The sequence below is a fragment of the Ictidomys tridecemlineatus genome, chromosome 8, assembly GCF_052094955.1.
Source record: "Ictidomys tridecemlineatus isolate mIctTri1 chromosome 8, mIctTri1.hap1, whole genome shotgun sequence".
Lineage (NCBI taxonomy): Eukaryota > Metazoa > Chordata > Mammalia > Rodentia > Sciuridae > Ictidomys > Ictidomys tridecemlineatus.
Genome location: NC_135484.1, coordinates 122,399,940 through 122,472,028, shown reverse-complemented (window position 1 = coordinate 122,472,028; position 72,089 = coordinate 122,399,940). Strand labels below are relative to the sequence as shown.

Sequence of the window (72,089 nt, the reverse complement as noted above, 5' to 3'; positions counted from 1 at the left end):
CTAACCCCATAGAGGATGTGGGTTGGAATTCTAGTTCTACTGAGATTTTTGCTGTTCATGGTTTTAGGCCTGCCAAAGCAACACTTTTCAACTTGAAATGTGACCCTGGGTTTGAGTTTGGAACCAGTCCTTACAATGAAGCCTACTGCAGTCCTCGTGGACATGTATTAGTACTAGTTTGATTTGGAAACCTGAGGGAACAAATGGAAACGTGGAATATTAAAAACTATAATTTTATTTCTAAACTAGTGGTTTCTAATTCTATATGTTCTATTTGGTGCCAAGATGGGGAGCGTATTTTAACAGCTGCATTTGGTCTCAGGTACATGTTAATGATTGGTACAAGATATGACATTACACTGACTCTATCTTGCACAAGTGTGATGTACCATCAAATGCAAACTCATGGCAGGTTTCGTGACAGCCAGTTTTGAATGGAAAATTTCCAGCAAAAACAGTAGAATAAATCTAACATAATTTTCCTGTGTACACATAGGAAAATACCTAAGTGAATCCCCACCATTGTGTCCACCCACAAGAATAGGATTCTAATTAGAATACTATATATTCCATGCTTATATAATTGTATCAAAATGGATTCTATTGTATAACTAAGAGGAACCAATTAAAAAATGAAAATATGAACCACAAAGATGTAGTCATGCAAAAAAAAAAAAAGGTACAGGATCCAACTGCATGACATCTACGAGTTTCTATTTGTTTTGGTACTGGGTATTGAACTCAAGGGCACTCTACCACTGAGCCACATCCCTAGCCCTATTTTGTATTTTATTTAGAGATAGTGTCTCACTGTCTCATTGAGTTGCTTAGTGCCTCAGGTTTTGAACTTGCAAACCTCCCAAGCTGCTGGGATTACAGGCATGCACCACTGTGTCTTGCTTTTTAATAAATTGCTGATACCCATGAGTAGTCTGCTATTTCTTGTTTGATTTTTGGTAATTACTCTCTGATCTCCCAATGCATCTCTGCTTTCAGAACTTGATCTTTCTTTGAACACATATTTTTCTCAAACTAGTCTTACATTTATATTTTTTTTCTTTTCTTATAATTTGTTAGTAAGCTCACATATAAAGAATAAAGCAGAGAATAAGTAACTGGCAAGCTGAGGCCAAGTCATATTGGTCCACAAGAGACCCCTATGGTCCACTGCATCTCTTTCCAACTTGATTTAATGACTTCACATTGGTAGCTTGACATATTCTCTGGTAGAAGTATTTATATCATGGAAGTTAACAAACATTACAAAACAGCATTTTCCCCTTTGAATAGCCAGTTGTTAAATGATGACCAATACACCACTGGTCAAAATGACAAATTAAAAACATACAGCCTGGTGTGGTGGTGCACACCTGTAATCCCTGCAGCTCAGGAGGCCAAAGCAGGAGGACCAGGAGTTCAAGTCAGTCTCAGCAATGGTGAAGCAGAAGCAACACAGTGAGATCCTGCCCCTAAATAAAATACAAAATAGGAGTGGGGATGTAGCTTAATGGTTGAGTGCTACATCCCTGGTACTCCAAAAAATAAAAAACATATTATACCAACAAAGGATTGGCATATGGTAGTCAATTTATGGGAATTCCCAGCCACCCTCCCTATTTAAGTTCCAAAATAAATCCCCACTATCAAGAAATGACTTCCTACATGACTATAATTTTACATGCCACATCAAATGGTAATGAGAACTAACAATAATTAGTTGTTTGTGTGAGGCTTGGAGCCATTTTTGAAACGGCATTGTCATTTAATCAGCTCTACAATTCGGATCTGGAGCTCCATTAGCTGCACAGGTCCTGAGTGACAGATCTAGAACCCTAGTCTAGGCTTATTGGGTTCTAGATTTCATGCCCATGATCTGAAGATGGTATAGGGACAGTTTTCTGAAGGCCTGTCTCAGCTTCTTAGCTGACAAAGTGAAAGACTGTCTTTCAGGTGGGTCTCTGTGCCTTTCACACAGGGATGTGGTTTACCTTTGTCTTGAAAGTCCAACAACACGTAACCTGACCATGCTGCTGCTGAGCCAGGGCCTGAGTCTGCACATAAAGAAGGTGTATTAATATAGTGTCAGGAGATTGTTTTCTAAGAGAATAAGAGTGAAATAACAAAAAGAGAGAAAGAGCACAGTAAGGATAATGGTAAGAAAAGACATAGTTTTGAAAAATAAAAATCTCACATTGGTGAAACAGGCTTGTATATTATAAGAGATGGTACTTAATTTTTTAATATTTTTCTTTCTTTTAGAGCGACTTTTCCTCCTCTCTGAGAAACAGAGGTACTTATTACCCCCATGATCACAACCTTGGCCTTAGTCTGGACCTGGATTTAGGCCACAGCCTGGGAAATGAACGGAACCCTGGAAGAAGACTTGGGATTGGACCTGCAGGAGCACATGGCGTTGGACACAGGATGGGCAATGGAGATGGTCATGGAATGAACCACAGTGGGAGTCCATGGAAGAAACCATGGAATGAATCATAGAAGGAATCACCCAGGAGGCCATGACAATACAAGATGGCTGTGGCCATAGATTGGATAATGGAAAATACTGAGGCAGGGGGAGAAAGCTTAAGGTAGGAGGGAGTCCTGGAGAAAAAATTCTAGATTGAATTCTAACTTTGCTATGTTCCCTTGAGTACATTACTTAACCTCTTTGCGCCTCTATTGTCCTAGTATGTGAAATGGAGATAGTGACACTTTCCCCACAGGGTTGTTGTTGAGGAGATACAATGGACTAGCATGTGTGAAATGCACACAGAGGGCCTGGCACAAAGTAAGTGCTTAATTAATATTAACTATCATCCAATTAAATTTTATCTACCACCCCATCTCCAAGAGACAAAAGCACACCATGAATATATTAAATTATATAAACTAGCTGGTGCTAATTTATTTCCTAAGTACAGGAGGTGTCAATTATGAGAACTTGGTAACACTTTATGAAATGTGTCTTATGATAGTACTTGCCTCTCTCACCCCACCTTATTTGTGGTTTTCTGTTTTTTTTTTTAATATTTTAGTTTTCAGTGGACAAACATCTTTATTTTATTTTTATGTGGTACTGAGGATCAAACCCAGCACCCCACAAATGCCAGGTGAGTGCACTACCGCTTGAGCCACATCCCCAGCCCAGTTTTCTGTTTTTAAGTGGCCCCATCACTGTGTTCAGTGTCTTGGTTGTAGAACTGTCTGCTTTGTGCTCCCTTGGTCCTGGCCAGAATAAATCCTTTGTCTTTACTTCAAAAAGACCTAGAGTTTTATTTGGGATTTTGGAATAGTGCCTTAACAATACTTTTAAGAAAACAAAAAGAAAAGTCAAAAACAAGAGAAGATACTGCAATAAGTCCATATGACAAAGAAACTGTATACCAAATATAAGATGACTACAGATAATAAGAAAAGAGAATGCAATTTTAAAAAGGGCACAAGATTTGACAGAAGGATATCAAAATGGTCAGTGAACAACTGAAAAGGGACTCAATATAATTGCTTATCAGAGGAATTGAAATTCAAACGCTAAGAACATATCTCTACACACACAGGACAATGACTAGAATTTCAATGACTGACAATAGCAAGTACTGACAAGGATGGTGAACAACTGCAACTCCCATGCATTGTTATTGGGAGTGAAAATTGATACGATCAATGTTTGGCAACACTAAAATTCAACACACACATACTCTATGACCCTGCAATTCCATTCTGAGTATATATATCCAAGAGAAATGAATACTTATACGCACCAAAATACATGTATGACAGAGGCTTTATTTATAAGAACATCATACTGGAAATTACCTGAAGTCTTCATATTACAATGCATAAGTGAGTTATGACACAGCCCTACAACGGCATGCTACCTAATAGTGAAAAAATAATAAATTATTGAATCATGCAACAACATTAACAGATATAACGTTGACTAAAAGAAGTCAAAGCAGCAAATCACATATTGTACAATTCCATTTACATGCAGTTTAAGAACATGTGAAGTTAATCTACTGTAATAAAGGACAGAATAGTGGCTGTCTTTGGGGAAAACACTGACTGAGAGAAAGCACAAGGGAGGATAAGAGTGTTCTGTACGTTATCTGGGCAATGATTACATGGATATATACATGTGTAAAACTTCACTGAAATGTGCACATGAGATTTGTGGATTTTATTATGTAGATGTACTATCTCTTTTGAAAAATGAAAATGGAATTCTCTGTGACTTTTCCCCCCTGTCATTATGATTTCCTTGGTCAGAATATGAGGTCAGGGATACATGATAATAAATGAAGCATTAAATACTTCCAATGAGAGTGGTGCCGTGGAAATTTTGTAGGCAGGGAAGACAAATATCTATTCTATTTTTAATTTGTTTTTAGATATTAATGGATTTTTATTTTATTCATATATTTGTATGTGGTTCTGAGAATCGAACCCAGTGCCTCACACATGCTAGGCAAGTACTCTACCATTAAGCCACAACCTCAGTCCGGGCAAATATCTATTTTTTTTTTTTTTTGAGAGAGAGAGAGAGAGAGAGAGAGAGAGAATTTTTTAATATTTATTTTTCAGTTTTCAGTGGACACAACATCTTTATTTTATTTTTATGTGGTGCTAAGGATCGAACCCAGCGCTCATGCATGCCAGGCGAGCGCGTTACTGCTTGAGCCGCATCCCCAGCCTGGCAAATATCTATTTTTTTTTTTAAAGAGAGAGTGAGAGAGGAGAGAGAGAGAGGAGAGAGAGAATTTTTAATATTTATTTTTTTTTTTAGTTCTCGGCGGACACAACATCTTTGTTGGTATGTGGTGCTGAGAATCGAACCCGGGCCGCACGCATGCCAGGCGAGCCCGCTACCGCTTGAGCCACATACCCAGCCCCCAAATATCTATTTTAATGAGGATAAATCACTACCACCTTCAGGTTGAAACAGATTCATGTTGTCAAGCTGACACCAGGTCTCTCTGGAGAATGGTGACATACAGCAGGGTCAGCTCTGATTTCTGCTGTTAGCAGGCTAAACACTTGGCAGTGGCATAATTGTTTCTGGACCACCTTATTGAGTCATATATGACCTCCATCCATGCCATGGAGCCTGCTATATCTACGAGCCCACTGACAAAGCACTGGAGTAGCTGGAGAAAGAGGTTGGTTGACATCCACAGAATGGGTCAACTTGTCAAACCAACCATTAAAACCCCCTCTGCTTCTCCCCATCTGTGCCCTTCCCACATTCCTCTCAAAACTTTCTTATCATCAATTCATTAATTATAATCTTTCCAATCCTAGATTATATAGCCAAACTGTTAGCCACTGCCCACTGATCAGGGTAAACTATAATTCTGATCTTTTTTTTTTTTGCCCAAGTAAAATCAGTAAGCAGATGCACTGTTCAATGCTGTGCTCACTGGGAGGATTTCCCTCCCTGCTGTCCTTCAAGGCCACCCTGAGAGGGCAGCAGCATGCTAGTGTATCCTGAAGAACCATCCACAAACCAGAAGAAACCCAATCTTTCCTTTCCTAGTCATCTGGACATAGGAAACTCTCCATGTGACTGTGCTTATGGAGGAAGAGGTTGAAAATGTAGCTGAGATAGATGTCATCAGAGGTTGGGTGGCCTAGATGGGCAGGTGGTGCACACCTGTAATCAGTGGCTCAGGAAGCTGAGGCAGGAGGATGGAGTGTTAAGCCAGCCTCAACAACTCAGCAAGGTCCTAGGCAACTCAGGGAGACCCTGTTTCTATGTGAAATATAAAAAGGCCTGGGGTTATGGCCTAGTGGTTAAGTGGCCCTGAGTCCAATCCCCAGTAACGAGAAAGAGAGGGAGGGAAGGAGGGAGGGAGAGAGAGAGAAATTCTGAGAGAGAGAGAGAGAAGGTTTGGTTAGCCTCCTCAGGTCTATTATTTGTGTCTTGAGGACATACTTGAACACAAATTTATATACGCCACTTCCATTCAATGATGTAGGTACTGTTAAATATGCCCAATTTTATACTTTGGTGTTGCAGAAAACATCAAGTTCATAAAGAGTAATTTATGTTTCTGAACTCTTAAATGCAGAGAATAGAGTATCAAGTCAGATGTTTATCAAAGGATAAGTTTCACTTGAACCTTCTGGAAGACAAAGGATATGGAAGAAGTTTGCCTTTGGTCTAAAGTTCTAAGGTTTGTGTTTCTATTAGGGCTACATAGATTCCATACAGCCTCCTGATTTGTTACATTTTAAACTACATTGTAGCTTTTCAAAAGTAAATTGCAAATGGGCTTATTTTTCTTGGGTTCCCACCGAAAAGTATGGAATACTCAAAGTTGGGGTCTTCTGATGTTAACATCAATCCTGCCAGTGTCTGAGAATGCCTGAAAGGATTGGGCATTTCTCTTTCCCATTGCATCGTCACCTTCATAAATGGCCAAGATCCCTTTTGAAAGGTAGGAGGAAGATCCATGGCACATACAATGTTGTAACATTGGATCTTTCTGCCTTCCCTCTATTTCTAGGGTTATGAATAAGTGCAGGCCTGGGAGTTAGGTGAGACAACTGAGACTTTCCACTGGGGTAACTCATATTAGCTGTCTGTTTAATCAGCCAGATATTTTCACTTATCCAAAATAAGTGAGATTATGTATGTCATTTTTAGTAACACCAATTAGGGTCAAAGATCCCTGATTACAGTTCTGGTCATACTGCCTATGACTCACTAGGCCCACCAACATCAGGAAGCCTGTTTCAAAGGTCAGATCTCCCACCACTGTATCTGGCAAAGAGCTGCTGCAGAACTTTATATAACATGTCTATATAACATGTTTATATAACTTTATAAAACATGTTTATAAACATGTTAGCGTTCTCTTTCCTACTGCCTTGAAGAAGAAAGTATCAGTTGAATCTTCTGGAAGACAAAATGAAGGAGTAAAAACCTATCCCAACATAAATCTCTCCCTAAATCTTGGAACTTTTCCTTCTAATTATACCAATGCAATACTGAGATCATAACTTCATTTAACGTAGGCCACCTGGGAGTCCATATTTCCATCAACCAAGAAAATTGTTAGGGTGACTCCCAGCTACTTGATCTAATATATTGAATCTATAATGTGTGATAAATTCACCCAAGTAATCACTTTTATTTTATTGCATAACAGCTTAGTACAATGGCAGCTTAGAACAACACCTGTTTACTGGCTTACCCTTGTAGGAGGCCATCCTCATACATGATTTTAGTTACCTCCCTGGCTGGGTGAGAGGCGCTTAGACATAGCTGTTAGAGCTTTCCCCACCCTTTCCCAGGTCTAAGGGCTTGTCCGTGCAGAGGCGTGTCTGACCACTGCCCCAAAGAGCCAATCGTTGCCCCTGACCTTGGGATGCTGTCCCCTTAACCTTCATTGGATGGGATTTTACCCCAAATTTTTTGTTCCTCAATAAAAGTCCACTCCCTGGTGTGTTCTCTCTCTCGCTAGTAAACCTATTAGTAAACCTCGCTACTGCATTAGGTAGCTGGAGGATGGAGCTAGGAGAAGCCGTCCTGGTTTAAAAGGTAATTAGAGTCTTGTCTCTTTAATTTAATACTCCCTAGCATTTTGCTCACAGTTTGAACCTTCTTTCATGTGGGTCGCAGGCTAGACACCATTTTGTGAGTCAGAAGTCTGGACAATGCATACTGGGTCTTTTGCTCAAGGTCTCATAATGCTGTGATAAGTTGTTCTCTGACTGCATCCTCATATGGAGATTTTCCAAGGTCATATAATTTAGCAAACTTCAGTTTTTGAGGTTGTAGAATTGAGGTCCCTGCTTCTTTGCTAAATATAAGCAATCACTTTATGACAGGCATATTCATAGGTGATAACTTGAGTCACTTGTGCCACCTTTTGGTATGGAAAGCAGTATCCCATTTTATACAGGTATGAAGTCACACTTGCCCTCAAACCTGAATTGGTCAGATGGCCATTCCCAGATTTCTATTTTTGAAGGTCACTTTTCTGAAATCTCATTACACAAATACTGTAAAAATCTGACTTCTCTTATGAAAACAAAACTACTTTGGGATGTTTCAAATATAAACAGATTTAGTCTAAGAAATAAGTGCTTATAAAAATACTTTAAAATATGAAGAGTTGAAAATCAGGGTGACAGCAAATAGCTTTCAGGTTTATTGAAACAGAGAACAAAAAGCTGCTATCACTAAGGCAGGGACATATAGGCAAATGCTGCCATCTCCACAGGTCTTCATATCCTTCTTCCCCCATCCTAGTGTCTAAGGATAAAGAAAATTCAGAGACACTGAAAACTCCTCACCTGAGTATCCTAGGCATGCATCCAGCCATTGCTATTGCAGAACGGAGTCTCATGAGTGTTCCTCTGGTGAGAATTTAGAATGTGCCTGGAACCTGATGACAAGAAAGTCAAGAAACTGTGGTTCCTGGTATGGAAGTCCCTGCTACACAGGGGAGAGCATTGAAGAATGTCAATAGGTACCAGTGCCAATAACTGCTACAGCCACACACCCCACTGCATGGGAAGGGCTGCAAAGGAACTGGTGGTGACAGAGTAAAACTAGAAAGAGAAAATAGATTTCTTGCTGAGACATCTAACAGTGACCTAAATAATGATGTGCTAAAATTAAATGACAGGGTAGAGGGAATGTGAAATTCCTGCAATTCCTAAAAGAACTTTTCCCTCTATACATTGAAAAAAGAAAAATTCTAAAATTAATTACACATTTACATGGTATCTCTGTAATTATTCTACTTATATGCAAGTGTTTGGATCCTTCATAATTTCTAATACTGGGGTACATTAATCTCTCATTCTGTAAACAATACAAAAGTCTAAGGCCTCAGCCCCTGCATTCTTGTTCCTTTGTGGTTGTCAGAACTTGACTCTCAGAATAGGCATCCAGTTAAGATCTCTTCCATGGCAGCTGTGCTCAGGGAACCTGCTCCTAACTTGTTGGTTCTAATGGTATGTCCCTTCTGGTAAATATGAAGCCTTGCTTTGTTTCAGATTTAATCTTGCTGAGCCTTTGTAGCTTCTGCAGAAACTCTAGAATGTCTGAGAAGAAGAGCTTAGATGTGTTTTAGTCAGCTTTATCAATGCAGTGACTAAAGGATCTGACCAGAACAAGTTTAGGGGAGGAAAAGTTTATTTGAAGGCTCACAGTTTCAGAGGTCTTAGTCCATAGAAGGCCAGCTCCATTCCTTGGGGCTTGAGGTGAGGCAGAACTTCATGGCTGAAGAGGTGACAGGTGGAGGCAGCTCACATGTGATCAGCAAGCAGAGAGAGAGAGAGGTCTCCACTTGCCAGATACAAATATATACCCAAAGCCACGCTCCCAAGGAACTACTTTGTCTAGCCACCCCCCACCTGCCTCCAGTTACCACTCAATCCCATGAGGGATTAAATCACTAATTAGGTTAAGGCTGTAACTGAATCATTTTTCCTCCAAACCTTGCTGTGGGAGACCAACCTTGCACGTGACTGAGTCATACTCCCCAGCTAGGTGCTGAGGCGCAGAAATGTGGGAGAGCTTTCCCCACCCTTCTTGGGTTCAAGGGATGGTGTGCATGGGTGTGTCTTGGTATAGCCTCATGGGTGGAGATATGCTCACCTCTTCCTTTGTTATATTACCCTTGCCCTGTTTGGGATAGAATGTTCCATGGAAATACCTTTTGTGTGTCCCCTTCTCTTACTGCGCCCTTGGACGTGGCCTACCTAGATGTCAGTCAACCTGCTGACATCAGACATTATGAAGCTAGACTCAGTCCCCTGAAACCTGATCCCTTGCTTCATTTGAATGGCTTCAAATAAAAGGGGTTAGCACATGTGGACCCTCTCCCTCTCTCTCTCTCTCTCTCTCTCTGCAGACTCCTATGGTCAGAGAAGACATCACAGCAACCCTAAAGAAAAAGGTCTTTATTTCTGTCTCTTGTGTGGTTATTTCACGCAGCCCAATGAGCCCAGTTTCCCTGGAGTGACCTCTGAGTGTTTTAGTAATGAACAAAACCCCTGTGGGGAAAGCCCTGCCAATTCCTATGACTGGGTGCCTCAGCACCCAGCTGGGGAGTGTGACTCAGTCACATGCAAGGTTTGTCTCCCATACCTTGCATTCTCTAATATGTGAGCTTTTGGGGGGCACCTCAAAACCAAACCATAACAGTATGTGCAACTTGGTTAAAGGGGCTTGCTGGAATCATTCTGGAAGCAATGTTTTCAACTGATATCTTTTTTTTGTTTTTGTTTTTAGTTTTTAGTTGTAGGTTGAAATAATACCTTCATTATTATTTTTTTTTAAAGAGAGAGAGAGAGAGAGAGAGAGAGAGAGAATCTTTTTAATATTTATTTTTTAGTTTTCAGTGGACACAACATCTTTATCTTATTTGTATGTAGTGCTGAGGATGGAACTCAGAATCCTGCGCATGCCAGGCGAGTGCACATTATAATAATAATAATATAATAATAATAATAATAATAATAATAATTTTTTTTAATGTGGTGCTGAGGATCAAACCCAGTGCCTCACACATGCTAGGCAAGTGCTCTACCTCTGAGCCACAACCCCAGCCCTCAACTGATATCTTTTTATAGTGATTAAGAATGTGGCCTAGGAGCCAGACTGCCTGGGTTTGAGTCCTGAATCTGCCACTTATCATCTTTAGGAGTCTCTGTGCTCCCATTTCCTCACTTACAAAATTAGGATGATTTTGACGCCTAAACACAGAGTAGCTCTGAACGTTAAATGACATTATTTGTGAAGGACTTTGAATAATGTTTGCACACAGAACACTCAATGAAAACTATTAGCAATCATTAGATTGTTTATTCCTGGATGCCTATAAAGGAGTTAAGAAAATAGGGAGGTTTTGTAGAAGCTGATTTTGTATAGCAATCATACTATTTTAAATTAGGTTTCAAGTTATTCAGTGCAGATCCAGGAAGCAGATGGAGATTGTGGGAGAGGAGAAGGCAAACACCTTGTAGCCTAAAGAACTATTGTTAGAAGCACCAGAAAAGTTTAGAAAGAACCTGGCAGAGAATTAACTCAGGGTGATCTCAAGCTCCTTAGAGAATCACTCCATCCAGCATGGTGCTCCAGCTAAGAAAAAAGGCACTGACCAAGCTGTAGATTAGAAACGGGAAAGTTAGTGGCTGGGAGGGACAGAGGACAGACTTGAAGGACTCCAACCTCCCATTGCGGGTGAAGAAAGTTCCCAAGAAGTCCCAACAAGTCAAGGAGGTGCTGAGAGAACCAGTGGGCCTGGTCTGAGTGAGGATAAAGAGGCAGCAAGTTTAGGATCCAGTGCTGGAGGCCACAATGGGTATCCTGATCATCGGCAACTCCCAAAGACCAGCCGACTCCTTTAGCTGAACCAACACAGGGTGCCCATGAGGGACAGTCAGGACAGGATGTTAAGGCATGAGAGACTGTCTCATCAGGGCATGAAAGTCAGTCCAGGAGAAACCATCAAGGGCCAGAGGCTGCCTGTGGGACCAGGGTTCCTTCTCTACCATCCACACAGAAAAATGAACTCCATTGTCAGTAGGAGGCCATCTTTGGAATGAGAGAGAGAAGGGAGAGAGCCCTTGTAACTTCAAACAGGTAGAGTATTTACCTAAAGAGGGGTGTTTTAACACAGGAATAAAATAACTTTAATTGTCAAGCTGAGGTCCTTCTCCCACATCTTTCTTTTGTCATATCCTTCTATGCCTAAGAATGGGGCTCCAAAGTAAAGTGACATAAAATATATTAAATAATGCTCCAAGTTTTCTCACACATGTAGATTGAAACATGTGAAATGCATGCAGGGTTTGAACCTTGGATTAGGACCTTTGCTTATTCTTCCAAGTATCTAGGGAGACAAGTACCCTCAGCTTTAGGATGGAAAAATTCACCCAGTACAATTTTAACCAAATTCTTTTGGGGAAGAGACCCAATATGTAGCATTTTCTGATTTCTGTGACAAAATATTCTTAGCATGGCCCTTTTCAAGCTACCAACTTGATGTGACTGAAAAGGGATTATTGAAGTAATCCACACTGGCAAACTAATATATAGTAACATATACTAAAAAGAAGAAAAGTGCTAAGTTTGGATTGTTTATTACTTTGTTTTTAATATAATTTAATGACAAGTTTATGTCATTTGATTTTAGTTTTTAGAGCTTTTTAAGTTTCACAACAACATTGTGTGAACAATGTTGGCAGTGTGTCAAAAAGAAATCAAGATGAAATTAGAGTATGTTGTGAGACAAATGAAAACAAAACCACAGCCTACTAAAACTTGTGGGGTGCAGTATTAAGAGGAAAGTTTATAGCATTCTGCTTTTAGATTTCACCCATAGTTCTCCTTTTCCAATGTATTTTCTTTTGTTCTTATTGGCTTTTTTTTTTTTTTTTTTTTGTACCAGGGAGGGAACCCAGGGGCACTTAACCCCTGAGCCACATAACCAGCCCTTTTCAAATTTTGTTTTATAACTTATTTTGAGACAGTCACTAAGTTGAACTCATGATCCTCCTGCCTCAGCGAGTCACTAGGATTACAAGCGTGTGCCACTGTGTTGGGCTTGTTCTGATTTTTTTAACTTTATATTTTCCTTTATACAGAGGTGCCTTAAACAATATGTGGAAGATAGCAGAGTGTAAATGATGAAAGTCATAGTCCAACCATAAAACTTTCTTTACTTATAATCTCTAAATTTCCTCCATTTGGAGGGCATCACACAGATTACAGGCACTATTTCGTCTAACCATGCTGTCATCTCTTAAGAGCAATAGGTGATAGCAATGTCATAAGTTAATATTAATTAAGCATTTATTTTGTGCCTGGCTCTGCGTGTGCATTTTATACATGCTATTTCATTGTATCTCCTCAACAACTATCCTGTGGGAAAAATGTCACCATCTCCATTTCACATGCAAGGACCTTGGAGGCACAAAGAGATTAAGTACTTTACTCAAGAGAACACAGCAACATTAGAACTCAATCTAATTTTTCTTTTCCTTTCTTTTTTTTTAAATAAATTCAGGAATCCAAGCTGTTAATGCAAGACTATACAATATATTTTAAATCTGTGGGTCATCTAGAGTTATTATTACTGGTCCCACAAACATCTAGAATATTTACTTTGGTCTTGCTTTGCAATTTTACTTGAAATGTATTGGTACAGGATAGTAAAGGAGAATACATAGACACATCAAGTTCATTTTTAAAAATGTTTGCGTCTTTTGTTGTTTCATTTCTCAGAGTGAGAAGTAAAGAATAACACAATAAGAGCATGAGGAAAGACACAGAGAAACACAGAGAAAGAAAGGAGATAACAAAAAAGCTTTTGAAAAAAAAACAAATTTTAAAGTGAAAAATTTATGGCTTTAATCAAATAGGAAGTTGTGAAATGGGGGAAAAGAACTAATCTCTAAAAACTTCAGCATTTTTGTTATTTAGAGGGATAGTGTTTTGCCCCTGAAAGACAGTGGGTCTTAGTATACCCAGGACACAGATCTGGGTCCATTGTCTTGGAGCATCAATGGTGAACAGGACCATGAAGGGGACCTTTGCCTTGGCTGTGAAGGAAGCTATAATACAGGTGCATCATCCTTGAAGAAAAGGAGGAGAGTAAGACACCACATCTCAGCATAAGTTTCCAGGAAGCTGGTCAAATCCAAGGAACAGAGAGCAGGCCTGTACCAGGGTGTATAGACAGTGCATCCTGAAGGACACCAACTTTTTCTCCTGTGGGCCAGAAACTAGGGCAAGTCCATGTGTTCTGCAGAAAGCTGCCTTCTTGTATGCATGCCAGGAGAGCTGCTCCTTGGGATTCTGGTCATATGAGGAACAAAGCAAGCTAATGCTGTGTTGTCACTGCTTCTGTAGCCTAACGTATACAATCCCTCTCTGTACAGTGACTGTGTGGAGCTGAAGACACCACAGAAAGGATTTGTGTCCTTGGCCAAGCTGGCCACCACTGGACAAAGTGTAGTGAAGGAGAGGAGTGTTCTTTTATTGTGTAGTCAAGGGGCAAAGGAGGTTTTACTTGGTGAAGTACCAAGAGGGACAGAGGTGATCCTGTCTGGCCTTTGCCACTGGACTTTCTGGTGAAATGTCCTACTTAGTCCTTTGGGTCTAGACTTTTCCCATAAGGTTTTACCAATACACATTACGTCTCAACCCCATCTTTGTGTGTCTTCATTGGTTTCACAGCAACCTATTCCACTGCCTTAGTCAAATGGGCATGGACAATACAGTGGGCCATGGATTAAGCCACTGTGATGAATGGAAAAATGGAATGAGTCTTCAATGTGCCCATTGAGAAGGCCATGATGAAAGAATGAATGGACATGGGTACCATTGAGGAAGCTATGGGAGAGGCCATTTCAGTGATGACCATAAGGAAGGCCTCAGAGATCAGAGAAGAAGCCACACCATAACCATGAGATAATGAAAGACATTCTCTACAGGGAATCATGGGGGAGGAGAATATCATGGAGAAGACAAAGAGCAATGAGGGGAGTGAGTCAAGATGGGACACCAAAATATTCCCAGGCAATACCCAGAGGTCATGGCTAAGGTCAAGGACCAAGAACCAAGAACCAAGGAAAGCCTCTCAAGAGTTTGATCACTAAAACTGGGTCAAGCAGAGTTTTGAAAGACCAAATCTTCACTGGGCCTGGAATTGATCTCAAATAAATACATTCCCAGGACTGTCTCCCTAGATCAGGATCAAGGAGGTGGTGAGCCCTTCATGGGGGCTGGGGTGGACCAGTGACTGCACTCAGGGCAGTGTCATTCCCTTCTCCCTGACCCTAGTCATTCAGGTGCCCTTCAGGGTTTAACTCTTTGAAAGTCTTCTTCCTTCCTCCACGTCTCCTGATGTGCGTGACTACCTTGGTACATTTTCTGCTCTTACAACAGAACACCACAGATGAGGTAATTGATGAGAACAGAAATTTATTTTTTATATTCTGGAGGCACTAGTACCAGGTTTCTGGTGATGGCCTTCTTACTGCTTCCTCCCAAGAAAGGAACAAACGATATGTCCTTACCTCCAGAAGAAAACCCCACTCCTACAAGCCCTTTTTATAATAGCACACATCCATTCATGATGGCAGAGCCCTCAGGACCTAAGTACCTCCCTTTACGCCCCATCTCCCAACACTGTTCCATTGGGGATTAAGTTTTCATTATATGAATTTTGGAGGATACTCTCAGACATCACAGTGACTAAGGAGAAACTTATTAAACATTAAGAAATAAAAGTTTATTAAGATATATATGGTATCTAGCTGGGCATAGCGGCACATCCCTGTAATCCCAGAGGCTCAGGAGGCTGAGGCAGAAGGATCACAAGTTCAAAACCAGCCCCAGCAACTTAATAAGACCTTGTCCCAAAATAAAATATAAAAAAAAGGGCTAGGGATGTGACTCAGTGGTTAAGTGCACCTAGGTTTAATCCCCAGTATATTTATATACTTATATTTATATATTTATATAAATATATAAATATAAATATATTTCTATATAAATATATATATATATACATAAATATATATTTATCCAGATAAAGTCCTTTTTTATTGTTATTGTTCATCATTCCAAATGATTGCTGTCTGCCAACCATTTTGCTGAAAGGTTTCTTTTGTGTCTTTTTGTGTGTTTGTTTATTTTGATACTGAGAATTGAACCCAGGGGCACTTAACCACTGAGCCACATTCACAGCCCTTTTTTTGTATTTTATTTAGAGACAGGGTCTCACTGAGTTGCTTAGAACTTCAGTAAGTTGCTGAGGCTGGCTTTCAACTCATGATCCTCCTGCCTCAGCCTCCTGAGCTGCTGGGATAACCGGATGTGTGTCACCATGCCTGGCTTGGAAGCTTTTATATACACCATCACTCAGTCTCCACAATAATCCTACAAACTGCAGACTATAATCCCCACTAAGTAAATAGCTAACATATGAGCAAACAGGAACAAGTTTTTTAACTCCTGGTGATTCTAGAGAGAAAAATACATGTTGTTTTACTTAGAAATGTTATTTGGATTTTTACTCTTAGAGTAAAAATCAACTGAAATTGGCCACAACCCTCACCCATTCCCCACATAAAACTTCCATCAGAGACACATGGCTGATTGACTCCCAAACTCTTTCCCAGGGTATTGCAGAATACCTGGACTCCTGCTACCTCTGCACCCATACCTTATTTTCTACCTTGGCCCATTTTCTTCCCACTTCTAGAACTTGTTTGTTCATTGTTCTTTCATATCTTAAAATGCCAGTTCCAAAAGAACACAAATTTCTGTGTCTCGTTCACTGGAGTACAACGACCAGTGCATAGTAAGCACTCAAAATGTTTGTGTGATGAATAACTTCAGGCCTCATATGCCCTGAGTATTCATTCACCAAACATCTGAATGATCTTAAATGTTTCCTTTGCCAAGAGACCTAGCTGTTCTGGAGAAGATGGAAACTGCTTGTTTTGATCTTACACATTATAGAATTCAAACTTTCATGAGTCTTTTTTTTTGTTTTCAGTACTGAGGATTGAATCTAAGGGTGCTCTATCACTGAGCTACAACATACCTAGCCATTTCTACTTTTTGAGACATGGTCTTGCTAAGTTGCATCAGGCCTCACTAAGTTACTGAGACTGGCCTCAAACTTACAACCCTTCTGCCTCAGTCTCCCGATTCACTGGGATTACAGGCATGTACCACCTTGCCCAGAACCATCTTTGTTCAGCCATGCTATTTCTGTTGGCCTCATTTAGAGTCAACCAAGAGATATGTGAAGTACTCAGTTCAGGTAGCAGATTGTCAGTGCCCCAAGGGCTGCCTCAAGATCAAGTACCCTCCTTGACGCTTCAGCGTGTCTGGCATCTCTAACACTGATGAGAGGAACCAACTGAAGCTTCTCCCATGGAAACAGTTCTATGAATTCTTTTAAAAATGAAAGAAAGTCTGGGGATGTAGCTCAGTGGCAGAGCCCATGCCACACTAGCATGTGTGAGACCCTGGGTTCAATCCTCAGTATCTCAAAAGAAAAATCAATTAATTAATTTAATTAAAAATAAAAATGAAAGAAGAGGACCTTTACCAAGGAGGGATGACAGAAAGGACATTCTTCTGGAGTCATCATTATGCTTGTTAGGTCCTGTCCTGGGTGTCTTGGGGAAGGTTTAATGTCTGCTCTGTTGTGCAAAAGCTCCTGCCATGGCTAACTTCATGCTGCTAGTGTGGACCATGAAATGAGGAGTTGGGAAGAGATGGCAACACAGCTTAATATACATCCCCACCAGACAGCTGCAATTGATGTGCATGCCCTCGTGGGTGTACAGAATGTGCTAAAACTAAAAAGAGTTGATAAGTCGGAGGTATTTTTACATTGCTTTTTAAAATATCATTTAGTTTTCTATAAGTAATCTCATGTAAAATTTTAGTGATGGCTATGTGATGAAAAATCATGAAAATGTAAAAGTAGGCTCTTTCAGATGTGTATGTACCAATACCACTTCACTACTGGTCCTGTCCCATCAATAGCCACAAACCCCGGTTCCCATGCCTGAGAGACCCCAGAGTCTATTTCTTGACCCCTGGGTCTCCAGTCCCCCCTCATGTAAGAAGTGCTTTTGGTGCCTACTGCATACTCAGCACTATCCAGAGGCACTGTTCCTAGTCCCCACTCACATGGAACCTCACTCTAGGTGTCCTGCTTCCTAAGTCCCATTCATTGAGACCTCCTTCTCACAACCTGCTTCCCCAGCTATCCCAAACACTTGGAATTCTTGTGCAGGAAACAAGGTGTTTTTACCTCCCTCTCTGCCTCAGAGGGTGGGTCCCCATCATTTGACAGCCTTGATCCCCTTGAACTGTCCAACTTCCTGCTCCTCCCAAGGACTCATCTACTGGGACTGAGCCTTTCTCCATCTTGATGTACTTCCTGTCCTGTGTCCCTTCTTCTCTGAACTCAGGTGTCCTATCACTGCTCACAGCTGCAAGAATAACAGGCTCCATGGCCAGCCCTTGCCCAGCCCAGATGATGCTATAAAGGCCTTCTTTGAAAGAGGAGAGAGAGGTGACACTCTGTGGAGGGAGCCTAAGGAAGCAAACATCCAGCCTTCCCATCCTGTGGCCCCAGGTCCCCCGACCTGGTGCTTCTCTTGAGGTTGAGGACCCATTCTGTTGGAGATCTGAAGGGCACCCCAGCCCTTAGCTCTCCACCTTGAGACTCTGCTCTCAAGACCCTCATTTGTCTTCTTTCCCTTCTAGGCCTTGATCACTTCTGGACTCAGCACCCTCCCTTCCAGCCCTACGTAGTTATACTGTCTCAAGATGAAGAGAAAAGCATTTTTCCTTCCCTGCTGGTTGTTTCACCTTCTTCTACTTTTAGTCAATGGTGAGTGATTTTGTTGAAAAGAAGGTAATGTTGGGGTATAAGTAGTGTTTGGGGGAAACGTTACCAACTTTTGGGATGCACATCTATCCTTTTAGCTCTCCTTTGAGAAGAAGTCAGAATTGTTATTTTTGCTTTGCTTTCTCCCGTTCAACACAGCATCTATCTTCTGTTCTGTTCCCAGTAACAATTCTGCCCAGAAATCTAACCAATTCTCTTTATAATAAATCAATCCCAAATATAAATGCATTAGAGTTGGAAGGGATCTTAAATTTAGTGCCTGACCACCCATAGTAGACAGGAACCCTGTTCCAGCATCTCTGGCCTCAGTTACACATTGTATAAGCCATGTTGTTCCTTCTTAATTCCTTCTAGAATCTGTACAATTAGGGCTTTAACTTATTTGTTTTATGCTTCTGAAGAACAGAACAAAAAATGTTCTCCTCAATGGGGCAGCTTTTCATCTCAACTTCTCACTTCGTTTTTCTCTTGACCCTTACCTTTCCCCTAAACCTAATCGGAAGCAATAAACACAAGGTTTTGGAATTCTAAATTTGCATTCCTTATGTTATCCCAGACAATACCAAAGAAGGAACACATGCAGAGGGTGAGAGACTAAACACCAATATTTTAGAAGACAGGGTCATAGGTGATGTGAGGGGGTATAGATATCTGGGAAGACAAGCTCTCTATTATTACTCAGGTGGAGAAATCAGAAGAGGGTATAAAATAGTGTACATGAGATAGAGAGGGAGTCCAGGTCTCATCCTAACTCTGACTGACCAATCAAGGATGCTGAACCCCTTCCTTGAATCCCAGATCTTATTACTTCAAGTTATACCTGGTTGGATTTTGCTAGACCATATGCTAAGATAATCTGGGATCCATTAAACTGCTGGCTCCCAAACTTTATTGTGTATGAGAATTATTGAATAATAAAAAAATGTGCATTACTATTTCCCGCAAAAATTGATTTTCCTCCCTAGAAGAAAACAATGCCATTTGGAGAGTAGCTTAATTGGCACATGTGGCCCCTTCAACTTTCTCTCTTATGTTCTGTATCTGGAGGGTATCATGGATAGGTAAAGAAGGAATAACACAGTCTCCTGACCCTAGGCCACTGCCTCCCCACACCTGGGATATGAAATCACATATGGATTAAGGGATGGCTCAGGGGTCAGATTGCCTTGATATAAATCCATGTATCACTACCTACTAAAGTCTTCCTGAAACCAGTTGCTTCCTTTCTATAAGCCTCAATTTCCCCATCTGTAAAGTGTGGATAAAAATAATTCCTATCTCCTGGAGGTATTGTGAAGATTTGAGGCACTAATTCACATGGGGATGGCATTAAATAAAAGGCAGCTATTACTACTATTGTTATGAGGAGTAATACTAGTAGTTGTAGGACCAAACTAAATTTCCAATGGAACTAACCAGCATTCTTTCTTAATCAGCTGTAGCCACAAATGGTGACACAACAGGAAACACCACAACCATCTCCTCTGGGTCATCCACAGCCACCTCCTCTGGGCCACCCATAGCCACCTCCTCTGGGTCACCCACAGCCACCTCCTCTGGAACAACCACAGCCACCTCCTCTGGGTCACCCATAGCCACCTCCTCTGGGTCACCCATAGCCACCTCCTCTGGGTCACCCACAGCCACCTCCTCTGGGTCACCCACAGCCACCTCCTCTGCACCAACCACAGCCATCTCCTCTGGGTCACCCACAGCCACCTCCTCTGGGTCACCCACAGCCACCTCCTCTGCACCAACCACAGCCACCTCCTCTGGATCAACTATACCTGGGATGAGTACATCATCCTCATCATCATCCAGCTCCAGTGGGACTAACACAGTGGTGACAACCTCCAATGTCACCACTGTGAGCACTGCCTCTCCAGGGACTGAGGGAAGCATGGTCAGAAACTTGAGTCCCTGGGAAGTTGCCCTAATCGCACTGGCTTCCGTTGCAATGGCTGTGATTCTCTCCATTGGAGTCGCCATCTCTCTTGTGAGTGTCTGAAGTGTGGGAACCCCCTTTTTCTAAGGAGGAAGTGCAAGAGAGTGAGGGAAGGAAGTGGGCAGAGAAAGCAGGGTCATTGTAGGGAAGATGGGGAATGAGAAATCAAGAGACAGTTGTATAAAAACTGCAGCTTAGAACTAGAAGATGGGGGTTAAGAAAAGCCAGGAGATACTGAGAGAACACTGAAGAGGGGAAGAAGGGGCCAAAAGAGGGACATGGATGGGGGCTGGGCAGGGTGTGGGGGATGGTGGGATTGGAGAGACAGGAAGAGAAGTCTCATGACTTTGAAGCACTTCCTTTTGTTTTCCAGAAAAGCTCACCATGCATAAGAAATCTCTTCAGCACAGACCTCTACTACCCCCATGGCCCCAACCTTGGTTCACGCCCTCAAGGCTGTCACAGGGCCCAAAACATGCCAAGTGCGACTGGAGCTGGTTGCAGAGACCAGTGTCCTCCTGAAACCATGGAGCTTACTGAGAGACACAGTGTCCCTGAATGTCCCTAATGACAGAAGCATCACCATCCTGAGGGGGAAGGAGGTAGCTGACCAGGAAGACCAAGGCCCAAGCTCTCCTCCTGGCTATTTCAGGCCCCAACAGCCTCCTTTCTCTGGTTTTCCCAGACTGCAAAAGGGAGGCTAGATCTGTGAACAGATTATTAAATAAATTCATCTGATATTTGTGGGAGCCAGACTCTGTGGGTGTTTATACATCACGACGGACAGGTTCCCATACCTGAGAGACCCCCTTTCCCTGTGTACTCCCAGTTCTCAGATGCCTTGAATGAACTCCAGAGACCTCACGTAGGTTGCCTTTTCTTCCCCACTCCTTCCCATTTCCCAGAGACCTCTGGGCTGATAGAGGAGCAAAACCAGGAAGGACAGGGGAAGGCAGGTGCTGGGCTTTATGAATGTAGAATTTGTGTCTCACAGTGGGATAGTCTCTGTGTGCTCTTAAATGTGCAGAGGGGGAAAGTGACCCTGTGCTCTGCAAGGCAGAGAAGGGATTGTCATGGGGCTACTACAGCAGGACCATATTTCTTCTCAGCACTCTGCAGAGGCTTTCAGGGGACTGTGTGGACCCTTTCCTCCCTGAGCAGATGTCCTGGGTCAGGAGAACTACTCCCAATTTCAGCAAGGGCAGGGCCAACTGGCCCTGATAGGCTCCAGGTTTTCTGAAGGCCCTGCCAACCAGGCCTCAGGCAGAGAAACAGTGTTTATCCTGCCATGTGCCAGCACTATGCTTTTGCTGAAGGCTCAGCCGGGTTGGCTTCTTGGGCAATTGGCTGGTCATACACATGCCTCTGCCCCCTTCTGGCTGCAAATCAACCATTTGCTTGTTTTATCAATTTAATCCTGCCAGTGTCTTCCATCTGGGAGGTTCTCAGGCTAGGTCTTTACCAGAATAAAGCTATTTCTTCAGGTACATTTGACCACAGTGTTAACAAGACAGTTTTTAAGAGCTGCATAGTGAGAGTATCACTGGGGTGAAATTCCATTGGTAAGAAATTCAAGAATAGGCAAAATTAACCCATGCCTATAAGATCAGACCTGGTCTCCTAAAAGGATAAGAATTTCTAGGAAGAGGGGACTTCCTATATGTTAGAAGTGTTTTGTGGTTGGCTAGATAGTTACACAGGAAAGAAATCAGTCAAAATTCTAAATGAATTCACTTAAATAGTGATCTGTACATTTCACTATATATTTTATATCAATAAAAATTAAAATCATGAAACAGGTTGTTATTGTTTTTGTTTTTTTTATAGTACCAGGGATTGAACCCAGGGGTGCTCTGCCACTGAGCTATACCGCCAGCACTTTTACATTTTTATTTTGAGACAGGGTCTCACTGAGTTGCCCAGGCTGGCCTCAAACTTGAGATCCTCCTGCTTTAGCCTCCCAATTAGCTAGAAATACAGGCATGCTCCTCCAACTCTTGCTATACAATAGGCTTTTATTTATTTATTTTATATATATATATGTGTGTGTGTGTGTGTGTGTTATAGTTTTTTTATATGACAGTGGAATGCATTACAATTCATATTACACATATACAGCACATTTTTTCACATCTCTGGTTGCATATAAATATATTCACACCAATTTGTGCCTTCAAACATGTACTTTGGATAATGATATTCATCACATTCCACCATCATTTCTAACACCTTGCCTCCTCCTTTACCCTATCACCCCTGTGCACTGTCTAGAGTTTATCTGTTCCTCCCATGCTCCCTCTCCCTACCCTACTTTGAATCACACTCCTTATATCAGAGAAAACATTCGGCATTTGTTTTTTGGGGATTGGCTTATTTCACTTAGCACTATCTTCTCCAATGCCTTCCATTCACCTGCAAATGCCATGATTTTATTCTCTTTTATTGCTGAGTCACATTCCATTGTATATACATGCTAAATTTTTTTTTATCCATTCATCTGCTGAAGGGCATCTAGGTTGGTTCCACAGTTTAGCTATTGTGAATTGTGCTGCTATAAACATTGATGTGGCTGTGTCCCCGTAGTATGCTGTTTTTAAGTCCTTTGGGTATAGATTGAGGAGAGGGATAGCTGGGTTAAATGGTGATTCCCTTCCCAGTTTTCCAAGGAATCTCCTTACTGCTTAGGTGTTTAAATATATATTAGTTGTAGCCGGGCACAATGGTGAATGCCTGTAATCCCAGCAGTGTGAAAAGAAAGAAGGAGGAGGATAGGAGGGGACAGAGAATTGGGGGAAATAAAAAGAGAGGAAATAAAAACATTTTTGATGGTCCACTTATGTCAGAAATCATATTTTTTTGTGTGTTAATCACTGCCTACTCTTAAATCCTGCAAAAGATTGTTTTTCAAACCAGAACTGTATAAGTTTTATGTGCATGAATGTTCTGCACCAGACAGGTGGTTTGTAGCAGTTCTAAAAAAGTGACTCTCAGGCTGGAGTTAATAGGAAAGGGCTGCTCTCTTTAGCCATCTTGACCAAGTGCATGCTGGAATTTTAACAAGTGGTTACTTGTGAGATTAGTTAATTCATGCAGGTCATTAAAGCCTGGTTAATTCCTGTGGATCATTTATGCCATTGTATGCGGACCTCTGCCCAAAGGTCACAGCTGTGATCCACTTGTGGGTAAAGTGGACAGTGATGCATTATGCAGTTGGGTGTTCACATTTAATCCTACCAAAATGACACCTTGAAACTAGACATTTTGAAGGAGGGCTAATAAGAGGAAAATGGGAATGAAAGCTGCTACAGTACTTGATTCATACATGAGTCACACTTAATACTTGTCATAGGGGCTGGAGGTGTGGCTCAGTGATACAGCACCTTGCTTAGGATGTGCAAGGTCCAGGGTGCAAGTCCTAGCACCCAAATAAAACCAAACAAAAACACAAACAAAAACCTTTTTAGCAGAGAAGGAGCCTTCAGTGGATTTCTGATCTGCCGCAGTCTGGCTGGGCACAAATCACGAGCCACTGAAGCAGGAACAAACTTTATTTTTTAACTGCAGGAAAAAACCTCACACACGCTCCTGGGGAATCCTCCCGAAAAGCCACGGCTCCTTCAGGAACCCCCCAGCCGGAAATAGCTCCCCGGGAAATCCCTCCTCCTGCACTTGCCAACCAATGGGAACCAGGGGAATCCCGTGAGAACTCAAAATAGCGCAAGAAGTCCAAAATAGCACGAGAAGGCAAAAGTAGCAGCAGAGGCAGATAATGCCTCGCCTGTCAATCAATACTGTTGGCAAAATGCCCAGGAGCCATACAGACTCGGCTGTGGCTCTCAGCACTGATCATGTGGAGCATGAAGAGAAATCACCGATCCTTGAAGGATGAAGGTTGAAGGATGCCTTCCTCCCCAAACCAGAATTCCCACCATTGGCACAGAGAAGACTTGAGCATCTGCAACTTCTTTATCTTGTAGAGACTGAAAACAGGAGATAGCTCAAAAATTCCAAGGAATAGGAAGTAAGAAGAACACCTGTGTTCTCAAACTTTCGAAAATTTTGTTTTAGACTTTTTATCCAGAGAGTTTTTTGAAAGATGAGAATTATCACTAGTTCCAACCCTTCCACTAATCCCATCAATCCACAATAATCTTTCCCTAAATGACTTCAACGTTTGTGGATATCATAAATCTCCAGTGGTAAGTGTCACAGTCTCATAAAAATACTGAGGCAGGCAGGAGTCATAGAGCTGAAGACATGGGCTGGACAAATCTCCATAAATCACCATTAGGCAAAGAGAGGAACAATTTTAAAACTAAACTACTTTCTTTCTTCCCAGAATGAATTTTTGCTACATCAATTAAAACCATCTACCAAGGTTATGCATGGTTCCCATGCCACAGACTAAGAATCACAATCAGGAGGACCCATACCTGGCTGGGTGTAGTGGCATACACCTGTAATTCCAGCTGCTTGGATGGCTGAAGCAGGAGGATGGTGAGTTCAAAGACAGCCTCAGCAAAAAGCAAGGCACTCAGCAACTCAGTGAGACCCTGTTTCTAAATATAATACAAAAGAGGGATGGGGATGTGACTCAGTGGTCAAGTGCCCCTGAATTTCATCCCAGTACCCCCCTCCCAAAGAAAGAGGAACCACATCTGTAATCCCAGTGCCTATGGAGGCTGAGGCAGGAGGATGATATGTTCAAAGCCAACCTCTGTAACTTAGTAAGGTCCTCAGCAACTTAGAGAGACCCTGTATCAAAATAAAAAATAAGAAGCTCTATAGATATGGCTTAATGATTAAGCACCCCCTATTCAAATCCCAGAAGCAAAACAAAAACAAAAACAGACTTCTCTTAGCTTCTGCAGTACAAAGAAGCATGCTATATATCCTCAGGTTCCAGGATTGGTAGTCTCAGCCCTGTGACCACCAGATGAGGAAGAAATCTGGCCTTGGGAATAAGCATGTCAGCGACACTTGGAAGGACACTTGACCTTTCTGAGAATCTCCTAGTTCTGTCTGGCCATCAATTGTTAATTCCTTGGGAAATTTTCCTATATCTATCTACCAAGTTTGATCATGAAAACCATGTAAGTTGAAACATACAACTCAGATATAAGAGACATTTAGTCTGATAATATACATAAAGTAACTGTCCCTGTCTGAGTCACATTTCTATATTAATTCATTTAACAGAACTGTTAAGTGCCTAGTAGAAGCCAAATACTCTATGCTTTTTAGTCTGTCTCTCTCAGTCTCTCCTTATTCTGAAGATGCACCTCTTTGGTCTCAAAGCCCAAGCCCTCCCAACACTCAGACCAAAGAATCACATATACAGGATATAGCCAGCAGGTCACTGAACAAGTATGCATTGAGCATGTACTGTGGACAGACTGCCATAGCAAGTAGCTGAGTCTCATCTCAGTCACAATGTGAAATGAGGAACACAAAATCTACGACTGGCCTCTGACTGTGAGAACACCTTTGCCACTGTGAGGCACCAAGAAGAAATTTCCTTCACTGAGGAGTCCTATAAATGATACTTAAGATGGTAAGAGTTTAGACAAGGTCAGGACCTTGAATATAACAGCTCCATGGGAAGTATAGGACAAAAAGCAAATAAGCAAAGACATTTTTAGTATAAGTTTACTAATGTCTTCCAAGTAATAATTAAGGTAAATTCTTGACTTTCCTTCTGAACTCACTTTAATACTTTCCCACTCATTTGTATCTATAACATTAGAAAAAATGAAGCCATATGAAGCAGTTAAATCACACTCAAACTCAGATCCAATCATCTTAATAGTCATCTTTAGGGTAAGGAAATAAATGAGGGACTTTGAATAACTATAATCATTAATGTGAAGTACTAGCATAATTATAAATATCTTGTTACTTTTATCTCGATACTTTTACATTCAAAACATAAATCTTTATTTCTGCTCTTTTACCACTTTTTACTTTTAGACATTTCCTTCCTCATTCCAATCCCTGTAAAATACCCAAAGCAAAGGAATTAGGAAAGTCTTAGTGAGATGTAATAGAATACAGTTCAATAAAAGTTTAAGTGCTTGAGTGGGCTTGAGGCCTTTACATGCTTCTCAGTTTTCATGTTGCTTATTCCAACAATTTTCTGTTCACAAATTTGATTCTCAGTTTTGAAGTTAAAAATGAAACTAATTAGCTTAAATTTTCTATATTTTGGGAAATACGAATTCCATTTATTTTATTGTAAGATTACCACTGTGAGCCACACTGTGAAGAATGTGATAGATGTCACAAGCTTAAGAGTGGTGGCAGTAAGCAGCTGGGTTCAATGCCATGCAGAGGGCATATTATAATGCAGTGTAATTCCTCATCTTCATGTGGTGTTATAAAGTTTAGATGCAGAATTATCCTTTGAATAAACAAAGACGTTTGATGTGGCCAGGTGTGGTGGTGTACATCTATTGTCCAGCTACTCAGAAAGCTGAGGCACAAAGATCACTTGAGTCCACAAGTTGATGAGAGTGGATCATTGTTTGCTTACTCTGCCACTGTTAACAGTATTACCTGTGAGAGGCTATCGCACTATGTGACCAGCACTTTTCTTCCCTGATTGAATGAGGCTCTGTCAGTCACTTCCTGTGATTTGGCCATATCAAAGTGGCCCTAGACGGCTGCCCCGATCCCAGAAGACGTAAAATGTCGCAAAATGTGTCTTCATACCTATGAGTGCCTTCCTGCAGCCCCAAGGATTGAGCTATGCTCACCTGTTCCTTTGTGATATTACCCCTTTGCCCTGTTTGGGATAGAATGTTCCATGGAAACACCCTTTGTGTGTTCCCTACTCTTACTGTGCCCTCGGGTGTGGCCTTCCTAGATGTCAGTCAACCTGCTGACAGCAGACATCATGAAGCTAGACTCAGTCCCTTGAAACCTGACCCCTTGCCTCATTTGAATGGCTTCTCCTCAATAAAAGGGTCAGCACATGCTTGTTCTCTCTCTCTTTCTGTGGACCCTTAAGGTCAGAGGAGCTGTCACAGGACTCCCAAAGAAAAAGGTATCTGAAATGAATTACAGCAGATGGGGTAGAGAGAGAAGATGGGAGGGGAGGGGAGGGGGGATAGTAGAGGATAGGAAAGATAGCAGAATACAACAGTCACTAGTATGGCAATATGTAAAAACGTGGATGTGTAACCGATGTGATTCTGCAATCTGTATATGGGGTAAAAATGGGAGTTCATAACCCACTTGAATTAAATGTATGAACTATGATATGTCAAGAGCTTTGTAATGTTTTGAACAACCAATAAAAAAAAAGAAAAAAAAAAGGTATCTGTCGCCATGGGGCAGAATTGTGACGTATGCAGTTGAGGGGAGAAATAAAGAATGTTCACGTGCTTCTGCCCCTTTCACTCTACTTACTCAATACAATTTCACTCTATAGGTTCTTTTTTTTTTAGTTGTAATTGGACACAATACATTTATTCCATTCATTTATTTTATTTTTTATGTGGTGCTGAGGATCGAACCTAGGGCCCCACGCATGATAGGCAAGCGCTCTACCACTGAGCCACAATCCCAGCCCTCTATAGGTCCTTAATTAAGAAAATGACAATCTTTAATGCTAGGCACTGCAATAGACATAATCAATTCACAGCAAACAATTCTATATTAATTAATTCTAAGCACTGCAAAACACACTTAATCATGATAGGCTAATGACAGACATTTCCTCTGCATGATGAGTTCAAAAGTCTTAAGCCTCAGGCTTTATGTCCAGCAGATGCACACTCACTTAGACTGAAGTGACCAGATCTGGAACCAAGGCAGGCTTTTCCTGTCATGGAGTGGATGACTGTTGAGGAGAGGGTTGTAGGGAGAAGTTGAGGCTCTCACCAAGGTTAAGATGAGGTGGTAGAATTTGAGAGCGGAGAGGATCACCCAGAAGCTAAGGAAATGATGACAGTGATGGAATGTCCTCATGAGGCTCTCCAGCTGGAGTGCATCCTTGTTTCAGCTGGCTGAATCCCTGTTCATCAACTCTATCATTTATACTAAATTTTGGGGGTTTTGACACCCCTTTCAATCCTTATCAGCTACCACTGGATTTCTCAGTGACATCATTTACCCTGGGGTCAGAAACATCTGGTCTGGTGGTCTCCACCCTGATCTTCTTGCAGTTCCCTCTTATCGGGCAAGGACAGCATGCCAGGGGATTCACTTTGTTTATCAGGGTGAGGGGAAGTGACTTGTTTGAGGCCATACTGGAGGGATCTGTGGGTGTGCCTAGTGAGACTGCAGGTTTCAAACTGGAGTTTTTTAAATGGAGTTGCTTAGGCTCAGGCCCAAGGCTATCCTAACAGTATCTCTGTCTCTTGTGTGGTTATTTTGCATGGCCCAGTTCCTCTGGAGTGACCCTGAGTGTTTTTGTCACCAGGAAACGACAATTACCACACTGTTAACCAAAGCGACTGTGGAATTATGGTATGGAGCTCTTTTCCCCCCAAGGACAATATGGCACCTTCTACTCTGCTATTGGCAGTCTGGATCAGGACAGTATGTAGGCAATGGACCTCCTTGTTTTACAGATAGCACAGGGTTTCAAGAGGAATCTAGGCCCAGATTGAGTCAGGAGGATATAGACAACCTAAACAGACCAATAGCAATAGAGGAAATAGAAGAAACCATCAAAAGATTACCAACTAAGAAAAGCCCAGGACCGGATGGGTATACAGCAGAGTTTTACAAAACCTTTAAAGAGGAACTAATACCAATACTTTTCAAGCTATTTCAGGAAATAGAAAAAGAGGGAGAACTTCCAAATTCATTCTACGAGGCCAACATCACCCTGATTCCGAAACCAGACAAAGACACTTCAAAGAAAGAAAACTACAGACCAATATCTCTAATGAACCTTGACGCAAAAATCCTCAATAAAATTCTGGCGAATCGGATTCAAATACATATCAAAAAAATTATACACCATGATCAAGTAGGATTCATCCCTGGGATGCAAGGCTGGTTCAATATACGGAAATCAATAAATGTTATTCACCACATCAATAGACTTAAAAATAAGAACCATATGATCATCTCGATAGATGCAGAAAAAGCATTCGACAAAGTTCAGCATCCCTTTATGTTCAAAACTCTAGAAAAATTAGGGATAACCGGAACATACCTCAACATTGTAAAAGCAATCTATGATAAGCCACAGGCCAGCATCATTCTGAATGGAGAAAAATTGAAGGCATTTCCTCTAAGATCTGGTACAAGACAGGGATGCCCTCTCTCACCACTTCTGTTCAACATAGTCCTTGAAACACTGGCCAGAGCAATTAGACAGACGAAAGAAATTAAAGGCATAAAAATAGGAAAAGAAGAACTTAAATTATCACTATTTGCAGATGATATGATCCTATACCTAGCAGACCCAAAAGGGTCTACAAAGAAGCTATTAGAGCTAATAAATGAATTCAGCAAAGTGGCAGGATATAAGATCAACACGCATAAATCAAAGGCATTCCTGTATATCAGCGACAAATCCTCTGAAACGGAAATGAGGACAACCACTCCATTCACAATATCCCCCCAAAAAATAAAATACTTGGGAATCAACCTAACAAAAGAGGTGAAAGATTTATATAATGAAAATTACAGAACCCTAAAGAAAGACATAGAAGAAGACCTTAGAAGATGGAGAAATATACCCCGCTCATGGATAGGCAGAACTAACATCATCAAAATGGCGATATTACCAAAAGTTCTCTATAAGTTCAATGCAATACCAATCAAAATCCCAACAGCATTTCTTGTAGAAATAGATAAAAGAATCATGAAATTCATATGGAATAATAAAAGACCCAGAATAGCAAAAACAATGCTAAGCAGGAAGTGTGAATCAGGTGGTATAGCGATACCAGACTTCAAACTATACTACAGAGCAATAGTAACAAAAACAGCATGGTACTGGTACCAAAACAGGCTGGTGGACCAATGGTACAGAATAGAGGACACAGTAACCAATCCACAAAACTACAACTACCTTATATTTGATAAAGGGGCTAAAAGCATGCAATGGAGGAAGGATAGCATCTTCAACAAATGGTGCTGGGAAAACTGGAAATCCATTTGCATCAAAATGAATCTGAATCCCTATCTCTCGCCATGCACAAAAGTTAACTCAAAATGGATCAAGGAGCTTGATATTAAATCAGAGACACGGCATCTGATAGAAGAAAAAGTTGGCTACGATCTACATACTGTGGGATCGGGCCCCAAATTCCTCAATAGGACACCCATAGCGCAAGAGTTAACAACTAGAATCAACAAATGGGACTTACTCAAACTAAAAAGTTTTTTCTCAGCAAAAGAAACAATAAGAGAGATAAATAGGGAGCCTACATCCTGGGAACAAATCTTTAATCCACACACTTCAGATAGAGCCCTAATAACCAGAATATACAAAGAACTCAAAAAATTAGACAATAAGATAACAAATAACCCAATCAATAAATGGGCCAAGGACCTGAACAGACAATTATCAGAGGAGGACATACAATCAATCAATAAGTACATGAAGAAATGCTCACCATCGCTAGCAGTCAGAGAAATGCAAATCAAAACTACCCTAAGATACCATCTCACTCCAGTAAGATTGGCAGCCATTAGGAAGTCAAACAACAATAAGTGCTGGAGAGGATGCGGGGGTGGGGGGGGAGGGCACTCTTGTTCATTGCTGGTGGGACTGCAAATTGGTGCAGCCAATTTGGAAAGCAGTATGGAGATTTCTTGGAAAGCTGGGAATGGAACCACCATTTGACCCAGCTATTCCCCTTCTCGGTCTATTCCCTAAAGACTTAAAAAGAGCATGCTACAGGGACACTGCTGCATCGATGTTCATAGCAGCACAATTCACGATAGCAAGATTGTGGAACCAACCTAGATGCCCTTCAATAGATGAATGGATAAAAAAAATGTGGCATTTATACACAATGGAGTATTACTCTGCATTAAGAAACAACAAAATCATAGAATTTGGAGGGAAATGGATGGCATTAGAGCAGATTATGCTAAGTGAAGCTAGTCAATCGTTAAAAAACAAATACCAAATGACCCCTTTGATATAAGGGGAGTAAACAAGGACAGGGTAGGGACGAAGAGCTTGAGAAGAGGATTTACATTAAACAGGGATGAGAGGTGGGAGGGAAAGGGAGTGAGAAGGGAAATCGCATGGAAATGGAAGGCGATCCTCAGGGTTATACAAAATGATATATAAGAGGAAAGGAGGAGTAAGACAAGATAATACGAATGGAAGAAATGATTTATAGTAGAAGGGGTAGAGAGAGAAAAGGGGAGGGGAGGGGAGGGGAGGAGGGATAGTAGAGAATAGGACTGACAGCAGAATACATCAGACACTAGAAAAGCAATATGTCAATCAATGGAAGGGTAACTGATGTGATACAGCAATCTGTATACGGGGTAAAGTTGGGAGTTCATAACCCGCTTGAATCAAACTGTGAAATATGATGTATTAAGAACTATGTAATGTTTTGAACGACCAACAATAAAAAAAAAAAAAGAAGAATCTAGGAAAAATCGCAAACTCTATACCTTTAGGAAGGATGGGACCTTGTTTCCCTGGGTCAAATAAGGAAAAGTAAATAGTCTCAATGTCACTAAAAATGAACTACTGTACTCTTTCAGCCTTCCAAAGGTAGTTTGCTTTTAATTCTCACCCCAAACTGCTGTCCTGGAAGCACAGCAGCCTTATACTACCTTCTAAAGATGGTGTAGCTACAATTACAAAACTAAACTTCATAGTGTGAAAACTGGGTTACAATTGAAATAATTTATTTGAGGAAAAAACAGTGAAGTTTACGTCTTCAAAATCAAAAATTTAAATACAAATGCAAATAAATTACATTATTAAAAAATTAATAATTTTGTTTCATCCCTTGGACCCCAACCACATAAGATACCTATGTTCCAGGAAGTAAAGCTACACCTTTGTTTTTTAGATTACACCAACACTCCAACTTTGCTGGATTCCACTCAGCTCTAAATCTGTGTTCCTTTGAAAGTTTAAAGTTTTTTAAAAAGTTTCCTTAAAGCTGATCATTTTACCATGCTACAGAATAAAAAAGCTACTTTTGTGTTGGTAATAGCTAGTATAGATGTTGACAAGAGAAGGCGCTTCCTACATGGAGAACCAATCCAATGCTACACAGCAACCAAGGAAGAAAGTGAGGTAGTACAATGACTAAAAACTAACCCCATAGAGGATGTAGGTTGGAATTCTAGTTCTACTGAGATTTTTGCTGTTCTGGTTTTAGGCCTGCCAAAGCAACACTTTTCAACTTGAAATGTGCCCCTGGGTTTGAGTTTGGAATCCATCCTTACAATGAAGCCTACTGCAGCCCTCGTGGACATGTATTAGTACTAGTTGTATTTGGAAACCTGAGGGAACAAATGGAAACGTGGAATATTAAAAACTATAATTTTATTTCTAAACTAGTGGTTTCTGATTCTATATGTTCTGTTTGGTGCCCAGATGGGAAGCATATTGTAACAGCTGCATTTGGTCCCAGGTACATGTTAATGATTAGTACAAGATACGGCATTACACTGGCTCTATCTTGCACAAGTGTGATGTACCATCAAATGCAAAATCATGACAGGCTTCTTGGCAGCCAGTAGTGAATGGAATATTTCTGGCAAAAACAGTAGAATAAATCTAACATAATTTTCCTATGTACACATAGGAAAATATCATTGTGTCCACCCACAAGAATGGGGTTCTAATTAGAATAAGATATATTCCATGCTTATAAAATTGTATCAAAAAGGATTCTGCTGTCATGTATAAATAAGAGAAACAAATTAAAAAATGAAAATAGAAACCACAAAGATATAGTCATCCAAAAAAAAAAAGTGCAGGATCCAACTGCTTGACATCTATCAAGTTTCTGTTTGTATTGGTACTGGGGATTGAACTCAGGGGCACTTGACCACTGAGCCACATCTCCAGCCCTAGTTTGTATTTTATTTAGAGATAGTGTCTCACTGAGTTGCTTAGTGCCTCACCTTTGCTGAGGCTGGCTTTGAATTTGCAATCCCCCCAAGCTGCTGGAATTAGAGGCATGTACCACTGTGCCCCACTCTTTTAATAAGTTTCTGGTACCCATGAATACTCTGATATTCCAGTTTGATTTGTGGTAGTTACTCTCTGATCTCCTACTACATCTTTGCTTTTAGAACTTGATCTTTCTTTGAATACATATTTTTCTCAAACTGGTCTTAATTTATAATTTTTTTCTGTTTTCTCAGTTTGTTAGTAACCTCATGTATAAAAATTTAGCAGAGCATAAATAACTGTCAAGCTGAAGCCAAGTTATATAGGTTTACAAGAGATCCCTATGGTCTACTGCATCTCTTTCCATCTTTGAATTTAATGATTGCATATTGGTAGCTTGAAATATTCTCTGGTAGAAGTATTATATCATGGAAATTAACAAATACTACAAAACAGAATTTTCCCCCTTTGAATAGCCAGTTGTTAAATGATGACCAAGACACCACTGGTCAAAATGATAAATTAAAAACATATACAGCTGGGTGTGATGGTGCATTCCTATAATCTGGCAGCTCAGGAGGCCAAAGCAGGAGGACCACAAGTTCAAGCCAGCCTCAGCAATGGTGAGGTGCTAAGCAACTTAGTGAGATCCTGCCTCTAAATAAAATACAAAAATAGGAGTTGGGATGTGGCTTCATGGCTAAGTGCCCCTGAGTTAAATCCCTGGTACACTATAAAACAAAAAACATAGTATACCAACAAAGGGTTGGCTTTTGGTAGTCAATTTATGGGAATTCCCAGCCACCCTCCCTATTTAAGTTCCAAAATAAATCCCCACCATCAAGAAATGACTTCCTACACAACTTTATAATTTTACATGCCAGGTCAAATGGTAATAAAACTAACATTAATTAGTTGTTTGTGTGAGGCTTGAGCCATGTTTGAAATGCATTGTCATTTAAACCACTCTACAATTCAGATCTGGAGCTTCATTAGCTCCCTCAACACAGGTGCTGAGTGACAGATCTGGGGCCCTAGTCCAGGTTGATTTGGTTCTGAATTTCATGCCTGAGATCTCAAGATGGTATAGGGACAGTTTTCTGAAGGCCTGTCTCAACTTTTTAGCTGACAAAGTGGAAGACTGTCTTTCAGGTGGGTCTCTGTGCCTTTCACACAGGGATGTGGTTTACCTTTGTCTTGAAAGTCCAACAATGAGTAACCTGACCATAAAGCCGAGCCAGGGCCTGAGTGTTCACATAAAGAGGGTATATTAATATAGTGTGAGGGAGATTGATTTTTCAGAGAGAATAAGAGTGAAATAACAAAAAGAGACAGAGAGGGGGGATCCAAGATGGTGCAATAGAGGAGGTACCGTTTTTGGCTGCTCTGTGGAATTAAACCAAGAAATTAGTCAGGCAACATCTCCACAAGGCCTCACCTAGATGGAATACAACATCTCAGAGCATGCAACAGGACCCCTACATGGCGGATTTTCACAGAAACCATCAGAGCTGCGACCACCTGTGCAGAAATCAGAGCCTCTGTGTTTGTAATGCCAGATTTGTGGGACCCCAATAGACCTCCAGGAGCCAAATCCGATGCAATCACACAAGAGTCTATCACAAGGTCAAGCCTGGACTCACAACCATTTCTGATGCAGCCGTCCCAAGGAGTGAGTCCCAGTCTTTTGTTCAGAGAGATTTTATAGGTTTTGGGGGGATACTCTATGCATCACAATATCACTCAGCAAATCATTCCATACAGTGGGAAAATCAAACAACAACTCCTAACATTGATTAGCACATTCACTGGCAGGAACAAGTTGGGTAGGGGTGATTGGCTAGTACAATAGGGGATTCCTTTGAACTGATTGGTTTTAGGCAGGAGGGGTGTATGTGCTAAACTACATGGTTTCCCAACATGTTATCAACCACCATAAACTACTGGGGGGTCATCTGGCATCCCAGGTATTTTCCCTGTCTCGCTGATTGGTGGTTGCTAGGGGGTTGCTATGGGTCCTCACCTAGCCTAACTGAGTCAGGGACACCTGGCACCACTGAAGATCTCTCCTGTTATTTGCAGACAAACAACTCAGCAGCGTGGGTATGTGCCTAGAAAAGCTCTGTAGGTTTTTCCAAGAACAAGGGTCAAACCCTCTTCCTTAGGACAGGCCTTGAAGTAGAAGCTGCTGTTATTTATTTATTTTCAAAAATGGAGTCACATCAGTTTCTCATGTTCCAGGAAGACTCCAGACTCCGGACCCAAAGCCCACAGTTCTAGTACACAGGGTGCTCAAGCAGTATAACAGACACACCTAATCAGCTGCGCTCTGCTCCCACACAGGCCACAGAGCTGCAATCTAGCCACAGCACAAAGCCATCCCAGCTCCCCACACCTCACCAGACACCCCGGCACTGGAAACAGACCAACTCCATCTTAGAAAACCCCTTTCACCATTTTTTTAGTGGGCGTTGTTGTTAAAGATGGTGCCCAGAGCGTTTCTCTTCCAGGAGCTCAGATCCATGATGCGCTGAATGGAGCATGAACCATCACCTCCAATCCCTGTGAATGGCGCGAACTTTGAATGGTGCACCTCCAATCCCTTCACGAAATCTCAGCCAATGAAGAAGTAACAGCCCACTCGCCCTGCTCCTCCTCATCCTGTTCACACCCTCTCTCTCTCTCTCTCTCCCTCTCTTCTCTCTCTCTCTCTCCTCTCTCTCTCTGTCCTCTTGCTCTCCCTCCCCTCCCTCCCCCCCCCTCTCTCTCTCCTCCCTTCTCTTCTGTGACTGGCCACTACAGTCCTGCTAATAAAATCTCAGACAGGTAAATGGTTATTTTGGCTTGTTGAGTTTACCGAGCTTTTCCACCATTCCTACATTGGTGCCGAAACCTGGGAGGGGATTCCTGTCGCTCAAGGCAGAACCCCATTCCCAAACTCCGAGCCCAACTGTTCCTGTCATAGTCCACTCCTCTGATTGCCTGCCTGACATCCACTACCAGCCTGCAGATTGGTGAGTTCCCCCATCCCATGAGTGCCTGAACTCTAACTCACCAGAACAGGGGAATTGGCCATTGAGTGTCCAGCAATCCCTCCGGGTGTTTTTTGGGGGTACACACTCCACCCAGTCCCATCAGAGTCGCAGTGGACCCCTGCTGCTCTGCTAGGACACCCCTGGGAATCGAACACCTGGGACATAGGATTAATTCTCCCTTTATAACTCCTCCATCTCCCCTCACTTTTGGCTCCCGTGGACGGGTTAGTGCAATTGCTATGGGCCGTCTCACCCGAGTTCTGACTCTGTTCCTCCCATCTCCTTCTGACTCTTTCGTTCCAGTCGAAAAACTCTCCTGACATCAGGTTGCCCATGGCCCCGGCCCTATTTAGTTCTCACAGATCGCACTCCCCTGGTGATGACCTGGCAGTGCTCTCTGTATTTTCCTGCTGTGGTTGGTCATTTTGGGGACGCCCACTTGACCCTCTGTCCACTCTGGAGCTTCTAGGAAGCTCTTTCCAGCAGGGGTTTTTTTCTCTCTCTCCCTCTTCTTACTCTTTCTCTAACTCCCATCTTGCCCTTCCAGTATGGGAAATTCCTTGTCCCTCCCAGTGGATTCTCCCTTGCAGTTCCTCTTAGGTAATTTGAAAACCCTGAGCCTGGCCCCTGATATTAAACCAAAAGTGCTCATAAAATTCTGTACCCAGGACAGGCCTACATACCCCTTAGACAACCAAAACATTTGGCCCACATGTGGGTCTCTGGATCCCAATTTACTCCGGGATCTTTTTAATTACTGTGAGCAATCAAAGAAGTGGAACAAGATTCCCTATGTGGAGACTTTTTCCTTGCTACGATCTCACCCAAATCTCTGCATCCAATGCAAGCCTCAACAGCTACTCTTTGCTCTCAAACCTCCCTCCTCCTCTTCTCCACTCTCTGCCTCCACACCTTCTTCTCCTCCTTCCTCTTCTCTGCTCTCCGCCTCCACTTTCGACCCAGCTGATGAACCACCTCCATACCATTTTCCCCCTCCCTCAGCCTCGCTTTCCCCACTTTCACCCCCCTCCCATTTCCCCATCTTCTACATCTGTAGCTTCTTCTGCAGACTCCTCCTCCTCTTCCTTCCAACACTTCTGCACAAGCTCCTCCCAATTTCATTTCTTCCACCTTGGTCCCTCCACCTCAGTTTAGTCCACCCACCACCCATTCATGCGCTAATACAGCACCTAACCCACAAGTCACCACATCTCATCACCTGACTCAAACTTCACACGTTGTGGCCCTCCTTCGAGAGGTTGCCTGGCTGGATGGGATTTTAAGGGTTTATGTTTCTTTTTATTTCTTTCTTTCTTTTTTTTTATTTATTTATTTATTTATTTATTTATTTATTTATATTAGTTACACATGACAGTACAATGATCTTAACATATCATACATTTTAATCAAATGGGGTATAATTTCTCATTTTTCTGATTGTACAGGTTCCAGAATCACATTGGTCATACAGTCACGTATTATATACAGCAATAATAATGTCTATTTTATATATGTTCCTTTTTCTTTTTTTTTTTTAAAGAGAGAGTGAGAGAGGAGAGAGAGAGAGAGAGAATTTTTAATATTTATTTGGTTTTTTTTAGTTCTCGGCGGACACAACATCTTTGTTGGTATGTGGTGCTGAGGATCGAACCCAAGCCGCACACATGCCAGGCGAGTGCGCTACCGCTTGAGCCACATCCCCAGCCCCTATATGTTCCTTTTTCTATGCTTGACCTTTCTCAAGTAGAAAAAAATTGGGATCTTACACTGCAAACTCTATCTTTTTATATTAAAGAGTTTCAATACTTAACTCAAGCCTCTAGCCTCACCTTTCATGATTTCTATATGATTCTGACTAATACTCTCCTCTCTGAGGAAAGGAAAAGGGTCTGGGACCAGGCTAGGTCCTATGCAGACCAGGTTCATCAGACTAATGCCCACCATCCCCTAGGGGCCCAGGAAGTTCTAGACCAAGACCCCCATTGGGATTATAATGATTCCCAAGATCTGGGACACAGGGACCACCTTATTGCCTGTCTGATAGCTGGCCTAAAGGTGGTAGCACAAAAGGCTATTAACTTTGATAAACTCCAGGAAGTCATCCAGGAGAAGAATGAAAACCCCTCAGCCTTCCTAGACCAACTAACAAAGGCTCTCCTTCAGAACACTAATTTGGACCCTGAATCCCCAGATGTGAGGCAACTTCTTATGACCTATTTTTTCCTCACAAAGCTACCCTAACATCCAGGCAAAGCTAAAAAAATTAGAGAGGGGACCCTTGACTCCTCAGACTGAGATATTGGCCACAGCCTCAAAGTCTACCACAACAGAGATGAAAGAGCAAAACACCAAAAATTCCAGATGTTGGCCCAGGTGTTACAGGGTTCCTTCCAACCTATGGAAAGGGGGAGGCAACAACCCCCACAACAAGGACCCCCTGGGCCCTACTTTAAGTGTGGTTATAAAGGGCATGGGGCTAAGGCTTGCCCTAACCCCAGGGCACCACCCAGACCATGCCCCAGGTGCCAATGTCCTGGCCACTGGGGATCAGACTGCCCCAATTCCCAGAGGGGAGCTGAGGTCAGTCACCCCACCAGTGACTTGCTGGGCCTAGCAGCTGAGGATTGACGGAGCCCTGAGTCTTCTGCCCCAATCTATTCTATCACCAAGTTATCTGAGTGGATGGGTGTCCTATAAACTTTTTGGTAGACATTGGGGCCACATTCTCGGTTCTGAGAGTTTTGGGGAACTACCTATCCTACCAAATCTCCTATTGTTGGGGTAGGAGGTCAAACCATCATCCCGTGCAGAACTCCTCCCCTCACTTGCTCCTTATCTGAGTTCTCCTTTTCACAACATTTTTGGTTATGCCTCAGTGTCCAGTCCCCTTGCTGGGAAGGGATATATTATTCATCTTGAAGGCCTCCATAATCTTACCCTTATTGTCCTCCCCTACTTATATCTTCATCATGGCTTTACTCCCCGATGAAGAAGAAACTTTACCTCTTTATGTCCACCAGAACACACATTTTCCCCTCCCCTGAAAAATTGTGTGGGACACTGAAACCTTGTCCTCTGCAAATTGCTCTCATGTGGAAGTGCATCTTAAAGACCCTAACCACTTCCCAAACTAGACCCAATACCCACTGCCAAAGGCCAGTCTTAAGAGCCTAAAGCCAATCATTAAGAACTTACTAAGAAAGGGATTCCTTCATCCAACACCTTCTCCATTCAATAACCCAATTTTAGCAGTAAAAAAGCCTAACAGAACATACCATTTGGTGCAGGACTTAAGGTTAATAAATTCTTCAACCAGACCAATACATCCCCTGGTTCCAAACACTTATACTATCCTTTCCTCCATTCCTGCAAACTCTGCCTGTTTTTCAGTTATTAATCTTAAATATGCCTTCTTCTCAATTCCACAATCCGTCTCTTTCCAAGACATATTTGCCTTCACCTGCACTGATCCAGAAACTAGACATTCCTGACAGTTAACCTGGACTATCCTGCCCCAGGGGTTTTGAGACAGCCCATGTATTTTTGGACAAGTCCTCACTGGAGATCTTGAGGATTTTTTTCCCTCTATGCCCAGAATCAACCCTCCTACAATATGTTGATGACCTCCTCCTCTGTAATCCCTCATTAGAAACCTCAAAGTCTGACACAGTCACCCTCCTGAATTTTCTTGCTCACCGAGGATACAGGGTTTCTCCGAAAAAGGTACAGCTCTCTCTCTCTCTTAGGTTGTTTACTTAGGGTTCCTTATTTCCCAAGGGAAGAAAGCTATCACAACCGATAGAAAAGGCCTTATTGAAAGCCTTCCAGCACCAAAAAATAAGGAGGAGATTCTCTTGTTCCTGGGTCTGGTAGGCTATTTTAGGGCATGGGTACCAAATTACTTGTTACTTGCCAGACCATTATATGATCTAGCAAAGGGAAACAAACATGAGCCCTTGTTACTTTCAGCTGCACCACATTTCAGAACCCTCCAGAAGGCCCTCTTACAAGCACCAGCTCTACATCTGGCAGATGTTAATAGGCCTTTTACTCTCTATGTCCATGAAAAACAAAGGGCAAGGCTTGAAGGAGCTGGGACAAATGTTTGGGCCCACCTTTGCTCCAGTGACATACCTCTCAAAATAGTTAGATCCAACTGTCCACGGATGGACTCCTTGTCTCCACGCCCTAGCGGCCTCCTATGTTTTATTAAAAGAATCGCAAAAGCTTACCTTTGGAGCTCAAATCACTGTCATCTCTCCTCATCATCTCAAGACTTGCTAATGTACAAAGGACTGCAAACCTTCCCTCCCTGTCGAGTTCTCTCTCTTGGTCTCTTTCCTCTATGACTCCTCCATGTCCTTCCAAACTTGCACCCCTCTCAACCTGGCAACTCTGTTACCCCTCAGGCTCAAGGTCAAACACAATCCCCAATACATAAATGCAGGGAAATTCTAGAAAACTTCCTCCCATGCCCAACTAATATCACTGAGGGAACTCTAGACCAACCTGATTACACCTGGTTCACTGATGGCAGTTCCTTTATGCATGAGGGGATCAGAAAAGCTGGATGTGCCATAGTGTTCCTATCATGGGTAATAGAAGCCAATCCCCTGCCTGCAAATACCACAACCAACAGGCTGAGCTGGTATCTGCAATTCGAGCCTGCAAATTGGCAGCGGGGAAAAAATCTTATGCTTTATACTGATTCCAAATATGTTTTCCACATTCTCTTATCTCATGCAGCAATTTGGAAGGAGACAGGTCTCCTGAACTCAAAGGGCACCTCTATAACGAACTCTACATTCATCACACAGCTACTACAAGCCTCCCAGCTTCCTAAAAAACTTGGAGTTGTCCATTGCAGATCACACCAAAATGACTCCTCCCCTGTCACACAGGGAAATTCAAAAGCAGATCAGGCAGCCAGGTCAGCCGCTCTTTCAGACCCCACTGGATCTCTCATAGCCACGTGCTCTCCAACATTACCCAATAACAGAGACCCACCAAAACATGCCCTCTTTACTTACCTCTGCTCCATTTTCCACATCAGTCTACAGACTCTCAAAGTCTTTCTCCACTCTTTCTTTACTCTGACCCCCCAGGATAAAGAAGTGATATAGCAAATCACAGCCTCATGCCAGATAGGCAAAAGAGTGAATCCCAATACATCTTTAAAACCCAGAACCTTCCTCTCTCATCAGACTAGGGGCCATATTCCTGGGGCAGATTGGCAAATTGACTTTACCAACATGCCCAGAGTAAAAAACTTCAAATACATACTAGTTTTAATAGACACATTCTCAGGTTGGGTAGAGGCTTTCCCCACCTCCAATAAGTGGGCTACCACGGTGGCTAACATCCTCCTAACTGAAGTAATCCCTCGGTTTGGGATGCCCGCTTCAATCCAATCTGACAACAGGCCTGAGTTTGTCTCTGAAGTAACCCAGAATGTGGCAAAGACATTGTCCATCCCATGGCACTTTCATTGTCCCTATCGCCCCCAAGCCTCAGGTAAGATTGAGCGAGCTAACCGCTCAATGAAAGACATCATAATGAAGCTATCTTTAGAGACTCATTTAAAGTGGGTTAAACTCCTCCCTCTTATCCTACTATGCCTGAGGGCTTTACCAAAAAAGCCATCCCATGCCTCCCCCTTTGAGATAATATATGGTTGTCCTCTTCTCCCCTGGGAATCTCATCAGAGCCTTGGCCCCTCCCCAACCAATATGCTTTTCCACTCCTCTTCCTTATATGCTCTGAGCTATGGAAGCAACAAGATTTGTTGCTTCTGGAACAGAGAACTCAGCTGCCTCCTTTCCTTTCTGCTCAAACCAGGAGAATGGGTCTACTTTTCTTCCCCAGGGGAAAGATTCCCCCCTAACCCAAAAATGGGAAGGGCCATTACAGGTAGTCCTGTGTACACCCAATGCTGCAAAACTCCATCAGGAAGGAAAGAAACTAACCCCCTGGATTCATATTTCTAGGTTAAAACTGGTGGCACATCTTCCAGAGGAAAATCCCACCACAGCTCCCAACCTTGAAGGACCCCCACAATCACCCAGATTTACCTGTGAGATATCCCCAGATAACCCTCTCAAGGTCCATTTTTCACAGTCACGCACCACCCTCCCTTCCTTTCCAGAGGAGAAGAACACACATAAGAATGGACCTCCCAATAGGATTTAGAAACCCACAGCAACACAGTACACCCAAACTCTTTTTAGAAACAGCTACAGGAACAACTAAAAAAGCTGTAATTGGCACAACAATCCTATTGGGACCTCTTCATAAACCCTGTCAACCACTGGATTCTCCCGATACTGGGACCTCTAGTAGGGGTCTTTTTATTCTGTGCCTTCCTTCCTTGCATTTTAAAATTCCTTTAAGGACAAACTAACAAAATCTCTAACTAAACTTTCAATCAGTTCCTCCTCAGGGATTACCAGTTACTTGCCAATGAGCTGGATGACATGCACATCCAGTCATCCCAAGAAACCTCCACCGAGTGCTGAAAGATGAAGATACCAAATGACAGCTCTACCGAAGGGTCATCTCTACTCCACCATTCCAAAGAAATAAACCCTTGGTTTTCAGCTTTATATGTTCTAATCTGCCTTCTCCTGGGCATAGGCTTTTTCTACCAGCCCTACAGACTGGATGACATGCCAGAAATTAATGCTGTTTCTTTTCATAGCCGCAGGACACATTCATGAATTTCTCCCCAGAGGAAATCCATGCCTTCGGTGCATGGATATGGGGCCTCCTGGCCCTTCTTCTCCAACCAACTGACCTCCCTCCCTTCCTATAAATAATGCCCCTACTCAGCAGGAAGTAGCCAGATTGAGTAAAGCGCCCCCAAACCAAAACAAAAAAGGAAGGAATGTTGGTAAAGATGGTGCCCAGAGCGCTTCTCTTCCGGGAGCTCAGGTCCATGATGCACTGAATGGCACACGAACTATCACCTCCAATCCCTGTGAATGGTGCAAACTTTGAATGGCGCTAACTTTGAATGGCACACCTCCAATCCCTGAAGTGGCGAGAAATCCCGGCCAGTGAAGAAGTAATAGCCCTTGCTCCTCCTCATCCTATGTTGAGCCCATAAATATCAACAACAGCACCCTGTTCATGCTCTTTCTTTTACTCTCCCTCTCTCTTCCCCACCTCTCCTCTCTCTCTCTCTCTCTCTCTCTCTCTCTCTCTCCCCTCCTCTCTCTCTCTCTCTTCCCCTTCTCCTCTCTCTCTCCCCCTCTCTTTTCTTCTCTCTCTCTCTCTCTCTCTCTCTCTCTCTCTCTCTCCCCTTCTCTTCTGCAACTGGCCGCTAAGGTCCTTCTAATAAAATCTCAGACAGGTAAACGGTTGTTTTGACTTGTTGAGTTTACGGAGCTTTTCCCACCATTCCTACAGGTGTGGCTATCAGTGCAACCTCCCTTTGAACAGGTACCTGGTTCCCAACTTTCTCCCCCTCCCGCCCTCCCCAGAGGCAATTACTCGGCACAGTGACTACCCGGTTTTTGCAAAAACCGCTCTCTCCTGAATGGGAATGGAAGCTCTAACTATCAGCGTGGACATCCAGTTAAACAGGCACCTGGTTTCCAACTTTCTCGCCCTCCCTCCCTCCCTCCCCAGAGGAGATTACTCTGCACAGTGACTACCTAGCTCAAAAACCACTCTCAGTGCAGTGCAACCAGGGCACCATCCATCTGGCATGAGCTCAAGAGACACCACAGTTGAGACCTGATAAGCAAAGGAGGGGAGGAATCTAGTGACTTAAAAGCAAAAAACCTGAAGCAAATCAGAAAAACAAGGATTGGAAAGCTTCAAGCTGGAGAGGGAGACAATGGGGGTGGGGGGGCTCAAGTCCTCTCACCTGGGTTAAGACAACTCCACCTACTGGAAGAGAAGAGAAGCAGGAAGGAAATGGAATTCTAAGAGTTTTGTTTGTTGTTGTTGTTGTTTTCTTTTAATTTTTAAATTTTATCATTCTCTTTTCTTTTCCCTTTATTCTCTCTCCTTTTTCTCCTTCTTTCTTTCCCTTTTTTCTTCTTTCATCTTCTTGCACCCTCCAAACTTTACTATTTTAACAGCCTATAATTTTCTAAATACATATGTGTGTCTGTTTTTATGCACTCTACTATCCTCCTGTGTACTTTTGTACTCTAAATTAGGGATAACAGGAACATATTTCAACATCATAAAGACTATCTACCCTAAGCCCCAGGCCAACATCATTCTAAATGAAGAAAAATTGAAGGCATTCCCTCTAAAATCTAGAACAAGACAGGGATGCCCTCTTTCACCACTTGTATTCAACATAGTTCTTGAAACACTGGCCAAAGCAATTAGACAGATGAAAGAAATTAAAGGGATATGTATAGGAAAAAAAGAACTTAAATTTACTCTATTTGCTGATGATCTGATTCTATACCTAGAAGACCCAAAAAACTCCCTCAAAAAACTTCTGGAACTAGTAAATGAATTCAGCAAAGTAACTGATAAACACTCATAAATCAAAGGCATTTCTGTATATCAGTGACAAATCCTCTGAGAAGGAAATGAAGAAAACTACCACATACACAATATCCTTAAAAAAAAAATAAGATACTTGGGAGTCAACAAAAGAGGTGAAAGATCTATACAATGAAAACTATAGAACCCAAAAGAAAGAAATCAAAGAAGACCTTAGAAGATGGAAGGATCTACCTTGCTCCTGAATAGGCAAAATTAATATTATCAAAATGACCATACTACCAAAAGCAATATACAGAGTTAATGCAATTCTGATCAAAATTCCAATGGCATTCCTCATAGAAATAGAAAAAGCAATCATGAAATTCATCTGGAAAAATAAGAGACCCAGAATAGTTAAAGCAATCCTTATCAGGAAGAGTGAAGCAGGTGGAATCCCTATACCAGACCTTAAACTATACTACAGAGTAATAGTAACAAAAACAGCATGATATTGGCACCAAAACAAGTCAGTAGACCAATAGTACAGAACATAGGACACAGAAACTAACCCACAAAATTACAATTATCTTATATTAGACAAAGGTGCCAAAAACATGCACTGGAGAAAAGATAGCAGTTTTAACAGATGGTGCTGGGGAAACTGGAAATCCATATGCAACAAAATGAAATTAAACCCCTATATTTCACCATGCACAACACTTAACTCAAAATTGACCAACAACCTAGGAATTAAACCAGAGATTCTTCATCTAATAAAAGAAAAAGGAGGCCCTAATCTTCATCATATGAAGACTCCTATAGTGCAAGAATTAAAACCAAGAATCAATAAACGGGATGGAATCAAATTAAAAAGTTTCAATTAAAAAGAAACAATCTGTGAGGTGAACAGAGAGCCTACATCCTGAAAGCATATATTTACCCCTCACAATCAGATAGAGTACTAATCTCTAGGGTATGTAAACAACTCAAAAAGCTAAACACCAAAAAACAAATAACTCAATCAACAAATGGGCCAAGGACATGAACAAACACTTCTCAGAGGATGATATACAGTCAACCAAAAAATATATGAAAAAATGCTCATTATTTCTAGCAATCAGAGAAATGCAAATCAAAACCACTCTCAGTGGGACTGGGATTGTGACTCAGCGGTAGAGTGCTAGCCTAGCATATTCGAGGCCCTGGGTTCGATTCTCAGCACCACATAAAATAAATAAATAAAATAAAGATATTGTGTCCAACTACAACTAAAAAATAATTAAAAAAAAAACACTCCCAGATATCATCTCACTCCAGTCAGAATGGCAGCTATATGAAGGCAAACAACAATAAGTGTAGGCGAGTGCCGCAGTCCTGCTGGGCAAAATAACTGGGAGGTGACAAGCAACTTGAAAGTTGAAGTGGGAACTGCTTTATTGAAGGGAAAACTCAGCAGGAACTGAGTGGGAACTCAAGGTAGCGGGCACCCAAGGTAGCAGGAGCCACCTTATTGCAAAATAGTAGAGGTATATATACCTAACTGATTAAACACAGCTTGACTAGCATCATCCAGTTACAGCAATCAGCCAATAAGGAATCTCCACCAATTTAATGGCTCCGTGGCGTTGCTTCACAAATCATTCCTCCTGGCAAACTGCCAGGTGCCATCTTGACTTGATCTGCAGTCCCCAACATTGAGGAAGCCATGGTAGAAGCCATTTCAGTGATGATCATAAGGAAGGCCTCAGAGATCACTGAAGAAGCCAAGCCATAGCCATGAGATAATGGAAGACATTCTCTACAGGGAGTCATGGGGGAGGAGAATATCATGGAGAAGAAGACAAAGAGCAATGAGGGGAGTGAGTCAAGATGGGACACCAAAATATTCCCAGGGAATGACCACAGGTCATGGCTAAGGTCAAGGACAGAACCAAGGAAAGCCTCTCAAGAGTTTGACCACTAAAACTGGGTCAAGCAGAGAGTTTTGAAAGACCAAATCCTCACTGGACCTGGAATTGATCTCAAATAAATACATTCCCAGGGCTGTCTCCCTAGATCAGGATCAAGGAGGTGGTGAGCCCTTCATGGGGGCTGGGGTGGACCAGTGACTGCACTCAGGGCAGTGTCATTCCCTTCTCCCTGACCCTAGTCATTCAGGTGCCCTTCAGAGTTTAACTCTTTGAAAGTCTTCTTCCTTCCTCCACGTCTCCTGCTGTGCGTGACTATCTTAGTACATTTTCTGCTCTTACAACAGAACACCACAGATGAGGTAATTGATGAGAACAGAAATTTATTTTTTACATTCTGGATGCACTAGCACCAGGTTTCTGGTGATGGCCTTCTTACTGCTTCCTCCCAATAAAAGAAGAAACAATATGTCCTTACCTTCCAGAAGAAAACCCCACTCCTACAAGCCCTTTTTGTAATAGCACGCATCCATTCATGATGGCAGAGCCCTCAGGACCTAAATACCTCTCTTTAGGCCCATCTCCCAACAGTGTTCCATTGGGGATTAAGTTTCTAGTATATGAATTCTGGAGGATACTCTCAGACATCGCAGTGACTAAGGAGAAACTTATTAAACACTAAGAAATAAAAGTTAACTGGAATATATATATATATAATCCAGATAAAATTCTTTTCTTTTTTAAAACTCTGAATCTGTATTGCTGTATATTTCATTCCAAATGATTTTCATCTGCCAACCACTGTGCTAGAAGGTTTGTTTTTTGTCTTTTTGTTTGTTTGATTGTTTTGATACTAGGGATTAAATCCAGGGGCACTTAACCACTGAGCCACATCCACAGCCCTTTTTTAAATTTTATTTAGAGAAAAATTCTCACCAAGTTACTTAGGATCTCACTAAATTGCTGAGGCTGGCTTTGAATTTGCAATCATCCTGCCTCAGCCTCCTGAGCCACTGGGATTACTCGTGTGACACCACATCTGGCTTAGACTCTTTTATATACACCATCTCTCAGTCTCCATAACAATCCTACAAAGTGCAGACTATAATCCCCGCTAAGTAAATAGTTAACACGTGAGCAAGCAGGAATAGGTAATTTAACTCCTGGTGATTCTAGAGAGAAAAATACTTGTCATTTTACTTAGAAATGTTATTTGAATTTGGGCTGGAGTTGTGGATCAGCAGTAGAGCGACTGCCTTGCATGCATGAGGCCCTGGGTTCGATTCTCAGTACCACATAAAAATAAGTAAGTGAAATAAGGGTATTGTGTCCAACTATAACTAAATTTTTAAAAAAATATTATTTGGATTTTTACTCTTAGAGCAGGGGCTGAGGTCCCTGAATCAACTGATTATTGGCCACAACCCTCATCCATTCCCCACATAGAACTTCCCGTCAGAGACACATGGCTGATTGACTCCCCAGCTCTTTCCCAGGGCATTGCAGAATATGGACTCCTGCCAGCTCTCCACCCAATACCTTATTTTCTACCTTGGTCCATTTTCTTCCCACTTCTAGAACTTGTTCATTCATGGTTCTTTCATATCTTCAGATGGAAACAGCATGTTTTGATTTTACATATTATAGAATTTAAACTCCCATGAGTCTTTTTTTTTCAGTACTGAGGATTGAACCTAAGGGTGCTCTATCACTGAGCTGCAACATACCTAGCCCATTCTACTTTTTGAGACATGGTCTTGCTAAGTTGTTTCAGGCCTCACTAAGTTACTGAGACTGGCCTCAAACTTACAAACCTCCTGCCTCAATCTCCCAATTCACTTGGATTACAGGCATGTGCCACCTTGTCCAGCACCATCTTTGTTCAGCCATGCTATTTCTGTTGGCCTCATCCAGAGTTAACCAAGAGATATGGGAAGTACTCAGTTCAGGTGGCATATTGTCAGTCCCCCAAGGGCTACCTCAAGATCAACATCCCTCCTTATGGTTCAGCTTGTCTGGCATATAACACTGATGAGAAGAACCCAACTGAAGCTTCTCCTATGGAAAAGTTCCTATGAATTCTTTTAAAAATGAAACTAGGGCTGGAGATGTAGCTCAATGGCATAGCCCATGCCTAGCTAGCATGTGTGAGACCCTGGGTTCAATCCTCAGTACCTCAAAAGAAAATTAATTAATTCAATTAAAAATAGAAATAAAAAAAAATAAAAATAAAAATGAAAGAAGAGTACCTCTACCAAAGAGGGGGGACAGCAAGGATATTCTTCTCCAGTCATCATGCTTGTTAGGTCCTGTTCTGTGTGTGCTGGGGAAGGTTTAACATCTGATCTTTGTACAAAAGCCCCTGCCATGGCTAGTATGAACCATGAAATGTGGAGTTGGGAAGAGCTTAATATACATCCCCACCAGACAGCTGCAATTGATGTGCATGCCTTCATGGGTGTACAGAATGTGGTAAAAATGATAAGTTGGAGGCATTTTTACATTGCTTTTTAAAATATGATATAGTATTTTATAAGTAATCTCATTTTAATTTTTAGTGATGGTTGTATTATGAAAAATCCTGAAAATTTTAAAGTAGGCTCTTTCAAATGGGTAGGTACCAATACCACTTCACTACTGGTCCTGTCTCCTCAAGAGCCAAAGACCCCAATTCCCATGCCTAAGAGACCCCAGAGTCTATTTCCTGACCCTTGAGTCTCTAGTCCCCCCTCATGTAAGAAGCGCTTTTGGTGCCTACTGCATACTCAGCACTATCCAGAGGCACTGTTCCTAGTCCCCACTCACATGGAACCTCACTCTAAGTGTCCTGCTTCCTAAGTCCCATTCATTGAGACCTCCTTCTCACAACCCTGCTTCCCCAGCTATCCCAAACACTTGGAATTCTTGTGCAGGAAACAAGGTGTTTTTAACCTCCCTCTCTGCCTCAGAGGGTGGGTCCCCATCATTTGACAGCCTTGATCCCCTTGAACTGCCAACTTCCTGCTCTTCTCAAGGACTCATCTACTGGGACTGAGCCTTTCTCCATCTTGATGTACTTCCTGTCCTGTGTCCCTTCCTCTCTGAACTCAGGTGTCCTATCACTGCTCACAGCTGCAAGAATAACAGGCTCCATGGCCAGCCCTTGCCCAGCCCAGATGATGCTATAAAGGCCTTCTTTGAAAGAGGAGAGAGAGGTGACACTCTGTGGAGGGAGCCTAAGGAAGCAAACATCCAGCCTTCCCATCCTGTGGCCCCAGGTCCCCCGACCTGGTGCTTCTCTTGAGGTTGAGGATCCATTCTGTGGAGATCCGAAGGGCACCCCAGCCCTTAGATCTCCACCTTGAGACTCTGCTCTCAAGACTCTCTTTTGTCTTCTTTCCCTTCTAGGCCTTGATCACTTCTGGACTCAGCACCCTCCCTTCCAGCCCTACGTAGTTATACTCCTCAAGATGAAGAGAAAAGCATTTTTCCTTCCCTGCTGGTTGTTTCACCTTCTTCTACTTTTAATCAATGGTGAGTGGTTTTTGTTACTCCCATAAGTCTTTTTTTTTTGGGGGGGGGATCCACATCTATCCTTTTAAGCTCTCCTTTGAGAAGAAGTCAAAATTGTTATTTTTGCTATGCTTTCTCCCATTCAACACAGCTTCTGCCCTCTGTTTTGTTCCCAGCAGCAACTCTTCTGCCCAGAAATCTAACCAATTCTCTCTATAATAAATCAATCCCAAATAAAAATGCATTAAGAGTTGTAAGGGATCTTAAAGTTAGTGCCTGACCACCCATAGTAGACAGGAACCTAGTTTCAGCATCTCTGGCCTCCAGTTACACATTGTATAAGCCATGTTGTTCCTTCTTAATTCCTTCTAGAATCTGTACCATTATGGCTTTAACTTATTTGTTTTATGCTTCTGAAGAACAGAAAAAAATAAATTTCTCCTTCATTTGCCAACTTTTCATCTCAATTTCTCACTTTGTTTCTCTTGACCCTTACCTTTACCCTAAATCCAATTAGAAGCAATTAACACAAGGTTTGGGGATCCTAAATTTGCTTCCTTATGTTATCCCAGACAATAGCAAAAAAGGAACACATGCAGAGAGCGAGGGGCTGAATACCAATATTCTAGAAGATAGGGTCATTGGTGATGTGTGTGCGGAGAAGTGGGGGTGTAGACATCCTGGAAGCCAAGCTCTTGGTTGTCCCTGGGATGGAAAAATGAGAAGAGGGTAGAAAATATTAACATGAGACAGAGAGAAAGGAGTCCAGGTCTCGCCTTGACTCTGACTGACCAATCAAGGAAGTTGAACCCCTTCCCTGAATCCCAGAAGATCTTATTTCAAGTTACATCTGGTTGGTTTTTCTCTAGACTCTATGCCAAGACCATCTGGGATCCCTTAAACTGGTGGCTCCCAAATTTTGAGTGTATGAGTATTACCGGATAATTAAAAAAACAAAACAAAACAAAACCAATTTCCCCTACAAATTGATTTTCCTCCCTAGAAGAAAACAATGCCTTTTGGAGAGTAGCTTAATTGGCACATGTGGCCCCTTCAACTTTTTCACTTATGTTCTTTGGACGGTATCATGAATAGGTGGAGAAGGAATAACACAATCTCCCTGTGATCCCAGGTCACTGACTCCCCACACCTGGGATATGGAATAACATATGGATTAAAGGATGGCTCAGGGGTTAGATTACCTTGGTATAAATCCATGTTTCACTACCTACTAAAGACTTCCTGGAACCAGTTGCTTTCTTTCTCTAACCCTCAATTTCCCTATCTGTAAAATGTAGGTAATAACGATTCCTATCTCATGGAGGCATTGTGAAGATTTGAGGCACTAATTCATATGTGGGAGGCATTTAGCACAAAGCCTGGAACAAAACCAGCACTTAAAAAATGGCAGCTATTACAACTATTGTTATGAGCAATAATACTAGAAGTAAGTGGCAGAACTGAACTAAATTTTCAATGGAACTAACCAGCATTCTTTCTTAATCAGCTATAGCAACCACACCTTACACAGACAGCACAACAAACATGCTCCCGAGGTCTAACACAACCATCTCCTCTGGGTCATCCACAACCACCTCCTCTGGGTTACCCACAGTCACTGTCTCTGGACCAACCACAACCACCTCCTCTGGGTCACCCACCACCACCTCCTCTGTGTCATCCATAGCCACCTCTTCTGCACCAATCACAACTATTTCCCTTGATTCATCCACAGCCACCTCCTCTGGACCAACTACAACCACCTCCTCTGGGTCACCCATAGCCACCTCCTCTGGATCAACCACAACCCTCTCCTCTGGTTTATCCCAGGCATCTCCTCTGGACCAAGCACAACTACCTCCTCTAGATCATCCACAGCCACCTCCTCTGGACCAACCACAACCATCTCCTCTGGGTCACCCATAATCTCCTCCTCTGGGTCATCCACAGCCACCTCCTATGGACCAATCACAACTACCTCCCTTGGTTCATCCACAGCCACCTCCTCAGGACCAACCACAACCACCTCCTCTGTGTCATCCACAGCCACTTCCTCCATGTCATTCACAGCTATCTCCTCTGGAACAAGCACAACCATCTCCACTGAGTCACCCACAGCTACCTCCTCTGGACCAGCCACAACCACCTCCTCTGGGTCATCCATAACCACCTCCTCTGGATCACCCACAGCTACCTCCTTTGGACTAACAACAACCATCTCCTCCAGGTCATCCACAGCCACCTCCTCTGGACCAACCACAACCATCTCCTCTGAGTTATCTACCGCTACCTCCCCTGGACCATCCACAACCATCTCCTCTGAGTCAACAACAGCCACCTTCTCTGGACCAACCACAACCACCTCTTCTGGTTCATCCACAGCCACCTCCTCTGGACGAACTACAACCATCTCCTCTGGGTCACCCACAGCCACCTCCTCTTGGTCATCCACAGCTACCTCCTCTGGACCAACCACAACCATCTCCTCTGGGTCACCCACAGCTGCCTCCTCTGAACCAACCACAACCATCTCCTCTGGGTCACCCACAGCCACCTCCTCTGGGTCATCCACAGCTACCTCCTCTGGACCAACCACAACCATCTCCTCTGGGTCATCCACAGCTACCTCCTCTGGACCAACCACAACCATCTCCTCTGGGTCATCCACAGCTACCTCCTCTGGACCAACCACAACCATCTCCTCTGGGTCATCCACAGCTACCTCCTCTGGACCAACCACAACCATCTCCTCTGGGTCATCCACAGTCACCTCCCTTGGACCAACTACAACCACCTACTCTGAGTCATCCACAGCCACATCCTGTAGACCAACCACAACCATCTCCTCTGGATCAACTATACCTGAGATGAATACATCATCCTCATCATCATCCAGCTCCACTGGGACTAACACAGTGGTGACAACCTCCAATGTCACCACTGTGAGCACTGCCTCTCCAGGGACTGAGGGAAGCATGGTCAGACACTTGAGTCCCTGGGAAGTTGCCCTAATCGCACTGGCTTCCATTGCAATGGCTGTGATTTTCTCCATTGGAGTCGCCATCTTTCTTGTGAGTGTCTGAAGTGTGGGAACCCCTTTTCCTGAGGAGAAAGTGCAAGAGAGTGAGGGAAGGAAGTGGGCAGAGAAAGAAGGGTCATTGTAGGGAAGATGGGGAATGAGAAATCAAGAGACAGTTGTATATAAACTGCAGCTTAGAACTAGAAGATGGGGGATAAGAAAAGCCAGGAGATACTGAGAGAACACTGAAGAGGGGAAGAAGGGGCCAAAAGAGGGACATGGATGGGGGCTGGGCAGGGTGTGGGGGATGGTGGGATTGGAGAGACAGGAAGAGAAGTCTCATGACTTTGAAGCACTTCCTTTTGTTTTCCAGAAAAGCTCACCATGCATAAGAAATCTCTTCAGCACAGACCTCTACTACCCCCATGGCCCCCACCTTGGTTCACGCCCTTAAGGCTGTCACGGGGCCCAAAACATGCCAAGTGCGACTGGAGCTGGTTGCAGAAACCAGTGTCTCCCAGAAACCATGGAGCTTACTGGGAGACACAGTGTCCCTGAATGTCCCTAATGACAGAAGCATCACCATCCTGAGGGTAGGGAGGCAGCTGACCAGGAAGACCAAGGCCCAAGCTCTCTTCCTGGTTGTTTCAGGCCCCAACAGCCTCCTTTCTCTGGTTTTCCCAGACTGCAAAAGGGAGGCTAGAGCTGTGAACAGATTATTAAATAAATTCATCTAGTATTTGTGGGAGCCAGACTCTGTGGGTGTATATACATCACGACAGACAGGTTCCCATACCTGAGAGACCCCCTTTCCCTGTGTACTCCCAGTTCTCAGATCCCTTGAGTGAAGTCCAGAGATCTCCTAGGTCCTGTTTTCTTCCCCACTCCTTCCCATTCCCCAGGAAGGACAGGGAAGGCAGGTGCTGGGCTTCATGAATGTGGAATTTGTGTCTCACAGTGGGAAACAGTATCTGTGTGCTCTTAGAATGTGCAGAGGGGGAAAGTGACCCTGCACTCTGCAAGGCAGAGAAGGGATTGTGATGGGGCTGCCCAGGTAGGGCCACATTTCCTCTCATCACTCTGCAGAGGTTTTCATAGGAGGCCAGGTGTGTGTGCCACCTTCCCCTCCCAGAGCAGATGTCCTGGGTCAGGAGAACCACTCCCAATTTCTGCAAGGGCAGGCCTGACTGGCCCTGCCAGGCTCCAGGCTCTCAGAAGCCCCTGCCAACCAGGCCTCAGGCAGGGGCACAGCACTTATCCCTTCATGTGCAGCACTATGCTTTTGCTGAAGGCTCAGCCGGGTTGGCTTCTTGGGCAATTGGCTGGTCATACACATGCCTCTGCCCCCTTCTGGCTGCAAATCAACCATTTGCTTGTTTTATCGATTTAATCCTGCCAGTGTCTTCCATCTGGGAGGTTCTCAGGCTGGGTCTTTACCAGAATAAAGCTGATTCTTCAGGTACATTTTACCACAGAGTTAACAGGACAGTTTTTAACAGATGCATAGTGAGAGTATCACCGGGGTGAAATTCCATTGGTAGGAAATTTAAGAATAGGCAAAACTAACCTATGCCTCTGAGATCAGATCTGGTCTCCTAAGAGGATGAGAATTTCTAGGAAAGGTGGTCTTCCTGGATGATAGAAGTGTTTTATAGTTGGCTAGATAGTTACATAGGAAAGAAATCGGTCAAAATTCATTTAAGTGAATGCTTAAGTTCTTTGCATTTCACTATTTATTTTATGTTAAAATTAAAATCATGTAACAGGTTGTTATTGTTTTTTGTATTTTTATAGTACCAGGGATTGAACCCAGGGGTGCTCTGCCACTGAGCCTAACCCCTATTTTGAGATAGAATCTCACTGAGTGTCCAGGCTGGCCTCAAACTTGAGATACTCCTGCCTTAGCCTCCCAAGTAGCTGGGATTACAGACATGCTTCTCCAACCCTGGCTATACAATAGACTTTTTTAAATTTTTATTTTATTATATATATATATATATATATAAAATTTTTATTTTATTATATATATATACACACATACACATATATATTAATTATATTTATATGACAGTGGAACGCATTACAATTCATATCACACATATAGAGCACATTTTTTTACATCTCTGGTTGTATATAAAGTATATTCACACCAATTCATGTCTTCATACATGTATTTTGGATAATATTGTTCATCACATTCCACCAATATTTCTAACCCCCTCCCCCGTCCCTTCCCCTCCATCCCTCTGCTTATCTATTCTTAATTTATCTATTCTTCCCATGCTCCCCCTCCCTACCCCACTATAAATCACATTTCTTATATCAGAGAAAACATTTGGCATTTGTTTTGGGGGGGATTGGCTAAATTCACCTAGCATTATATTCTCCAATGCCATCCATTTATCTGCAAATGCCATGATTTTATTCTCTTTTATTGCTGAGTCATATTCCATTTTGTATATATGCCACATTTTTTTATCCATTCATCTACTGAAAGGCATCTAGATTGGTTCTACAGTTTAGCTATTGTGAATTGTGCTGCTATAAACATTAATGTGGTTGTGTCCCTGTGGTATGCTGTTTTTAAGTCCTTTGGGTATAGACCAAGGAAAGGGATAGATGGATCAAATGGTGGTTCCCAGTTTTCCAAGGAATCTCCATACTGCTTTTTATTTTTAAAAAATATTTTTAGTTGTAGCCAGGTGCAATGGTTCATGCCTGTAATCCCAGCAACTCCAGAGAATAAGGCAAGAGGATTGCAAGTTCAAAGCCAGCCTCAGCAACTTAGTGAGGTCAATGAGACCCTGTCTCTAATAAAATACAAAAAAGGGCTGTGGATGTGGCCAATGGTTGAGTATCTCTGACTTCAATCTCTGGTACCTCTCGCCCGCCCCTGCAAAATATTTTTAGATGTAGATGGACACAATACCTTTAATTTATTTAGTTATTTTTATGTGGTCCTGAGGATTGAATCCAGCGCCTCACACATGCTAGGCAAGCGCTCTATCACTGAGCTACCACCCCAGCCCACAAAAGGTTTTTCAAAAAAATATCCTTGAAGGCAGTAACTAGTCTATCAGTTATCTCCTCTTCATCTTTAACAGACCCCAATCCTTTACCTAAAATAATGATCCTCTTCCTCGCTCATTTCTTCATTTGTTCATGCACCATACTAGAGCATATGAGAAGATCCCCAGGAGTTGGGGAGACAAGGATGAACCTGCTGGTCATGGCTGGGTGAAAGAGACCTACTTGTAGATAGATAAGCTGTGGGTCAATGACGAAGTCCAATCAACTAAATTGTCCCAGGAAGAAATGTATAACTTGGCCCAGGGAGTTAGAGCTGGCTCACATAGATATTAACATGTGGATTATGAAGACTTAGTAGCATTTACAAGGAGGCAAAGCCAACAGTTTGTGTAAGCCTGGGCCTGGCATGGTCAGTGAATAGTCAGAAAACTTGTGGGACTACATAGCATCATAGAGAGAGGCTAGGGTTAACTACAAGGCTTGTGACACCACACCAAGGAGGCTACAGTCCATCCTGTCATACCAGGAAGCCAACACAGCCTTGTAAGTTGTAATGGGACAAGATCCAAGCAAGAACACTCCAATTACCAGAGTTGAAAAGGGTAAAGTGGAGCTTGCTGTAGCATGCCTGTAACCCCAACTACATGAGAGGCTAATGCAGGAGGTTCCCAAGTCCTCAGTCTCAGCAATTAGCAAGATTCTGTCAAAAAAATTAAAATTAAAAAGGATTGGGGACTGGGGTTGAGGCTCTGCTGTAGAGCAATTGCCTAGCACATTGCAAGGCCCTGGGTTCGATTCTGAGCAACACATAAAAGTAAGTAAGTAAATAAATAAATAAAAGTATTCTGTCCAACTACAACTAAAAAGTAAAAAAAAAAATAAATAAAATAAAAAATAAATAAAGTCTGGGGATGTAGCTCAATGGTAGAGTGCCCCTAGGCTCAATCCTCAGAACCAGTTCTAAAGGTGAGGTTGGGTGTTTAGGGTCCCCTCATAGACATTCCTCCTTTTCTGTTAAGAATCAAGGTGCTTATACCCTGGGACATCTAACTCCCCTCCTTGCCAGGCACTGGTCCCCCAAGCAGCCTGGCTGTCCCCTTGGTCACCCTGACCTTACCAACCCTCTCTGACCAAGAGGAACCAAGGCCCTCTCTGACCACTGACACATCCAGCCTATGGAGAACAGTTTTGATCTAGAGGTGTTAGCAAGTAATATCACTCACAGTGACAAACTTGATCCCATTGCTGCTCAATTCTAGACTCAGGCAAAGGACCTACCTGCCCTGAGGCATCTCTCTCCTCCTAGCCCTGCCTCTCTCCTGGATTGGACCCTTCCTCCCTTGGGAGATGCAGAGTCATAGAGTAGGTTGCTCCTCCCTGCAGAAAGGAAAACCCAGGAGCCCTGGATGCCATCAGCAGCCACACCTAGAAATCCCACAGCCACTGTGGGCTGAGGAGGGAAAGACAGAAAATCCAGTTGAGAGAAGGAGGCAGGACAAGGTGCCCTGGCTTCCAGCCTGTGCAGATTTCCTGAGATGAAAAGAAGAAAATGCTCCATCCCGCTGCTGCTGCTGCTGGTGCTGGTGCTGCTGCTGCTGCTGCTGCTGCTGCTGCTGCTGCTGCTGGTGATGCTGCTGCAAGGTGAGGGACTAATTTGGGGAAGAATGACACAAATGTTCCCCAGGGCTGGAGAGATGGAGTCAGGATGCCTCAGGATCCCTAGTGAAAGAACCTCTGGGGTCTAAGGCAGGGCGGGTTCTGAGCACAGGTAGCAAGGAGGCAAGGGAAGCTCAGAAGGTGCCAGACTCTGCTCTTGTTGTGGGCTGATCGCTCAGAAAACACTCTCAGTCTGAATATTGTCCAAATTAGAGAGGTTTTGTTTTTTGTTTTTTGTTTTGATTTGTTTTGTTTTTGTTTTTAAGCCAGCTGGTGACTGCTCCCTTACAGGACACAAATTGTCTCTGCCAGGAACAGCACTGGATCCAAGTTATGTGGAATTTATAAGGGGAAAAACCACATCCTCAAAAATGTAGGTACAGGCAAGCAGCAGGATACAAAGGCTGAGAAAGCAGTCAGCAGAGCAAAAACAGACAACCACATCCTGGGTTCAAGCACATTTGTAGGCATATGAAGTACAGAAAAACAATTTTTATATCTTAGAAACAGCTTAACATTATTTATTTTATGACACTTCTCATAATCCTATTATCCTACTTATTATTATTTTATAACCTGTAATTTATAATCTATATTGATTAAGCTCAGACCATACCACTATCTGCTCCAAATCTCCATCCCAGGGAAACAGGAGACAGAGTCTCACTCTCTGCCTCACGTCGGTTTTTTTGATTATTTACACTTCAGGGTACTATACTTCAACTATCCTTGAAAAACGAAAGCTCTGAGTCCCATTAGAAGACTCTTGAGAATCCACAGCAAGTCAGTTGGAAGGGTTTGGGACAAAGGGACCCAAAACTTCAAAATTTATGCCAGCATAATCTGCACTCATTCCTGAGATTAAATTCTCCCAGGCCTGAAGCCTGCTAGTGTGTGTGGGGGGGGGGGGGAGTTGTGATGCAGGGAATGCATCTTTTCTTATACCCAACTTATACCCAACTAAGTGGTGCCCTCAACCTCAACCAGCCCATACCCATAACTGCCTCTGACTCCTCTCCTGACCCTGCCCCAAAACACCTGGAATCTCACCCATTTCCATCTTGCCACTTTAGTGCCAGATCTGACCCACGAACCATCTTATTCTAAATTATATACCAAACCATGGCCTTAATTTAATCTCTAATATGAATCACAGTTCCTGCCTTGCTTGTTAACCAGAACACCAGGGGCAACTGGACCAGAAGAGACACGTACATGCAGTCAGAATTTCTTAATTGCTAAAACATTGACTGGGCAATAGTGAGGTTAGAGTCAGGGTTACTGTTCTGTGGAAAGAGACCAGACGCAGCAAGGACACAATCAAAGACTGGGTGAGCAGATGCTCCAAGAATATGACTTAGCTCTGGATAATCCATATCATAGTGCAAGAAGATTCCTTGTAAAATACGTTTTATGAGAATTAAATCCAAAGTATCAGATGTTTCTTAACTCACATAATTGCAATCACATTAACTGAGCATATATGTCATTTGGGTGGGTAGACAGCTATGACAAAGAGTAAGAACAGATAAGACAAGCCATTGAGGGTACAAATTAGATGAGATTATTTTTGAGTAGGATTTTCACCAGGGACCCTGAGATCAGTCATAAAGACTCAAAGATAAGAGAAAATTATACCACAGATGATTCAAGGATAACTGGAGGCTATGTCACTGCAGACCTGTGTCCACAGTCACCAAGGAACTCTGTGTTGTACCTGGCTTCATGGTGAATCCAGGAAAGGGAGGACATCCTGGGAAGGAGGGTATGTGAGGAGAAGGTGGGCACAGGAATGGAGGTAAAACGTGAAAGAAATGGTCAGGTATGAGGAGGCCAGCAGAGAGAGAGAGAGAGAGAGAGAGAGAGAGAGAGAGAGAGAGAGAGAGAGATGGAGAGAAAGGAAAGAAACAAGATGAGGAAGGAAGTTGTAAGAGGTTGGCAGAAGGAGGGAAGGTGGATGAAAGAGAAGAGAGTGCAGTCAGTGATGAAGCAAACAGAAAGAGAAACATAGTACAGTGAGAGCTAGAGCAAGCACACACCACTACGTGAAGGTAGATGTAAAAAGATGTAAGTTATCAGAAGACAGAGGCTGGATATAGTGGCACACGCCTGCAATGCCATCGAGTCACAAGGCTGCAGTAGGAGGGACTGCAAGGTCAAGACCACTTTGATCAACTTAGTGAGACCCTGTCTCCAAATATGTGGGGTATAGGGCAAACTGGGTGTGTCACTCAATCGTAAAGCACCCCTGGCTTTATTCCGTAGTGTGAAAAGAAAGAACAAGAAAGAAGGAGAATATGAGGGGACAGAGAATTGGGGGTAAGAGAAATAGAGGAAATAAAAACATTTTGATGGTCCACTCATGTCAGAAATTATATTTTTTGTGTTATCACTGCCTACTCTGAAATCCTGCAAAAGATTATTTTTCAAATCAGAACTGGATAAGTTTCATGTGCATGAATGCTCTGCACCAGAGAGGTGGCTTGTAGAAGTTCTCAAAAAGTGAACTCTCGGGCTGGGGTTAACAGGGAAGGGCTGCTCCTCTTTAGCCATCTTAATCTAAGGAGCAAGTGCATGCTGGAATTTTAACAAGTGGTTAGTTGTGAGATTAATTAACTCACTCAGGTCATTAAAGCCTAGTTAATTCTTGTGGATCATTTATGCCATTGTATGCTGACCTCTGCCCCAAAGGCCACAGCTGTGGATCCATTTGTGAGTAAAGTGGACAGTGATGCATTATACACTTGCGTATTCATGTTTAATCCTACCAAAATGACACCTTGAAACTAGAGCCTTCTGAAAGAGGGCTAACAAGAGGAAAATGGGAGTGAAAGCTGCCACAGTACTTGATTCACACATGAGTCACACTTAATACTTGTCAAAGGGGCTGGAGGTGTGGCTCAGTGATACAGCATCTGCTTAGGATGTGCAAGGTCCAGGGTGCAAGTCCTAGCACCCAAATAAAATCAAATAACAAAAATAAAAACAAAAATCTTTTCAGCAGAGGGAAAGCCTTCAGTGGATTGCTGATCATGTGGAGCATGAAGAGACATCACCCAGCCTTGAAGGATGAAGGATGAAGGTTGAAGGATGCCTTCCTCCACAAAACCAGACTTCCCACCACTGGCACAGAGCACACCTGAGCATCTGCAACTTCTTTATCTCTTGTAGAGACTAAAAACAAGAGATAGCTCAAAAAGCCCAAGGAATAGGAAGTAAGAAGAACACCTGTGTTCCAGAACTTTCTAGATATTTTTAAGTTTTAGACTTTTTATCTAGGGAGTTTTTTGAAAGATGAGAATTATCACTAGTTCCATCCCTTCCCCTAATCCCATCAATCAAAATAATTTTCCCCCCAAATGACTTCAATGTTTGTATATATCACACATCTCCAGTGGTAAGTGTCACAGTCTGATGAAGAAACTGAGGTAGGCAGAAGTCATAGAGTTGAATGCATGGGCTGGACAAATCTCCATAAACCACAAACCAGTAGGCAAAGAGAGGAGTGATCTTAAAGCTAACTACTTTCTTTCTTCCTAGAATAAGTATTTGCTACATCCATTAAAACCATCTAACAAGGTTATGCATGGTCCCCATGCCACAGACTGAGGTACACTATCAAGAGAACCCATACCTGGCTGGATGTGGTGGAATACACCTGTAATTCCAGTAGCTTGGGAGGCTAAGGCAGGAGGATCATGAGTTTAAAGACAGCCTCAGGAAAAAGTGAGGCAATAAACAATTCAGTGAGACCCTGTCTCTAAATAAAATACAAAATAGGGCTGTGAATATGCCTCAATGGTTAAGCACACCCTATTCAAATCCAAGTAGCAAAACAAAACAAATACAGACCTCTCTTAGCTTCTGAAGAAGGATCAAGAAGCATGGTATGTCCTCAGGTTCCAGGGTCAATGGTCTCAGCCCTGTGACCACCAGATGAGGAAGAAATCTAGCTTTGGGAATAAGCATGTTAGTGACACTTGGAAGGACACTTGACCTTTCTGAGAATCTCCCAGTTCTGTCTGGCAATTTTTATTTCCTTGGGAAATTTTCCTATATCCATCTACAAAGTTTGGTCACGAAAACCGTCTAAGGTAGAAACATACAACTCAGATATAAGAGACATTCACTGTCTGATAATATACATAAAGTAACTGTTCCTATCTGAGTGACATGTCTGTATTAATTCATTTAACAGAAAAGAAAAGTGCCTAGCACAAGCCAGACACTCTATGCTTTTCAGTCTGTCTCTCTCAGTCTCTCCATAAGCTAAAGATGTACCTCTTTGGTCTCAAAGCCCAAGCCCTCCCAACACTCAGACCAAAGAATCACATATACAGGATATAGCCAGCAGGTCACTGAACAAGTATGCATTGAGCATGTACTGTGGACAGACTGCCATAGCAAGTAGCTGAGTCTCATCTCAGTCACAATGTGAAATGAGGAACACAAAATCCAGGACTGCCCTCTAACTGTGAGAACACCTCTGTCTCTGAGAGGCACCAAGAAGTGATTTCCTTCATTGAGGAGTCCTATAAATGATGCTTAAGATGGTAAGAGCTTAGACAAGGTCAGGACCTTGAATATAACAGCTCCATGGGAAGTATAGGACAAAAAGCAAATAAGCAAAGATTTTTGATGTAGCCAGGTGTGGTGATGTGCATCTATAGTCCAGCTACTCAGAAAGCTGAGGCACAAAGATCATTTGACCCCACAAGTTGATGAGAGTTGATCATTGTTTGCTAACTCTGCCACTCCTAACAGAATTACCACACTACTAAGCAATGCGACTGTGGAATTATGGTATGGAGCTCTTTTTCCCCCAAGGACAATATGGCACCTGCTACTCTGCTGTTGGCAGTGTAGATCAGGACAGTATGTAGGCAATGGACCACCCTGTTTTACAGATAGCACAGTGTTTCAAGGGGAATCTAGGAAAAATTGTAAACTCTATACATTTAGTAAGGATGGGACCTTGTTTCTCTGGGTCAAAAAAGGGAAAGTAAATAGTCTCAATGTCACTAAAAATGAACTACTATACTCCTTCAACCTTCCAAAGGCAGTTTGCTTTTAATTCTCACCCAAAACCACTGTCCTGGAAGTATAGCAGCCTTATACTATTTTCTAAAGATGGTGCAGCTGGAATTACCAAATTAAACTTCATGGTGTGAAAAGTGGGATACATTTGAAATAATTTATTTGAGGAAAAAAATAGTGAAGTTTACGTCTTTAAAAGCAACAATTTAAACACAGGTGCAAATAAATTACATTATCAAAAAATTAATAATTTTGTTTCATCCCTTGTATGCCAACCACAGAAGTCACCTATGTTCCAGGAAGTAAAGCTACACCTTCGTTTGTTGGATTACACCAACACTCCAACTCTGCTGGATTTCACACAGCTCTAAAGCTGTGTTCCTTTGAAAGTTTAAAGTTCTTTTAAAAATTTCCTCAACGCTGATCATTTTACCATGCTATGGAATAAAAAAGCTACTTTTGTGTTGGTAATAGGTAGTATAGGTGTTGACAAGAGAAGGCGCTTCCTACATGGAGAACCAATCCAATGCTACACAGCAACCAAGGAAGAAAGTGAGGTAGTACAATGACTAAAAACTAACCCCATAGAGGATGTAGGTTGGAATTCTAGTTCTACTGAGATTTTTGCTGTTCTGGTTTTAGACCTGCCAAAGCAACACTTTTCAACTTGAAATGTGACCCTGGGTTTGAGTTTGGAATCCATCCTTACAATGAAGCCTACTGCAGCCCTCGTGGACGTGTATTAGTACTAGTTGGATTTGGAAACCTGAGGGAACAAATGGAAACGTGGAATATTAAAAACTATATATTTTTTTCTAAACTAGTGGTTTCTGATTCTATATGTTTTGTTTGGTGCCCAGATGGGGAGTGTATTTTAACAGCTGCATTTGCTCCCAGGTACAAGTTAATGATTGGCACAAGATAAAGCATTGCTCTGGCTCTAAATGTGATGTACCATCAAATGCAAAATCATGGCAGGTCTCTTGGCAGCCAGTTTTGGATGGAATATTTTCAGCAAAACCAATAATTTACCAAGCAGTTCCAAGTGAAGTACCCAGTGAGGACCTTTAGGAACCAAAAGTTGCAACAGCTTATAGACCCCCAGTTTTAGGAAATAAACCAATTACTGATTCCAAATTGCATGAAGAGAACCAGTTCAGAAGATGAAACCAGAAGCAGAAAATAAAAGCCATTACCCCAAACAGACATTAAAAATCAAAGGAAGCATGATTTAAGAAAGCTGCCAAGCGAAAAGCAAGAAGTGACAAGAGGTCAGATTTGACAGTTACTCTTGCCCTCATAGTATAACATGAAACACCACTCCTCTGTCAACTTCTGGTGACCCTAAAGTAGACACACAAAAAGAAAGAACTTAAAGAAGACAGTGAAAGCAATCAAAGAATTGAAGGAAAAAGCAGTAGCTGGAAACTAGAAAAAAAAGTCTAATTGGAGAAATTTCAAAAAGAAGGTAAGGCACAGGGGAATGAGATGATCCAATTATGTGGATGTATGAATATGGCATAATGAATCTCACTATAATGTATAATTATAATGCACCAACAAAAAAGAAAAAGAATCATAACATACCAATAAAAGAAACAAATGAAAGAAAATTTTAAAAGAGACAACCCTTCTCCAGGAGCTGGAAGATTTGGAATTGGGGATTTAAAGATTTACAGAAAGCAAATTGATTACCAAAATTTAATACAAACACATCTGTTAAATACATTGGTGCTCATGGAATATCCATGTACCACATTTAATGTTGGTCTACAATTTTAACCATTTACCTGAGTCTGTATATGTGTGAAGTCATGTAATAATGTCCATTAAATTAACTTTTACAGGCTGGAGATGTGGCTCAAGCGGTAGCGCGCTCGCCTAGCATGAGTGCGGCCGGGGTTCCATCCTCAGCACCACATACAAAGATGTTGTGTTTGCCGAATACTAAAAAATAAATATTAAAAAATTCTCTCTCTCTCTAAAAAAAAAAATTAACTTTTACAACCTGAATCCTATATCATGTCAGCATAAAGAAAAGAGATACATGAATTTTTCAGCTAAGTTTGACAGAGAGGCAATGTTTTATAGTAGAGGATTCTATTTAATTTGTAAATGAATAAAGTCATTTTAAATTTTTTTTTAAAAAAATCTGGCATTGAATCAGAAACACAGAATATTTCAAAATGTAAGAATCCAGTTTGATTTCCAAAATTTATACATTACTTATTATCATCCAGACATCAATACTGCAAGTTGGGTAAGAGTCAAACTGCCTCACAGGTAGGATTCAAAACAGACAAGTACACTCATAATTTTTATATAATATTACAAGTGATATGATTGATATACAGATACATTGAAGTATCAAGAAACTGAAAAACTCAGTTTCACCACCAGCCAGCTAGGCATCCTGGGAGCAAGTCCCTTAACTTCTCAGAGCCTCTTTTCCAATCTTTAAAATGAATAAAATGAAAGAACCGAATTGATTTAATAAATATTAAAGTGACATTTCTCAAAATTGTTAATAAGTCCTTTTAAAGGAAAAGATACATTTTGAGAACTCCAGTATTGGCTTAAATTATTTTCTTATATTACCAGACTATATTAAAACCAAGAAATGAAATATAAACTGCTGTGCTTATAGTGCTACTATTCTGATAAAGTCAGAAATAACAGCAGCAATTTAATTTGATAAATGACAGTCCTTGCTCCCAACATTAATGTGTATGGATTACTACAGCATATTCACCAGAGTCTCCTCAGCAGCTTGATGTCTTCCTTCTTTCTTGGATTTGCTCTTTATGAATTCTCTCAAGACCTTCAGCTGAAAGACTATCTGGTCTTCACCTAATACAGTGTACCATATAACTTTTTAAAAATTTGTGTATATAGTACATTAACATTACTATTATCTGAAGTCACTGCCACTGGGTAATAGCACACCAGACTTCTTTCTCCTAATATTTAGTACCTGTTAATCAACCTTTTCCCATTTCTTCTTCCTGCCATCACCATTTAAATTTTAAGATAGTCCTTGTTCTACTTTTGTTAGCCTGTGACAGTTGTAAAAACTAATCATCCCTCTTCGCTTTATGTGGATTAGATGTTAGTCATCTGGAAGAACCAGGAAAGGCTTAAATTATGGAAATTTCAGATTATCATCTAAAGGAAAACATGTGACAGAAATGCTAGTTGCTATTAAACATCCCCTTTCCTTTTCCTTTTATGCTTGAAAAGCTGAGTTTTATGTGGGACAGCCATGTATGCACCTAAAAATTTCCCAGTCTCCCTTGCACCCAGTGTGCTGAGGAGTTACTATTCTGGCCAGTCATCTCTGGACATAAAAGTGCCCAGGAGAGTACTCACTAGGAGAGAGTGGAGCAAAGGAAAGACATCAGCTGGATCCCCAATGATGTTACTGAGCCCTCAGCTGCTCCTTCTGGATTGTGTTTTGTGTTGTTGTTTTTTTTTTTGTTGTTGTTGTTGTTGTTGTTTTGTGTGTGTGTGTTTAATTTGGTTTTGGGGTTTTTTTCCTTAGGGAGTTTTGCTATGAAGCTTAGGCTAGCTTCTAGCTCCTGGGCTCAAGTGATTCTCCTACCTCCTAGGAGATACCTCCTAGCTGGTCCAGGACTACAAGCCCACACCACTACACACGAGATGAGTATTGAGTCACAATCATGTTCAACCCCCTGCACTGGGGGTTGAATACCGCTCTGTGGTGTTTTTTGTTTGTTTGTTTGTTTTGTGTTTTTTTTTTTTTAGTTATAGGTGGGCACAGTGTTTAATTTTTTTAATTTTTATGTGGTGCTGAGGATTGAACCCAGTGCTTCCCACATGCTAAGCAAGCACTCCACCACTGAGCCACAATCCCAGCCCCACTCTGTGATATTTTTATTGTAGTGAAAATAAAAATACCACGGAGAACATGTGGGCTTCAGAGAATACATCCATAGTCCCTTTTGGAAAAAGACTATTACTATAGTCCCCTCTAGTGCTAAGGAGTTTAAGAATGTGTAACTTAACGCACCGTGGGAATACAAAAAGAACAACATAAGTTTCTCCCTTGCCCCCATAGGTGGAAAGGCAGAGTTGGGGGTCTCAAGATACAACAAGAATATGTTTATCACAGGGGAGAAAAGAGTTTCTTTATTAATATACAGTCAGAAAAAGTCAGGTGTGTCTCTATAAAATCCTCCCCCTGCAGTTTGGACTGGGGCTCAAGACTGCTTTGGCAAGAAGAAAGAATTCCAGAGCCTGCTTTGGCTCTCAAGGAGGCAGAACTTCTGCTGTCTCAGCACATACTTGGTTTGTGCAGTAGACAAAGAAATTGCCAGAGCTGTGAATTCTTACTGAGGAAGTCTGTGTAGTTGATTCTCTGAGTGTTGAGGGCAGCTTTGAGCGCTTGTAGATAAACCATGAGATCTTTGTAATCAGCATAGCATGTAAATCTCTTAGTCCTGAAATTCTAGCTTGCAAGAAATATCAAAAATTGTTATTCTCTTTCAGTAGAGTTGAATTTGCTCCCGTCAGGTTTGAGGAAAAATCAATCGGAGTCCTTTTTGTTGCTCTGAAGAGTCAAACATGGGACAGAGGTATACAGGACACCTTTAACGTCAATAGCAACTAGCCTGTCCTAATTACTCCTCCAAGACCCCATGTCCCTTTGCGTCAGCTCCACCACAGGCATGGTGTGTTTGGTGAGTCAGTGTCCCTTAACTTACCACGTCACCTTCTTCTCTAAAACATGGCTACCTCTGCAGAGTGCTGCTGGGAAGGAGGGTATAGCTTCTGCAATTCAGGTCCCAGAGAGATACTGGGCCTCGCTGGACAGTACTGAAGGTAGAAAAGACAGGAGGATACTGCAGAAACATCCAGAAAGAAAAGAAAAAGAAAGAGAGCTCAAAAATAAGGAGCAAAACTCCCTAACCCCTTTTGGGACCTTGTACTATAAGATTTGGTAACTGGCTCCCAAACCATAGCACACTCATACCCATGGACACTCGCGATTTACTACATGTTTCTGTGCATACCATCTCTTTAGTGATTGTGTCCAGCTCATTCCATCATATGAGTTCAGTAGCATTTGGCTAATCCACCTTTTCTCTTTACAAAGTCCAGTGTTTAAAGGACTACTTTAAACTATTATACTATTATAACGTATAATTAAAGAGCAGTACCAAATCCAGGTGGACCCAATTGGCAAATACCATCACCACACTGTCCAGACTGAGTAGACCAGGCAAGTACGCCCCGAATAGAATTATGCCTGAACTGGATTTGTGCCTGTTTGGGTGTGTCACCTCGCACAAAAATGTCTGAAAATGCACACTCTGGTCCAGTCCCCTATCTTTACCAACAAGACAATGTTTTGTGATGCTTTCCAGCAATAGTGACTCAACACCCTCCCTTACTTTTTACCATTGAGTAGGTACTTTTCCTGCAATTTTTCTAAAAGCCGATCCCTCCCTCCAGTCTCTAGAATCATACTTATTTCCTTTATAGACCTGATCACAAACTTTGTAAAGGTTTATTCATATGTCAATTTATCTGCTGTCTATCCTTCAACTGGAACATCAGTTTCTTGAGAACAGAGATTTTTGAGAACAATATATGAAACCAGGTGGGTATTCAATAATCACATGCTTTCAATATCCTAACAGGCAACTTTCCTCCACAGTAATCTAATTTAAAATGGAGCTGTGACTTACCATCCAGGGCATGTCATGGTGTAGTTGGCAGCACTTTTTCTTCCTTAGTGAGACATAAGTAGTGGTTCACTTTATACCCAATGTCATCCTATATTTGATGAAATACATGTTCTGAAATGAATGAACGCATGCTTTCTTTTGATGCTCTTATGTTTTGATCTTGCTTGGAATCACAATGAAATTAAGATTCCTTTAGAACTGGGGATGTAGTTCTGTGGTAGGGCCCTTGGGTTTGATTTCCAGTACCATGCACAAACACAAATGCCGAGTTTCTGTTCTCATGACTAAAAGGCTCAGGGGTCACTCCAGTTGAACTGGGCTAACTGGGCTGTGCAAAATAACCACACAAGAGACACAAATACCTTTTTCTTTGGGGTCACTGTGACGGCTCCTCTGACCTTAAGGGTCCGCAGAAAGAGAGAGAGAGAGAGCACACGCTGACCCCTTTTATTGAGGAGAAGCTATTCAAATGAGGCAAGGGGTCAGGTTTTCAGGGGGCTGAGTCTATCTTCATGATGTCCACTGTCAGTAGGTTGATGATACCTGGGTAGACCACACCCAAGGGCACAGTAAGAGAAGGGGACACACACAAGGCACTTCCATGGAAGATTCTATCCTAAACAGGGCAAGGGGTTATATTACAAAGGAACAGGTGAGCATAGCTTCACCCATGGGGCTGTAGCAAGATACATGCACGAGACACTGACCCTCGAACACAAGAAGGGTGGGGAAAGCTCTGCCACATTTCTGTGACTGAGTGCCTCAGCACCCAGCTGGGGAGTGTGACTCAGTCATGTGTAAGACTGATCTCCCACACACAAACAGCTTTAAGTGAATGTTTAACCTGTGCTGGGAATTCATTTAGGAACATAGTCTTTTCCCTGGAGGACAAGAAAACGAACAATTACAGTGCAATGTGCTAAATGCTATAATAGAGGAATGTGTTGGGATGGAGTCCAGAGAGATAGCTTTCTAGCCTATGCAGATGCAGAAAAGCTCCCCAAGGAATGGGGTAATTAACCCAAGGCTTACGGCAAATTTATGGGGTACTTTGAGCTACTTTTACATTCCTGGTCTCTTCACATTAACTCTGTGAGATAGGAAAACCTTAGAAATGCAAAGATTGAGGGGTTGGGGTTGTATATTTAAAAAAGAAACGCAAAGACTGAGGCTCAGAGAAGTTGAATTGTCCCCGAGTCACATGGCGAAGTGGGCTGGGATGAGAGAGAGAGTTTAAATAGTGGCTTCAGTCTCCAGGGTCATTCACTTTTTGCCTCATTTGAGTTGAATCCCAAGTGATGAATAATTGCTCAGCACCCTCTTCACAAAATTTTTTACAGGTGTGAAAAGCTTTATTCATCTATATCTTCTAAGGCTTGTAAAGACAGGCATTGTGATCTTTCCTTTCACCTGTTTTGGATTTTGAGCCAAGCAAAAAAAAAAACAGACACAGTCCTTGTTCTTGGGGAGCTCCTGGTCTAGAAATAAGTTTCAGACACAGAAAAAAAAAATCCTGGCATCTAAGATGGACAGTGGGAAGTAACTGGACAATTTTGACACTCCGTGGCATTTATTTGCTTTTGCTAGTGAGTTCTGCTTTGAAAGTATTTCCAACATCTTAGGCCCGACTCTCAAAGAATTTGAAGACTAGACACAATCAGAAATTCTATTTTTAGCTAAGGACCACAATCAGGGTTCTGAGGCAGGGTGATGTTGAGGTTAAGTAATTTTTTCCACCTTGGGGAGTTATTCAGCCTCTCTATTCTCTACTTGAAGAGAGGTGGCACGTGATGATTCTTTAAATTACCTGTCAGTTCTTTCCTGAGGACACAAACATGGCTCTGATGACACAGTGGAGACATATGAACGGCTGCCTGACAGAAGCTAATGCAAGCTTGTGAAATGCCTCAATATTCCACACCTTCTTTGGAAATCATTAAGGAATCCATTGAGCTTTCAGCAGTGATATTTACAACCAGCAATGTAACCAAATGGGAAAACAAGTAACTGAGCTACAAATGCACTGTGGAGCAGAGACGTTTTCTCTTACTATTTGGTGCAGGACAGGCTGAACTATGTTGTCTGCAGGGCAGGCTGAAGGAATGTTAGCTGCAGGATGACCCACACACTCAAACCTCCCACTGTCTGGTCCTTTATCACCTGTTTGCCTCAAGTCTGAATCCTCAACCCGACTCAAGGCTGAACACTTGACCCTCACCGGTCTGGTGCAACAGAAACCCACATCTGACCCCTGCCCCATCTGCCTGAAGGCAGAAGATGACACCCTTAGCAACTGTTGTATGATCCGATCACTGTACACCAACAAGGCAGCTTGAAGACCCAGAGACCCCATTAGATTTAGGCTATAAAAACTCCCTCCTGCCAGGCCCCTCTTTCTTGTTCTTGTTCTCTCTTCTCTTTCACTCTCACTCTCACTCTCTTCTCTCCTCTCTCTCTCTCTCTCTCTCTCTCTCTCTCTCTCTCTCTCTCTGCTCTCCCCCTTCTATTTCCTTCCCCCCTCTCTTTCTCTCTCTTTTTCTCCTCTTTTGCACTGCTGCAATAAAGATCCCTTGGTTGCTCCGACTGTTGTGGTCAGTTTCCTTTCACTTACTCTGAGACTATAACAGACCCATTCTTTTTGGTTGTGATTAGTATTCACCTCTTGTATTCAGCTGCTCGAAACTGATATCCTACTTGTGAGTGGAGTTGAAGTCTAATGCAGGATGGATGAATCACAGACGCTGCAAACATTTTAAAAAGCAGAACTCACTAGCAAAGTCAAAAACCATGAATGTCACGACTGATGAAAACTGGCTATTAGAAAAGTCTGGATACAGTAAAATTGTTAAATTGGCATGAAGATTTGATGAGAATGTATGTTCAGGATTCAGAAATAGATAATGGAGAAAAAAATGCAATGATAGTCAAAGTAACTATGGAAACCGTATCCATGGCAACAAATGGCCTGGTCAGAAGGGAGGCTCAGGGACTATCTGTATCCTCCTGATGAAATGTGCTCATGCGCTCCCTGGTGGCCATGACTGGGTATCCGCCACGGACGAGTGACTCTTTGAGTGACTCTTGGAAATTGATCTTGAGAGTGTCTCAGGGGAAGTTGGTTTGCCCAGCAGTTCATTGTCACACCCCAGCTTGCTCCTTGCTTTGAGCTTGCTGGCTTGAGGCCCAACATAGATCCACAAACACCTGCCATTTCTCACTAGCTCTAAAGACTATTCTCTGGAAAACATACCATCATTTTATGCACCACTAAGAAACAAAAATACAGTCAATTAAACTAGGACATTCGATTGATTTTAAGATCTATCCCTTTTT

General features: G+C 42.2%; 4 pseudogenes; all 4 read left to right on the top strand.

Annotated features, from left to right (window-relative positions):
- LOC101973318 (eukaryotic translation initiation factor 2A pseudogene) overlaps positions 1 to 466 on the top strand; it is a 7,020-nt pseudogene extending 6,554 nt beyond the window's left edge.
- Positions 467 to 20,780: 20,314 nt separating this feature from the next.
- Positions 20,781 to 33,077, top strand: LOC101973600 (eukaryotic translation initiation factor 2A pseudogene; annotated as a pseudogene).
- A 20,670-nt stretch (positions 33,078 to 53,747) lies between these two features.
- LOC120883646 (eukaryotic translation initiation factor 2A-like) lies at positions 53,748 to 63,451 on the top strand (annotated as a pseudogene).
- Positions 63,452 to 63,479: 28 nt separating this feature from the next.
- Positions 63,480 to 64,477, top strand: LOC101974166 (eukaryotic translation initiation factor 2A pseudogene; annotated as a pseudogene).
- The last annotated feature ends 7,612 nt before the right edge of the window (positions 64,478 to 72,089 follow it).